Source organism: Neofelis nebulosa, chromosome 1 (genome assembly GCF_028018385.1).
Source record: "Neofelis nebulosa isolate mNeoNeb1 chromosome 1, mNeoNeb1.pri, whole genome shotgun sequence".
Classification (NCBI taxonomy): Eukaryota; Metazoa; Chordata; class Mammalia; order Carnivora; family Felidae; genus Neofelis; species Neofelis nebulosa.
In genome coordinates this window covers 102,208,834-102,280,725 of record NC_080782.1, presented here as the reverse complement: position 1 = coordinate 102,280,725, position 71,892 = coordinate 102,208,834, and the positions used below count along the sequence as shown (strand labels likewise).

At 46.6% G+C, this 71,892-nt stretch overlaps 2 long non-coding RNA genes across 3 annotated transcripts in view; one reads left to right on the top strand and one right to left on the bottom strand.

Annotated features, from left to right (window-relative positions):
- Positions 1-1,559, bottom strand: part of LOC131511823 (uncharacterized) — a 13,049-nt gene extending 11,490 nt beyond the window's left edge. Inside the window, exon 1 of the long non-coding RNA XR_009261761.1 lies at positions 1,301-1,559. This is a non-coding gene — a long non-coding RNA (uncharacterized LOC131511823). The remainder of the gene's footprint in view (positions 1-1,300) is intronic.
- Positions 1,560-31,349: 29,790 nt separating this feature from the next.
- On the top strand, positions 31,350-44,251 carry LOC131511813 (uncharacterized). 2 transcript variants are annotated; one of them, XR_009261757.1, is made up of 3 exons: positions 31,350-31,485; positions 38,069-38,252; positions 44,062-44,251. It is a non-coding gene; the product is annotated as an uncharacterized LOC131511813 (long non-coding RNA). The 2 variants fall into 2 exon arrangements; XR_009261760.1 differs by having other exon boundaries at positions 31,354-31,485; positions 38,069-38,188.
- Positions 44,252-71,892: the final 27,641 nt, after the last annotated feature.

Here is a 71,892-nt window from a genome sequence, read left to right as displayed (position 1 = left end):
TTTTTACATGTAGATTCATTCTAAAAGCACACTTTGCTCCTGTTTTGGAGGTTCTAAATAAAAGAAAATAGCATTTTAATGGGCCTTTGGGAAGGCCAGCATGCTCAAACAGGGCATATATGATGGGATCTATGACTATTTTCTCTGAGTTTTAGAATGCAAACTTAAGTCCACAGCATACACTCCAGCAAATATATCTGTATCTATATCTATATCTATATCTATATATCTATATCTATATCTATGTATCTATCTGTTCACAGACTGATACAACCCGCAAGCACATAATGTGTATATGGACAGTGACAAAAATATCTCGATTTTTTTTTTCATTTACAGCTTTTGTTGTGATTTATTCTAACATATTCCACAAAATAAACGTTTCATTGATAGTGCAGGCAGTGTGAAGTCTGGGGGGTGTACAGCCCCCTCTTTGGAGAAAGAGGGAGACTTCTTTAGCCTTTTCCCCCCGAATTTTGATTTGCTTCTTAAAAGTGGAAGCTGAGTCCATCAGCTAAACAGCCAAGCTTGAGATCTGGTTTAAACCTGGAACTCACTCCATTTGGCCGGCGTAGGCGGCTGCCAGCAAAGTCCCTGGGCTGCCTGTTCCCTAGAGCGTTTGCGTGCCCTGTTTACCCGGCCTGGTTCGGCGCGCAGGGGGGGCTTCCCGTCCGGGGAAAGATCTTGTTTACTACCCTCTCTCCCAACCCCCAGGCTAACCGTGCGGCGCGAATCCGGAGAAGCGCGCCCTCGGCGGGGGCCCTGAGTCCGCAGCGCCCGGCGCCTCCCCAGCGGGAGGCGGGAGCAGGCCCCGGCTCGAGGGCTGGGCTGTAAGTGCGATCTTGACATTGCGCCCTTGTTGCCAAGACTCGTGGGGCACAAGAGCAACTGCAGCGGGTCCCGACCCGCGCCGGGAGACTGGGACTGCGGGGCGCGGCCTGCCGCGCAGTCCTCACAGCCCTCCGGGCCCTGGTCCGAGCAGCGCTCCCGGGCCGCGGGGCGAGAAGCTGGGGGAGCCGGTCGAAGCCCCTGGCTCCGGGTTGGAGGCGCTCACGCCCGGGTCTCGCCACGCAGACCTTCGAGGAAATCTTCCTAAAAACAAAGTCCTAAACTGCAGGCTATTCGTGATTACGCGGAGTGTCGTCCCTGCCCAAGGGGCGCGTCCACGCGGACCCCGCGCCTCGTAGAACTAGCTGGCTTCCACGCAGGCCGGAGCGGTTTGGTGGCCGCCCTAGCAGGGACCTGTGCAGCAAAACAGACAACGCCGAAAACCGCAAAGTGAATTTATCGGAAAACTCACGAAGGTTAAGCTCCGGGGTCCTTCGCGGCCCGACCCTCCTAAAGCCCAGAGAGGGGCGCTAGCAATTCCGGATTCCGAACTGTGCCGGTTAAAGTTCCCCTCCCCCGCCTTCCAAGCCCAGGCCGCACTCCCTGCGCGGCCCACCCGCCACGCCGCCGCCCGCGGGGCCGGAACCGCCCGCCCCGGGCACCGCGCTCGCGGGTTACAGAGGAGCGCCCGGAAGGCGTAGCCAAGGAGTAAGTCCGAAACGCCAAGCTGACTCACGCGGGGCAGAAATTCAGACTTATGACGTCATTTTCACACCTCCTTTCTCGGATTGTCTCGCGTCTGTTGAGCCCACCTAGGGAACAGGCCCACACAGCAGCTTAAGCCAAAGTGTTACGATTCCGAGGGATGTGTAGATTCGATGGAACTTCTCATTCTCCTAAGCATCATTTTTATTTTCTTCGTATAATAATCTCATCTTTAGGTCAAGGGAATGAATTTGATTATTAAATATCATATCTTTTATATGTTATTGAAACCAGTGTGGTGAGATGAAATATAGGCAGTATTAAATCTCAAAAACAAAACAGTACCCTAAACCAAAGCCTCCTCTTTAGGGCTGCCTCAATAAGCAGCTGGAGAGAGAAGAGGGAGGATTTCGGAATCACCACGAAGGAGCAGGAAGGTCTCCCTTGCTTGTCATCAGAATATTATACACACCCACTTCTAGAATAAATAAATAAAGCATTGATTGCCTCTAAACCTGAGGCCTAGCCTGAACAAAAAAATGTCGCAGCAGTCTGCAAATTCAGATGACTTTGCCCATTTCTATGCAAGGAAAACAGCTCGGTACTTTGAAATCTAGGCTTTTAAATTTCCTGACTCACTGTGAGGGGAGGTGGGATAGGTTGTTCTTATACGGCAAAGAAACACAAATCATTCCTGGTTAGAATCTTCCCAACTATATTCTGGCCAAGGAAATTATCAGAAGCCTACAATTACAAGAATTTTAAAAACTACCTACAATTATAAACTGCATTTTGTACTTAATCCTAAACAGGCTGAGGGTATTTTAATAAAAAATGATATCAAGCAAGTAGCATTCTTTCTTTATTTGTTGGCAATGTTGCTCTCATAGGATTTTTCCAAAACCACAGGGGTGGAAAGAAAGAGAAAAATGTGGGCAAGTGTGCGTTTTGCTTGGATCTGAAACTTCCTGATCTTAAATCTTTGTCTCTATCACAATCATGTCTAGACTCAAAGCTGGCTGTGCTTGGCTTACTAATCTGGGTTTCTGCTGTATAAACTGAGAACCACAAGTGAGCTTAGCTGATCCCTGCTGGGCAGGTGCTATACCTAACGCCCCTGTGGAGGACCGCAGCCAGGGGAAAGCCTAGAGATCACCCCAGCCACTTCCCCCAGTCCCAGGCCTAACCCGAAAACATTTAACCTTGAGCTTTTTTTTTTTTTTTTTTTTTTTTAAGCACACAGTTTTCACAAGCCAGGTCCTCTCCTCTAGACCAGCGGCCCCAGCGCGTGTCCTCTGCTGCGTGGGGAGAGCCTGGCAGCTGGTGGATCCGTCTGGCCCACAGCTGCAGGATCGGGAGCTCCTCTCAGACTCGGCTCCTTTCAGAAAACTCTTCTCTTGTCGGATGTGGTTTCCCTTTAATTAATCACTCATGCCCGCGTGTCCGCCGCGCAGCTTCCCCACTCTTCCTCCAGCCCAGCATATGATCCGTTTTTTGGAAGCGAGAGCACAGGCCGAGCAAGTGGGGGCGGCGTGGGTGTGGACTCCGCCGGCCACAGGGCTGCCGGCTGTCCTGAGAGACCCCAGTTCGTGGTACTTTCTAAGATAGGCTTTCTGGAAGATCCACTCCCTCCTCCCGGACTTTCTAGCCAGTTGGCCACGCAGTTCCAAGCCTCGGCCTGGGTGGTCCAGGTGTTCCGGGTGGTCTAGAAGACCATGTTTCTGTCAGGTTCTCTCCCTTCTCCACCTCCTTCCCTCCCCTCCCCTCCCCTCGCCGCCTTAGGAGCTGGCATCCTGCTGGCAAGAGCCACCTTTTGCCCCCCATTCCCACCCACTCCCTCAAGGATGGTCCCTCCAGGCCTGACGTGGCCTTCCCGAATACTGTGGTTTACTGGACTTCGCAGGGCAAACTGGCCAAGCTTCCAGAAAGTTCAGCACCTGGATGATGTTGGCCGAGGCCTCTGCAGTCTCCTCTCCAGAAAGCCTTGGCCCTAAACCCTAACACCAGGGTAGTCTCAGGACTGTGGGCCCTGATGATGCAGCCGGTGTCCATTCATCCCTTTTCCTTCGTTGCGTTTCATTCTGTTACTTCCAAGCCACAAAGGGAGGCCTCCTAAGCGGGCATCAGCTTTAAGGGCGCAGCCGGTTGGAGCAGGGACCACCCTGGGACTCGTGGGTCTCCAAATGTTGCTCCTGGCGCCACACGCCGAGCGGGGAGGGATCAGATATTCCCGTTTGTGAGCGGTGGTGGCTCCCAAGAGACCACGTGGGGCTCGGTGTGCAAACTTTAGTAGAGAAACGATCGGGGTGCTGCTGCATCGATGCCTCAGGCGGCTGGGGCGCCAAGTTCGTGTCCAGCCCGCCGCGGGGCGCTGGGCGCGGGCCTCGGCTACCCCAACCCCGCCGCAGGCCCCCGGGGTGCAGCAGGCTTCCGAGGCCGCGGGGGCTCGGAGGCTGGAGGCGGGGGGTTGGAAGGAGGGAGGGGGGAGGGGGGACAACCCACTTCCCCCTCCCCCCCAGCACGGGGAGGTCTGAGCGCGATAGCTGGGCCCCGCGCGTGGACTCCGCCCGGCCGGCCGCCTGCCCACCCGCGGCCCGGCTCGGCCGCGTTCCCAGCAGCCGGGAGCGCTTCCTCGCTCGGTCACGGATCCAGGCCGCCGGTCCAGCTGTCAAAACAGGGGGTGTCTCTTTCATTCTGGCTCACAAAGTCCCAAAGGGGAACAGGGGGCCTTAATGCTTGTGTTTGGACACAAGCAATTATCCCTAATTATTCTTTTTCTTTTGAGCCTGCCCGTCCCGCCGGCGAGCTCGCCGCGGAACGGGCCCCGTAATCCTCCCCGGTCGGCGGATCGCAGTGGGTTCTGTGCGGCCCGAAGCTCGGGCGCTTTCATGTCACTGCGGGTTTAGAGCTGATTCAAACTCATTGCGATGGGGGAATTAACCCCGGGGCCCGGGCTTTCAGGGGCCTCTGATAAGAGATTATACGTGTTGATGGCAAGCTTTTCTTGGCAAAATGTTTTCAAAGGGCTTGGAGTTGTTAAATCAAAGCGCCATTGAATTGCTCGGGACCGCCCCCGCCCCCTCCCCCTGCCCTTCCCCCTCTCCATCTCTTTTCCCTTCATCCCTCCGCCCTCCTTCGCCGCCCGGGACTGCCCACGGTGAGCGGCCCAGCCATCCCGGAGTTTGCAAGATACTTTCCTTAGTAAGATTTTCCCTCCGTGCCTCACCATGTGAGGATTGTTTTTGTAGGTGCTCCGGCTGCTGGGCACATTGGTACCCCCTTCTCCCCTCCCCCATACACTTGTTCTGGTAAAGAAAACACATCCCAGATGAAAGACTTTTTTTTCCCCCCTCCTAAACATACATGTGTTTTGTAGAAAACGGAGGTGACAGGGTGGGATAACGAGGAGTAAAGGAAGGGTGGTTTTCTAGCCTCCCCCCATCCCAAAGGTCAGCGCAGTCAGAAGGGTAGCCGTGGGGTTAAACAGTGTTGTGGGCAGAGTTCAGATGTCCCGTGAATCTCACGATCCTGCCCTGGGGGCGATCTGGGGCTGCCCAAAGGAAGAAAGCGAGTGTTGGGAGGGCTGTGTGGATGTAAATTCTGCACTGTGGAAAGTCTCTTTATTCAGGACTCAATTATAAATTACAAAGGCTTATTGGGTATTCTGAGGGGCCCTGCTAGGAAGCAGTGGGGAATGCACAACTTAGATGGGGACTGTAAAAGTCCTATCGGAACTAGATAGACTTTTCCCCTTAAGCGGCGCGGGGGTAGGGGGGGGGGAACTAAGATACTAAAAAACAAAACAAGTGCCAGATATGTAAAGCTGTGGCCCCTGTCATCTCCTTCCCACCTCCAATATATTCCATATACCACACTATATTGGTCAATTTCCACAACTATACTTCTTGGCCATCCTGACCTTTACCCGCCCCCTCCCCCCTCCCCCCCCCCTCATCTACACCCCCCTCCCCCAACCCCTGGACTGGAACCCTGCTTTCCATCCATTTGGTTTCTCTGGACCCCTGCCTGGTTCCTGCCAGGAACCCTAGGAACAGGATCATGTTCTTTGTATTCTCTCCAGTGGCTGGGGCCCTGGAATGAACTGGTTACTGGGAGAGCTGACTGCCTGACTCAATCTCCACGCTCCACAATGGATTGGACCCCATGGCATAGGTAAGCTACCTAAAGTTCACAAGAATTCTGCATTGCACTGAGCCTCTAGTCAAATAGTTCCCCACCCTTGCTTCTCCTTCCTGTTTACTTTTCCTTCCCACTCTAGCTTTGCTAAGACCCACTGCGCCTGTGCAGAAGCCTGCACACGGGTCTGCCCAAGTTATAACAAAACTTGGTGCCAAGTTGGCACCTATTTGGTCTGCTGGCTTCCTGAAGGATAAAATGACCCTTGATTTGTTTTTCTGCTTCTTTCATAGTTAATGAGCTATGGGCCCTGTAGGATGCAAAATTCAGTTAGGACTTTTTGATTACACTGCCATGAAATCTTTGGCCCTATGTGTCCAGTGGCTGCTTAATCTGTAGCTAGCTTTGTCTTTTTTTTTTTTTTTTTTTTTTTTTTTTTTAGTTTATATTGTCTAAGGTATGCATGGTTTTTTTTTTAATTTTTTTTAACGTTTATTTATTTTTGAGACAGAGAGAGACAGAGCATGAACAGGGGAGGGTCAGAGAGAGGGAGACACAGAATCCGAAACAGGCTCCAGGCTCCGAGCTGTCAGCACAGAGCCCGACGCGGGCTCGAAGTCACCGACTGTGAGATCGTGACCTGAGCCGAAGTCAGCCGCTCAACTGACTGAGCCACCCAGGCGCCCCTGCATGGTTTTTTTAAAGTTTTTTTTTATGTTTACCTATTTTTGACAGAGAGAAAGAGAGACAGACAGAGCATGAGTGGGGGAGGGGCAGAGAGAGAAGGAGACACAGAATCTGAAATAGGCTCCAGGCTCTGAACTGTCAGTACAGAGCCCGACACCGAGCTCGAACTCACAGACCGCGAGATCATGACCTGAGCTGAAGTCGGACGCTCAACCAACTGAGCCACCCAGGCGCCCCATGCATGGTTTTTATAATATCAATCTACTTCATTGTTAAAATTTTATTTAAATTTTTGATTCTGCCGAGACTCACTTATACTTCCCCCTTTCACTCTGTTATACTAAATGCATTCCATTCCAATCCACAAATATTTATTGAGTAGTAGGAGTGCCTGGCTGGCTCAATTGGTAGAGCATTTGGGGTTATGAGTTTGAGTCCCATGTTGAGTGTAGAGGTTACTTACAAAAAATAAACTCTTATAGATTTGTTGAGTGCTTCCTACATAGGCACTCAGGCACTCTCAACGGTAAACAAAACAGATGAAAAATGGCAAAAATCCCTGCCTTCATGGAGGTCACATTGTAATGGAGAGACAATTTAAAAACTGTAAGAAAGAAATAAATGAGATAGCATGTTGGAAAGTGTAAGTGCTGTTGTCAAAATAAACCCAGTACCAAAAAGACAAAAACAAGTGTTGGAGGAGATACGGAAGAATTGGAGCTTTCATACATTGTAGGTGGGAACATAAAGTGGTATAGCCACTTTGGAAAATAGTCTGGCAGTTACTCAAAAGGTTAAACATGGACCTACCATATGACCCAGCAACTCAACTCTTAGGTATATACCCCTTCCAAATGAAAACATGTTCACACAAAAACTTATACACAAATGTTCATAGCAACATTATTCATAATAGCCCCAAATCAGAAACAACCCAAACTTCCATCAGCTTAAGAGTGGATAAACGAAATGTAGTGTATCCACACAATGGTATATTATTCAGCCATAAAAAGAAATGCAGTACTAATACATGCTACAGCACGGGTGAATCTTGAAAATTTAATGTTAAGTGAAAAAAAAGCCAGTCACAAAGGACCACATATTATATGACTCCATTTCTATGAAATGTCCAGAATAGGCAAATCCCTAGACACAAAAAATAGCCAAGGGCTGGAGGAGGAGGGAAATTGGGGGATATAGGCTATGCAGGTAATGGGTACAGTGTTTCTTCTGGGGGTGATGAAAATGTTCTAAAACTGATTCTGATGATGGTTGTACAAGTCTGAGGAAAACCACTGAATGATGTACTTTAAATGAGTGAATCGTATGGCATGTGAATTTTAGCTCAAAAAGCTCATTAAAAAAGCAGATTTGGGGTGTAGTGGTGGGGGGGGTTGCTCGCAATTTTTAATAGAGAAGACATGTTTAAGAAGTGACATTTGGGCACAACTGTGAAATGAGGACATTACCCATGCAGATATCTGGAGAAGAGCATTATAGGTAGAGGAAACAGAGACAGCAAAGGCTCCATGGTGGGAGGCTGGCTATTTGAAGACCAGTGGGTGGGCCGCCGTGGCTGGAGTAGAGTGATGGAGGAGGAAGGGGCTCAAAGATTAGGTCAGAGATGAAGTGGAGGCGAGGTGTGGGGGAGAGTGTGTGAATGGTGTAAGCCTTCTGCTTGTGGGCCTGGGGAGGTTTCAGTGGTGGAAATACATGGCCTGACTTACTTTTTAAAGAATGTCTGGGCTGCAAAAGGATAAGGATAATGCAGGGAGAACAGGCAGGAGGCTATTATAGGCATCCAAGTGGGAGACAGAAACTCAGAGCAGGGTAGTGGCAGCGCAGGTAGTGATAAATGGTCAGATTTTAGATACATTTTGAGATACAGTCACAGGAACTTCCTGATGGATCAGACGTGGAACACGGGAGGAAAGAGTTTCAGACTGTAAAATTTTAGGGTTGCGCTACCAAAAGAGGATATTGCCTACAATTGAGATGAAGAAGACGAGGACAGAATAGGTCAGTGGGAGAAGGTCAGAATTTCAGTTTGGGTCATGTTAAATTTGAGGTTTCTATTGAATAGCCAAGTGGAGATGTTTATTAGGCAGTTCGATTTGGGAGTCTGGGACACACAGGATACATATAGTCTGATAATAGAAATTTGTCAATTGTTGAATATTGACAGCATGTAAAGCCATGTGACTAAGTGAGAACAATGAAGGAATAAGTATAGATAGAGAAAGAGAAGGGGATGCAAAGCTGAGCAATGGTGGCGCTCCAATATGGAGAAGTTAGGGAAAATAGGAAGAACCAGCTAAGGAGACTGAGGAATGAATAGTGATGTAGGAGGTAACCAAGAGAGTGAGGCATCCTGGAAGCCAAGTTAAGAAAGGGTATCAAACAGGAGGGAGTGACCGACTGTGTTTAAATACTGTGGAGAGATCGAGGACAAGTATGCTGAAATTAGTAACTGAGAGGATTTGAAGAGGACAGTTTCAGTGGAGTGGTGTGGATGAAAACCTGATGAAAATCTGCATTTCAGAGAGAATGGACAGAGGAAAGAGTATCCAATGGAAAAAAGACAGTCTCTTTAGCAAATGGTGTTGGGAGAACTGGACAGCAACATGCAGAAGAATGAAACTAGACCATGTTCTTACACCTTACACAAAAATAAACTCAAAATGGATGAAAGACCTAAATGTGAGACAGGAAACCATCAAAGCCCTATAGGAGAAAGCAGGCAACAATCTCTTTGACCTCAGTTGCAGCAATTTCTTGCTCGACACATCTCCAAAGGCAAGGGAGTTAAAAGCAAAAATGAACTATTGAGACCTCATCAAAATAAAAAGCTTCTGCACTGCAAAGGAAACTATCAACAAAACTAAAACACAACCGATGGAGTGGGAAAAGATATTTGCAAATGACATACCAGATAAAGGGTTAGTATACAAAATCGATAGAGAACTTACCAACTCAACACCCAAAAAACAAATAATCCAGTGAAGAAATGAGCAGAAGACATGAATAGACACATTTCCAAAGAAGACATCCAGATGGCCAACAGACACATGAAAAGATGCTCAACGTCACTCATCATCAGAGAAATAGAAATTAAAACCACACTAAGATACCACCTCACACTGGTCAGAGTGCTAAAATGAACAAATCAGGAGACTACAGATGCTGGCGAGGATGTGGAGAAAAGGGAATCCTCTTGCACTGTTGGTGGGAATGCAAACTGGTGCAGCCGCTCTGGAAAACAGTGTGGAGGTTCCTCAAAAAATTAAAAATAGAACTACCCTACAAACCAGCAATAGCACTACTAGGAATTTATCCAAGGGATACAGGAGTGCTGATTCATAGAGGCATGTGTACCCCAATGTTCATAGCAGTGCTTTCAACAATAGCCAAATTATGGAAAGAGCCTAAATGTCCATCAACTGATGAATGGATAAAGAAGATGTGGTTTATATATACAATGCAATACTACCTGGCAGTGAGAAAGAATGAAATCATGCCATTTGCAGCAATGTGGATGGACCTGGAAGGTATTATGCTGAGTGAAATAAGTCAGTCAGAGAAAGACAGATATCACATGTTTTCACTCATATGTGGATCTTGAGAAACTTAACAGAAGGCCATGGGGGAAGGGAAAGGGAAAAAAATAGTTACAAAAAGAAAGGGAAAAAAATAGTTACAAACCATAAGTGACTCTTAAATACAGAGAACAGACTGAGGGTGGCTGGGGGAGGTAGGGGGGAGGAGAAAATGGGTGGTGGGCATTGAGGAGGGCATTTGTTGGGATGAGCACTGGGTGTTGTGATGAACCATGGGAATCTACCCCACAAAACCAAGAGCACATTTTACACACTGTATGTTAGCCAATTTGACAATAAATTATATTTAAAAAGAGAGAAAGAGAGAGAGAGAGTTGAATGGAAATAATCATGGGGGGTGGGAAACGAAGAGAATGGATGGAAAGGAACTGAAGTGAATGTAGACAACGCTTTCAAAGAATTTTGCCATAAAGACGAGCAGAGTAACTAACGGGAGCTGGTGGGGGATGTGAGGTGAAAAGAAAGTTTCTTTCAAAATGGAAGAAATAACCACATGTTTATGTGATAATGGAAATGATCCAGTAGTGAGAGAGAGGGAGAGAGAGAGAGAGAGTTGCTGGAGAGATGTCTTTTACTAGCCTTAGGTAAGCAAGAAGAAATAATACCTAGTTCTGAAGTTGAGATATTGACTATGGATGGAAGCAGGGCTGGGTCATGAATAGTAACAGATAAGAAGAAAGAATACGTGGACTCATAGGTTGTGAGAAGGCCAAAAGTAGTGTTGGGAGTTTGGAAATTCTCCTCTGATTGCTTCAATTTTCTCAGTGAAGTGGAAAGCAAAGTTTTCAGTGAGTGAGGGTGTGGGAAGAGGTGTTGGGAATTTGAGAACAAAGGGAAAGATATACAATAGTCAAAATAATATGAGATACATGAATTAAGAAATATAGTATCTTCCAGGGAGCATCAAGGGTTCATTTGGGGTTGGTGGTCCTGAATTTAAAACAGGCCAGTCAGATTGGTTGTGTCTCCCTTCTGTAGGCTCAGAGTAGGTGGAAAGTTGGATTTAACTAGGATCATGGTTTTGCCACCTGAGTAGGACTAAGGAGAAAGAGATGATGACATGGAGGAATTTCAGGTGGGTAAGGTGGAAAGAGAGGAGAATATGAGAGTATGAGAGGTAGGGGAAAAGGTGCCAGAATGAATACAACGGAGGTCCTGCTAGGTCAAAGCGTTTACTGAATTCAGAGTGCTGCAGTGAATGAGAAAGATAAGAGGGGATAAGAAGTTGTTTGTTCACCTTGACTTTTGACCCAACAGTTTAGCTGGGTATAGAATTCTAGTTGTCGGCGCTTTGCAGGTATTATTCTACTGTCTTCTGGCTTGTGTTGAGAAGTACATTAATTGCCATACTTTTTTTTTTTTTTTTTTTTTAGATTATCCATTGTTCTTTTTCTGGTAGCTTTTAAGATCTTTTCTATGTCTTAACGGTTTTTCTCTTTCATTATGATTTGCCTGGGGATGACTTCATGTTGATTTATACTGTAATTTCTGAAATAATTAGTGACTTCTATTACTTGTGAAACATTATCAGCCATTATATTTTTAAAAACCATTTTTAAAAACCATCTGCATTGAGATATAATTTGCATACTGTAAAATTCACACATTTAAAATATATATTTCAATGGTTTTAGTATATTCACAGAAGTGTGCAACCATCACTATCCATTATCTTTTGATATTATTTTTCCTCCAACCATTTTATTCTCATTTTAGAATTTCTTTTAGGGGTGCCTGGGTGGCTCAGTTGGGTAAGTTTCCAACTCTTAACTTTGGCTCAGGTCATGATCTCACGGTCATGAGATCAATCCTTTCTTCAAGTTCCACACTGGGTGTAGGGCCTGCCTGAGACTCCCTCTCTCTCTTTGCCCCTCCCCTGCCTGCATGCACACTTGTGTTCTCTCTCTCTCTCTCTCTCTCTAAATAAAGAGAAGAAATTCTTTTAAATGTATGATGGGCTATTGGGGTTTGAACAGGCCCAATCTATAATACTCCTTTCACACCAAAAGTCAGAACTGAGAGATAGGCAAGGAAACTAAACACATGGAAATAAAAATGACAGCACTATTGCTAATAAATGCTGTATTGAAGGAGATGGCTTAGATCTTTCAGAACTAAACCTTGGAGTTAGAATGATCCACATCCTTTGCCACAGGCAGCACTGGATTACCAAATGCTCCCCACATGGAACTTGCCCCATAAAATGTGTGTTCAAGACTTATAGATCAGAAGGCATGTTCTCTGTGGGCAGGCTGGCTCCCAAGAGGAGGGCAGGAGGCAGGGTCCTGCTCTACCCCAAACTCACCAATAAGATAGGTCACTCTGGCAGAAGCCACACTATCACATGCATGCAAAGCTACCCAGATTATTTGATGAAGCAAACACAATTCTGATACCAAACCCAATACATATACACAAACCAAAAACTATAGATATTTTGAAAATGCAAAAATCTGGGGAAAAGAATTGAGCATTATATGTTGAATACAAAAATAATGCATAAAATGTATTCAAAAATTCAAGGACGTTACAATTTAGAGAAATATATTGAATATAGTTATATAAATGTATGTTAATAAGAGTCACTAAGAGAAAACATGATGATTTTTAAGACAGGTTCACATAAAAGTATTGAAGGACAACAGAAGAGAAGGATACATTCTTAGGCCAGTATTCCAATTTATGCAAAGATGCATCTGACATGTTCACATGAAAATTCAGAACAAAGTTGTCCTCAATAACATTAATATCATTTTGGAAATTTTGGATAATACAAGATGATTAAAAATAGGACGAATAAATATTTCATCAGTCAAAGTGTCAGTTTTGGTAGATTGTCTAAAAAGAAAAGACAAAGGAATTAACTGGAAACTGCCTTGGAGTCAAGAGTAAAACAGAGGAAATGGCAATCCCCCAAAATTAATGGTTAGTTTTAACCCAATCCTGGAGAGAAAAAAAATCCAACACAATTTTCCTGGAAACTCTATGAAATTTTAACAAAATTGATAAGAAATATAACTGGGTAGGAATATCAAAAATATCTTGAGGAACAGAAGCAATGGGGGCTGTCAGCTCTGAAAATATATTTTAAAACAATAATAAAATAAGATCCAGATACTGAAGTAACACTAAACACAGGTATCAGTTAAGCCGAATAGAATGCCTCCAAATAAATCTTATCATACATAAAAATGTAATATGTGATATAAAAAAGTTATAACCAAAGATCTGTAACATTTAATAAGCCTTGTGGGGACAAGAGATTACTATATTAGAGGGAAATTTATGTACATGTATTTTATGTACCAAACCTCTCCCCCTAGTTTGAAGTGTAACCAAAAAATTAACTGAAAAAAGAAAAAAAAACACAGAAAAAGTTCAAGAAAATATGAATACTTCTTAGGTCTTTGAAAGAGTGAACACATTGTATGCTTTGAAGCAACAGAAGAAATTAGAGACAAAACAAATCAACAGATTTAACTCCATAAACACTTTATACCTCTGTGTGAATAAAAATATTTAAATAAGCAGACATGGAGAAACACATTTGTGGGGGGCACACACACCTACCCACCCCAACCGGCAATAGGGTTAATATATATAATCATATAAAGAGTTCCTCAGACGGAAAACACAGTTTGCTATAGTCATACCAAAATTTGGAATTAAATTTGGCCATTTAAATGAACGAACTGGATCTCATAGTTAATCAAAATGGATAAACCTAGCAATACAACATTGAGCTTAAAAGGAGCCATTTTCAGAATGCTAAGTTTAGTATATTATCACTCAGATAAAATATAAAAACTTACAATATCAATACTTTGTGTGTGTGTGTGTGTGTGTGTGTGTGTGTGTGAGATAACGAAAAACCAAAAATATTAAAATGTGGAAAGGAAAGATATACAGCAAGTTTAAGTGATTACCTCTGGCAGAGGGGGTGGGAAGTAGGATCTGGGAAGTTTATAAAGGAGCTCTAAATATATGTAATTTTCCTTATGTCTGAAATATTCCATAATAAAAAAGGGGGAGTTGCTAAGAAAAAACTCCATAAAACTCCAAAATACATATATGAAAAACAACAGGAACAAACAATTTTTAGGACAGGAAACACACACACACAAAGATGTATAGCCCCTTTGTAAGCAAAGAAGTTAAGACTAAAATGAGATACCAATCACATTTATTTTTTTTTAATTTTTTTTTAACGTTTATTTATTTTTGAGACAGAGAGACACAGAGCATGAGCAGGGGAGGGGCAGAGAGAGAGGGAGACACAGAATCGGAAACAGGCTCCAGGCTCCGAGCTGTCAGCACAGAGCCGGACGCGGGGCTTGAAGTCACGGACCGTGAGATCATGACCTGAGCCGAAGTCGGACGCTTAACCGACTGAGCCACCAGGCGCCCCACCAATCACATTTATTAAATTAAAACAATTTTGAAAAGAAACACTGTCCCACATAGTCCAAAAGTTAGTATGATGTTTTAAAATATGTATACAACAGGGGCGCCTGGGTGGCTCAGTCGGTTAAGCGTCCAACTTCAGCTCAGGTCACAATCTCACGGTCTGTAGTTCGATCCCCGCGTCGGGCTCTGGGCTGATGGCTCAGAGCCTGGAGCCTGCTTCCGATTCTGTGTCTCCCTCTCTCTCTGCCCCTCCCCCGTTCATGCTCTGTCTCTCTCTGTCTCAAAAATAAATAAACGTTAAAAAAAAATTAAAAAAAAATATGTATACAACATACAAAATCTTCAAATTTCAGAGTGGAAGATAGTGGTCATCTAGAGCAAGAATTTCAAGCAGCATTTGAGATTTTTCATTTGTCTTTTTCTTTTCTTTATGGTTAAGACCGTACTCCTCACCACTCCTGAATCTCAGGAGCAAATTTCTCCTTTAAAGAACTTCAAACTTTCCTAGAAACAAAGAAGACTCACGAAAGTAGGTAGGGACAGAGTCTGCCCTAAATGTTTCACAAAAAAACAACTCTTAATACTTAAATGTCTCTCAAATAAAACTTTTAATTCTCAAATATCCACCAAATCCTCAAATTTTTCTTAAAACATTTAAGATAATTTATAGTCCTGCAAATCAAATCCAGACTCTTGGGGAGCCCTCCTCCCACCTATCTGTGTGTACACACACATACACACACACACACACACCAGAGCTGACTTGTGGTTTTTGTTTTCAAGGACTTGTCAGTCAAGACGGAGCTCATCTTTTGTGAAAGAGCATTCCTCTCCTTTACTGGGACATATTCGAACCCCCCAGCGACTGTCATCAACACTTGGCTTTTTCCATTTGTTTTTAAAGAGAATGGTGGGGGGCATCGGAGGAATAGAGATGTTGAAGCAGTGGGAGGCATTTTTATTTTTGTTTTTGTGTTTTCACAAGGGAGCCCTAAATATATTGAATTTCTGGTTCATCGCAGTTCTTAAAGTTGTTTCTTTGGGATTACTGTCTTCTGTGAGGTTCTTCATTCTGCCAGTCCTCCAAGGTGGTTAAAAAGAGAGACAGCAAGAGAAAGTCACACTTCCTTTAGAATCTAAATACTAGAGTTCGTGAGTAAACGGAGACAGGTTTGTGTGACAATTCTCGTCAATTAATCCCTCATAGTGATTTCAAACTAAAATAGAAGAGAAGTTGGGGTGCCTTGGTGGCTCAGTCGATTGAGCTTCCGACTTCAGCTCAGGTCATGGTCTTGCAGTTTGTGAGTTCGAGCCCCGTGTCGGGCTCTGTGCTAACAAACAGCTCAGAGCCTGGAGCTTGTTTCGGATTCTGTATCTCTCTCTCTCTCCCCCTCCCGCTCATGCTCTGCCTCTCTCTGTCTCTCAAAAATAAATAAATGTTAAAAAAAATTAAAAAAATTAAAATGGAAGGGAAGTTGGCAGTCTGCAGGTTCAAAGATGCCTAAAAGAGAATGCCCAGAACCTATATATTGATTGAACGGGGGGACAAGTCAGGATACCAGTGTTAGCAACACAAGAGTTAGCTCGAGCAAAGTAGAACGAAGCTGAGGCAAGAGCCCAAAGCAGGTTATTCACTTGAGGCAAAACCTTTTCAGCTCAGGTAAGGGAGTGGAGAGCGGCAATGGAATAAGAGCAGCCAATACTATTCTAAGCACTTTACATGGATTCATTCGGTCATCGTAAAAACCTACGATGAAGATATTACCGCTCCGGTTGTAGGCACAAAGAGACTGAGGCTCACAGATTACATAACTGGCTCAAGACCACACAGCTAGGAAGCCACAGAGCTGGGCTTTCACAGGACATGGTAGTTAGAAACCATGTTATTAGCTCCTATGTTACTACACACCAAGTACTTGGTCAGAAGAAACCAGATGGAAGAGGAAAAAGGAGAGTGAAGTTGAACGTTCTTGGTTAGATACTCCCAGGTGCCTTTCAGTTTAGAGAAAGGACTCAACAGTTAGGGCACTTACTCTGTGCCCTTGACTGTAAGGAGCCCTAGGGCCACACAGCTGGGTAAAGTTTGTGCTCTGCTCTCCAGGGTCTCACGGCCTGGCTAGATGCAAGGCTCAGTTGAAGTCAGGGGATCTAGTGCAGTTCTAAGCTCTGAGACCCAACTGTTAAGATATTTAGGAATATTTTTAAAATCAACTTTTTATTTTAGAAAACTTTTAGATTTTTAAAAGAAGGCAAAGATAACGCAGAGTTCCCATCTACTTTGCACCCGGTTGTCCCCGTCCCTGAGGCCTCACATAACAGGATACGTTTGTTAAAATGAATGAGCCAATATTGATACGTTATTAACAACTAAAGTCTATATTCAGATTTCCTTAGTTTTTACCTAACGTCCTTTTTCTATTCCAGGTGCCCATCCAGGATACCACATTACCTTTTGTCATTTCTCTTTAGGCATCTCTCAATTGTGACAGTTTACTTGGTTTTGATGACCTTGACAATTTTGAAGAGTTCTGATCACCTATTTTGTAGAATGTCCCTCAGCTGAGATTCATTCTTGATATTCTTCTCATGATTAATGTGAGGTTTTACATTTTTTGGAAGAAGGCCACGGAGTTAAAGTGCCATTTTCACCACATCACATCAAAGGTATATACAATCAAAATGGGTTACCATTGTTGGTGTTCACCTTGACCACCTCGCTGAGACAGCGTTTGTCAGATTTCCCCACTGTAGAGTTACTCTTTCTCCTCTCTTTCCATCCTTTCTTCTTTGAAAGGAGGTCATTATGCACAGTTCACAGTTAAAGAGAATATTCAAGAATTGTATTAGCCAGTTGTTAAATCTTCAGTAGCTTGAAATCAGCCCAGATGAGAGTACACCATGGAAATCAGCAGAACTCTTTAACTGGGGTTCTTTTTGGAGAGCTGGGTACCAGCAGACCATTGGTTATGTGGCTTGGGCTGAGTCTTACAAGATGGTGGATGGGCGGGTGGGATAGTATTTGGATAAAGGGGATCACGGGGTGGCAGTGAAGACGACTCAGAGGTGGCGGGGGCGGGGGTGGTGGTTCTGTGCTTGTAAGACATGGGTTGGGATGAAAGAAGTTTGGCACAGGCATTCAGCCACCTGACAACCTGACAGAAACCATTATCCAAAGGGTTTTTTTTTTTTAATTTTTATTTTTTTTAATTTTTTTTAACGTTTATTTATTTTTGAGACAGGGAGAGACAGAGCATGAACAGGGGAGGGTCAGAGAGAGGGAGACACAGAATATGAAGCAAGCTCCAGGCTCTGAGCTGTCAGCACAGAGCCCGACGCGGGGCTAGAACTCACGGACTGCAAGATCATGACCTGAGCTGAAGTCGGCCACCCAACCGACTGAGCCACCCAGGCGCCCCCAAAGGGTTTTAATATAAACAACACTGGGACCCTGGTGGAACTACCTCTGTGTTTGCCTTTTCATAGTAGTAATGACTACCACTTGGTGAGTACCTCCTATGTACAAGGTGTTTTCCAGAAACACAACCAGCAAGCGGCAAAACTGAGATTTACACTTCCTGTGTAACTCCAAAGTGTGTTTCCACCAGCCGCGCTATCCTGTTTTGGTTACTGCCTCCTTTCCTGAGCATTGGTTTACTCATCAGACCCACGTCAAGGCTGTGGAATGGTGATTGATGGTGAGTTTCCCAGGAGTTGATTAGTGGCGAGAGTGTGCTGCCATTTGCCGTTCAGGGCATTCTGTCACAGTTCATGCCCCAGGAAATGTGCGAGAGCTGAGACAGGCACCCCACTATAGACTCTGGAGGTTTCATTTCGAGTCAGGTAAAGTACGCTGACATTTTCCCATGTCGTCTTCCAGACCAAAGTCCTCCTTCTTAATAACTTTATTTTTCCTGTGGATGTATCATTAAGGAGGCAGAAACTAGGACACCCTTCAGCTTTGTATCTCCGCTGGATTCTGTGACTGTGGCATCTTTCTGGTTTAACTCAATGTATAACTTCATTCTTTCTGAAGGTGGTTTTTAAGAAACAGATTCATACAAACTCATTGCCAGACTCAATCGTTAGGGTTTTAGTTAACTCTACAAAACCGCATGATCTATCTATACGCATACTGAACAAATACATGTAAAAATGCAATATATTTCATTTTAAAATTCAAACATAAAAATCACTTAGAGTTAATGTAATATTTAAGGCAAATGAAATGTTACTTGGCCTGTTTCCATTTGAGTGATTCAGGGAGTTTAAAGATATTTTAGGATAAATAGTCTTAAAGACATTTTAGAAGGTTAAAATGGGACTTGCTTGCATTAGAGGCAGTCGAATCATAAATTTCAGTTACTATTTTAAGCTAAGACCTCATTGGATTTATTAAATCTGGGTGATATTTGGGAACTGTTCTCAAATGATGGTAATGCTATTTTTACTTTCTTCTCACATCATTGAGGCTGTTTTTAACTGTACAACTGGAGGTGAGGCGGTACAAGAGTTACATTCAAGAAAACTTTGTTTTATTTGGTCCATTGCCTCTCCCCCACCCCCGCACCCCTTGCCTGCACTCCTAGCCCCAGCTGCCTCTTTTTCTCAGAGGTCTGGCCTCAGATGATTGGACCCAGGACAGACACCTGACCCAATGGGGAGTCAATTTATAAACCAGCTGAACCAATCTCCTCCCAAGAGCATTTGCATTGCGAGGCAGAGACTGAGTCAGCCTGTTGATGGATGGTGATGGACCAAAGGTCATATGGAGTCAGAGTTGGAGTCAGTCCATATGCCAGTTGAAGTCATGAGGTGGTCAACCACAGGAAACAGTAGAAGTTGCCCTGTGCAGAGAAGTGGGACAGCAGACAAGGCATGAAAGGAGGGAGGAGCCCCAGTATTTTATTTCCTGGGTCAGACCCCAATGCCGGATGACATTGGTTTTGCTAGCTTTGAATGCCTGTGAGATTGCTTGTTCATTTTATTAAGCTCTTTAGGTAGGTTCCTCTCACAGCCCAACTGATTCAGGTGAAGGTAACTCCATATTCCAAACGTCAAGTCCAGGCTACAAAACAGTTCCCACCCCTTCAGCATCACACCAAATCACTCAGGCTTCAAAAGTCCAGGGGACAACACAGGGATCATGACGGGAGGTAGGCAGGACATAGGAAATGGATATATGAGGAGCTTTGCCATGTGTTATGGCTTATAAGTGCCCAACTTCCAGTTTGACATTTCCGATAGCGTTTCCCATTAGTCTTTTTCACTTTCAACCTCTGTGGGCCAATGATCAGGGATCAGCACCCTCAGCATGGTCACTGCTAAACCATGAGTGACATCATTCCAACACGGCAGTCTCCTCCTCTGCTCCTGACAGGTGATGGCAGAACCTTATAGGGATGCTTGAGACAGAGGATCATTTATTCAAGAAATATTTATTGACTGCCTGCTCTGGCGAGGCCCTGTGCCAGGTTCTGGGGATACAGCCAGGTGCTGAATGGCAAATCTCTTACCTGTGTGGAATTAGTTCCTGGGCGGGGGAGTGGGTGGGAAGGAGCAGGTGTGATAAACACTAAGAGGAGCATACACAGGGCAGTCTTAGAGAATGACTTGAGATCATAGGATTGTATGAGGAGACTACCTAGATGGGCTGGTCAAGAAAAGAAGGCATGCACAAAGGCCCCATTGTGGGACAAAGCTTGGAGAGATCAAGGAACTAAAAGAAGGTATGTTGGTTGGGCCACAGTGAGAGACAAGTAGCACAAGTTGTGGGGAGATAGGCAGGGGCTGGTAAGCCATGGTGGGGAATTATATTTCCAAGGACCTCACGTTTTGATGTTTTTGTCCATCTGAATCAGTCAGACATTACTGCTGATACTGTCTTATGCTTATATAACTTAGGGTATCTAGCTTCAATTAAAATTTAGGACAGTATATTCCCAGCTTTTATAACTTTTGTAAGTTTACTTTTAAGAGAGAGAAAGAGAGAGAGAGAGAGCATGAGCAGAGGAGGGGCAGAGAGAGAGAGGCAGACACAGAATCCCAAACAGGCTCCAGGCTCCACGCTGTCAGCACAGAGTCTGATGCAGAGCTCGAACCCACGAACCACGAGATCATGACCTGAGCCAAAGTCAGACAGACGCTTAACAGACTGAACCACCCAGGCGCCCCAATCCCAGCTTTTAAAGGCAAAGAGACAACCAGTTTTAACCGATGGGTTGGATTAAAAATGGCTGCACATTCTTTGATAATCTTCTCACTTCCCCTCCTTTTGTGTCTGGACCGTCCTATGACACTTGGACCAACAGAATGTAGCACAGTGATGCAATGCAAGTTCTCAGCTGAACCTTGAAGAGAACCAGCCGTTTCCTCCCGGAGGCCTTTTGGAACTATCAGCTGCCACAGAAGAAGTCTAATTAGGGGCCCAGCAGGGCCCACCCTCTACTGTCCTCATCAAGGTGCGAGGCATGTGAATGAAGCCATCTTGGAGCCTCTAGACCAGACTGACGCCCAGCTCAACACCGCCTCATGACCTCAGTTAATGCCACCTGGGGTAGAAGAATTGCCCAGCCAAGCCCAGCTTAAATTCCACATGATGTGAGATACAATAACATGGTTGTTTGTTTAGGTCGGCAGTTATTGCTCAAGTTTGGGGCTAGTCTGTTACACAGCCACATGTAGCCAGCATAGTTAGCTTCTGCATTCTTAATACGAATCACCTAGTGAGTATTTATATTCAGCTTTCAAACAACTGAAAATAGTTCAGACCTTCCTTATCATTGGGAGCCTGAGAATGGGAACCACTGATCTGCGGTCTCCCATGCATGTCCCCTTGGTGCCATGTGATGCTAAACAGTCTCCCTCTTCTTCTGATGTGTTAGTCTCATCTGGATTACTTTTCCCCCAAGGAAAAAATATTGTCCCCAGCAGACCTCCCCATCACACATCTGGACCATTGTAACCACCCGCTAATGGTGAGGGCAGTGACCCTAGCCTATTCACTGCTGTAGATCAGCATCTAGTATCTGGCAGAAGTAGCCACTCCAATGAATTGTTGAATGAATGAACGACGTTTCCACTTCAGACTTCACCTGCCTCCCATATCCCCTATTCTGCATTCCCATCTTGCATGCTTCTGTGAGGATTACGGTTCTAAAAGAGAGATCCAGTTATATTACTGATCAAACCAAAATCCTCTGGTGATTGGTCCTGTTGACAGAAGAACAAAGCTCTCAACACAGCCTTTATGGGACATCATAACTGGATTCTAATCTGCCTCCTAGGCTCATCTCCTGAGCACTAAGCCCAGCCACTCTGAAGCCCCATCTCCAGAGACACCATGCACCCTCTCTGCTCTCATATTTTGCTCTCTCACTGGGATTGCCTGCCTGTCACCTTCTCGGTCAAGCTAGATGGTCCTCGTTCTTCAAATGTCACCTCCCGTGCACGTTCCTGATGCTGCTTTCTTCAGCTAGTGAAACTGACCAGCCCCTCTGAGCTCAACATACTTTGTTCATATTGCTCCTATGGCATATGCCTGCCTCTCCCCAGAGATGGCAAACTCCCTGAGGGCAGAGGGATCACCTCTTATCCATCTCTGGGTCGCCAGTTCTTAACACAGAGGCACGTGTAAAATTCATCAAGCTAAAATCTACTGAGTGCTTGCAATGTGCCAGGTATTTTACACAATTATCTCTTTAATCTTCAAAATAAACCACAGGAAATAAGTCATATTGTGGCTCCTACGTTAGAGTTGAGGAGACCGAAGCTTGGGGAAGTTGCATGAATTGTCTGGAGCTGCATGGGAGCAAGCTACCACATGGACCAGAGTCAAACACAGGTAATCTGACTCCACAGCTTGTAAGTTGGAGCTAAGTCAAACACTGTGCCTCAGAGTAATCCTTGACTGTTTATCAGAATCACCCAAGGAAAACACACCAATTGCTGGGCCCTGTCCCACATATGAACCGCTGGACCATTGAAGCACAGAATCTGGGCACAGGCATTATTCAAAACCCCTCAGGGTTGACAACCCTGATGCTAAGTGTCACCTGGAGCATTTGTAAAATATGTAGATGATCATGTCTCTTTTCCAGAAAATCCTATCTCACTAGATTAGGGTTGGAGCCCAGCAATTTGTGGTTTAAGGAGCAGTCCAGGTAAATGTCATCTTTTTCTTTTTAAGAGAGAGAGCGAGCGAGCAGGGGAGAGAGGCAGTGGGAAAGAGAGAGAGAGAGATAAAGAGAGAGAGAGGGAGAGAGTCGCCATGCTCAGCATGCAGCTGGATGAAGGGCTCCATTCCACCACCCTGAAGTCAGGACCTGGGCCAAAATCAAGAGTCAGATGCTCAACCAACTGAGCCACCCACGTGCCCCCAGGTAATTTTCATTTTAAGGCAAGTTTGGGAAATACTGGCAGACATCAGGATTTCAAAGACATTTCAATAGGTCTTTAAATGTCAATTCATCAGAGTGTCTGAGTACTTCCGTCGGTTAAGGTCAGACTCTTGATCTCGGCTCAGGTCAGGACCTCATGGTTTGTGAGATCGAGCCCCACATGGGGCTCTCCACACTATCAGCAGGGAGACTGCTTGGGATTCTCTCTCTCTCTTTCTGCCCCTCCCCCCGCTCACTCGCATGCTCTCTCTCTCTGTCTCTCAAGAAAAAAAAAAATATCCGAGTGCCTGGGTGGCTCAGTCAGTTAAGCCTCTACCTCTTGATTTTGGCTCAGGTCATGAACTCGCGGTTGGTGGGTTCGAGACCCACCTTAGGCTCTGGGATTTTCTCTCTCTCTCTCTCTCTCTCTCTCTCTCACTCTCTCCCTCTCTCTCTCTACCCCCTCCCCCACCAGCTCTCTCTAAATAAATAAATAAACAAACTTAAAAATAGAAAAAGAATTAAAAACAAATTTAAAATGTCACTCCATCAGTGATGGTATGAAGACTGAAAGATTTCTGGCTCTGTCTCACATGGATGAGGCTTAAAACTTTATTGGCACTGCTTCTGAGGGGAACAGGGCTGGAGTAGTTGGTTGCACTTACTAGCACACATCTCTAAAACCGTCCACTGATAGTGCCTGATACCAAAACCCAATATTTTGGCAGTACTCATTTATCTTGAACGTTCTATATACTTTGGCCCAAACTGGAAGAGGCCTCATGCCTTCTTAGTAAGGGTGGAAGGGGATCATGCAGGCCCCAGGGCAGCAGTGCTGGAGGCCAAGTACCTCCCCACCTCCACCTCCTCTTCCGGGGCCTCCTGACCGCCATCTGCCAGGGCACAGTATGCGCGCGCGCGCACACACACACACACACACACACACACACACACACAGGGAGTGGCAGGGCAGGTAATACGGTGAGGCTCTGGTCATCGCCTCGATTTCCCTGGATGTAGACTTATAAAGTGCCTAAGGTAAGGGAGACGTCTTGCCTGTCCCTGCCTCCAAAGAGGTCACTTGTGTTCTTCATCAGTTACCTCCTATCCTATCAAGGACTCTAAAGTCTTGGTCAGCGTGTTTCCGAGCTATTTCATAAGCACCATTTTGACCAACTTCATTTAATGTTTTCTGACCGTTGGATTTACTGACCTTACTCTAAATTTAGAAGGAAGTGCCTGATCTTTCACACACGAGGCATACAGTTTCACTCGTGCAACCAAGAAACATCTCTCCTTTGCAGCTTTCTTCTCTTTCCCCCTTCCTCACCCCAAGAAAAGTCCTGAATCTATTTGTGGACAGTGTTCCAGTTCTAGAATTTACCCTGCCAGAATAATCTTCCTAATGGGAAATCTAATGGGGCCTCCCACTGCCAGAGGAGACCACCCCATCTGCAGCTGGGGACAAGAGGCACTCCCAGCCCAGATGTCAAGAGACGCAGCAGATCAGGGCTTGATGTATATTCATTGCTTATTTAATATTCGAGCATCTTTTTCTAAAGATATTTCTATTGAACTCACTTGTGGTGTCACCATCTGGAAAACATCAAGCCTCACCCCACTGAGGTAAACCCCTATTGCGTATTTTTTCCCTTTTATGTGAGCCCAGTGGGCATAGAGCGTGTATCTCTGTGTTTAGCAGAGTTCCTTGCCAAGGCAGCTCTCAAACATATGATATTCTCTAAATAAATCAGTGTTGTAGAGACGCATTAACAACCCCTCCTAATTGATGCTAACAGAAAGTTTAAATTGGGCTCTAAGGAGCTCCCATGACTTCTTGATGTGAGGTCCTTTCACATTTTAAAGTGGTGGATTAGGATTTTAAGAGAGAAGAAGCTGTCCAAAAACTCATTTATTTCATGACAATCAGTTTTTAAATTGGGCCAAATCTCCTCGCAAGGTCTAGAATAAGATATGTGTCTAAACCTACCAATAAAGGGTTTAGTTAACTCTCAAAGATACACAAAGATACACCAAGGGGCAAGCAGTGTGCTACAGACAACCAACGGGAATGGAAAAACCATCCCTGTCAGACAATAAGGATTGAGTAAGATGAAAATTTATATTTGGGTGGGGAGAAGAGTCTTTTTTTTTTTTTTAATTTTTTTTTCAACGTTTTTTATTTATTTTTGGGACAGAGAGAGACAGCATGAATGGGGGAGGGGCAGAGAGAGAGGGAGACACAGAATCGGAAACAGGCTCCAGGCTCCGAGCCATCAGCCCAGAGCCTGACGCGGGGCTCGAACTCACGGACCGCGAGATCGTGACCTGGCTGAAGTCGGACGCTTAACCGACTGCGCCACCCAGGCGCCCCGAGAAGAGTCTTATTTTGCTCAGCAGGTTTGCAGTCTTTGTGTTTTGAAATAAACTTAATTTTCATTGCTGGGTGTTCATAAACTTCTGGGGTGGGGAAGTGTCTCCAATATAATCCAGTAGGCCAATGAAAAGTGAGTCTTTATTTTTTTTAAATAAGCTCTAGGTCCAACATGGGGCTCAAATTCACGACGCTGTGATCAAGAGTCACATGCTCCACTGACTGAGCCAGCCAGGCACTCCAAAAACGAGTCTTAATTTTTAAGTTTGTTGCAGGTAAAGTAAAAGTGAATACAATTTATTCATCCAAAAATTCATGAAACACTCGCTTACGTGCCATTGGTAATGCGGTTCCCAGAGAGAATAAGACCACCCTCCCTCCCCCGCCGCAGCACACACTACCCAGCACTCAAGAGTTCACCTCAGGTAGACACGATGTGGGGCAATGTGTTATGTCATACAATACTGTGTTTCAGGTTATTGCTCTAAAAAAGTATCCATTCATTTGGTGAGAAGCTCATTTTCCTCTATGCTTAATAAGTACTGCAAAGAGGTAGTTTAAGAAAAAAAAAAGCGATTCTAAGTAAAAAGGACAAAAGTGAGTGATTTAGGAGGAAGGAGGAGACAGACTTGTCTTACTTTTGGCCTGAAATACCACGGAGAGGAAATTGGGAGATAGCCAAAAAGTAGCTTCCCCCCTCACAAGGGTAATCCCCACACAGGCCTTCTCTTCCCCCTCTACCACCTTGAATTGCAAAGGTAAATCCCCTGGTGGTGAGCAGAGCAGATATGCTTGCCGCTTGCCTGCCGACTCACAGCCCCAGCCAGGAGGGGGCCAGTGAATGAATTTGCACACAGCACACTTCCACTTTCACTCTCCTCGTACCACCTGCTCCCATGGGCCCTATGGCTGCCCCTCTCCAGCTCCCCTCATGACGCTCCTTCCACATCAACACAGACTCATTACTGCTGGCACATTCCTCTTCTTGAGGCCATTTGGCAGTTCGCCTGTTATGGCACTTGGCAACAATTTTCCATACAGCATGAAATCATATCAAAAGCCACTTTGTTGACATTAGGACTGAGGGTGTTTGAATCCAGATGTGATGTGATGTCATCTATTTGTCATATAGACATTGGGGGCTGAATTCTAATCGTTTGCCGGCCGTCTCTAAGACGATTCGACATAGCAAATGGAAACGTACTGTCCTAGCACAGTTGGTTCTAGCACAGATTTTGACGTTTCTGAAGAATGAAGTAAAAGAACGTTTCTCAAGAGAGAAGGGCCCCCACTGAGACTATCATATGCATTGCCCCTTTCCTTTAGCAAAAAGAGCTTTTGTTGGAAAATGGTAGGTGAGGGGCACCTGGGTGGGTCAGTTGCTTGGGTGTCTGACTTCAGCTCAGGTCATGATCTCACAGTACATGGGTTCGAGCCTTGCATGGGGCTCTGTGCTGACAGCTCAGAGCCTGGAGCCTGCTTTGGATTCTGTGTCTTCTTCTCTCTCTGCTCCTCCCCTGCTCGTGCCTCTGTCTTTCACTGTCTCTCTCAAAAAGAAAATACACATTAAAAAAGAAGAAGAAGAAGAAGAAGAAGAAGAAGAAGAAGAAGAAGAAGACGACGACGACAATAGTAGGTGAAATGAGATTTTTACCAAGTGGCTTTTGGAAGCCCTCTCTTTCTTCAGGAGCCCAACACTCAACCAACAATTCAGGGTTTGTAGGCACTGGGAAAGGCGTGGAAGATCGGAACAAAGAAGGGTCTGAGCCACATCTCTTCAGACAAGGACCTGGCAGACCAGGCGGGGTGCTAACAAATCAGCAAGTCATGACCTCACAGTGTGGAAAGTGCTGGAACACAGGTCTGTACAAGTATGTTAAAGGGCCAGAGGAGGAGTTACTAGGACTGCCTGATAGTGAACAAGGAAGCCTCAGACATAAACTTTAAAAAAAAATTTTTTTTTAATGTTTATTTATTTTTGAGACAATGCGAGAGACAGAGCATGAGCGGCAGAGGGACAGACAGAGGGAGACACAGAATCTGAGGTAGGCTCCAGGCTCCACGCTGTCAGCACAGAGCCTGACGCGGGGCTTGAACTCACGAACCGTGAGATCACGACCTGAGTCGAAGTTGGATGCTCAACTGACTGAGCCACTGAGACGCCCCAGGGATAAACCTTTTATACAGTCACATTATGCTCTGCCCCTCAGCTATGGCTGCTTATTAGTTTCAAGGGGTTTTGTTTGGTTTTCGTTTTTGTTTTTATTGATTCTTTGAGATTTCCTACATAGACAGTTATGTCATCTGCAAACAAAGACAATTTTATTTTGTAGTGGGAGGTCTGAGAGGTGCATTTGCAAGGTCACCCCTCCAAGATTTGAAGCAAAGAGAGAAGGCAGAGCCCCCCCCCCCCGCCCCCACCGTGGCATGAAGGAACTCAGCATGTCTGAATGAAGTCATCTGGTGTGGCTAGAGATTGGGCTAAGTAGTAGGAGGGACAAGAGATTAGATTAGTGTGAGGTGGGCCTCAGAGGACAGCCAGGGTCAGGATCTAGTGACAGGCCTTGTGGCCATGGAGAAATTTTTGGATCGTATCCTGAAGGCAAAGAAGCCCTACTGAGGAGTTTGAGAAGAAGGTCAGATGAGATCAGTTATGAGGAGATTCTGGCAGCAGTGTGGAAGACTGAGTGAGGGCAGGGCAGGGCGTGGGAGACAAGTAAGGAGAGCATGGCCTTGGTCTGATGACAGGTGACGGGGGCCCAATCCAGGCCGAAGGAGACCCAGGGGGACCAGATCCAGGAGTTCTATAGGAGGTAAGAGTCATGTGACTCAGGCACAGGACAGGAAAACAATAAAAAGCCCCAGACATTTCACTTGGGGGCCCAGTGGCAGGGGAACAATTCACAGAGAAAGGGAATTACAAGAGGGGAAAAAGTATAGAGGGGGAAATCAAGAGCGTGGTCAGTTTGGGACAGGTGGCTTCTGAGGTTCCTCTAACTCACTGGCATTTGGACACATGGGTCTGGGACTCAGAATCATTGCCTGGACTAAATGCAGAGGTTCTGCTGCATTTTTGAGGCTATAAGTTCACCCAGCCATAGAGTACAGCTTTAGAAAACAAGAAGGCCAAATACTGAACTCCAGAGAACTCAATGGCAGAGACAGGTGGAAGAGGAGGAGCCAGAAAAGATGAGTGAGGAGTGGCCATGTCAGTGGGATGGAGAGCACGGTGCCCTGAAAGCCAAGGACCGGGGCGGGGGGGAGGGGGAAGCTTCTGAGTGGAGTGTGGTCGGCGGTGTCAGATGCGGCTACAGGGGAGCCAGTTAGACGAGAGCTAGGAATGGTCTGTGGTCCCCTTTGTACAGTGTTATAGGTTGAACTGTGCTCCCAAGAAGAGATGTTGGAGTCTTACCTCCTGGACACTCAGAATGTGACCTTCTTTGGGAGCACGGCTGTTGCAGATATAAATAAGGCACAAATTAAGATGAAGTCATACTGGGGTAAGGTGAGCCCTTCGTCCAATGCGACTGGTATCCCTGGAAGAAGAGAGGAGGCAGGTGTAGAGAGAAGGTGGCCACGTGCAGATGGCCCAGCTGCAGGCCAAGGCTTTCTGGCCAACTCTCCGGCCAAGAAGGCCAGGGACGCATCCTTCCCTGGATGCTTCAGAGAGAGGATGACCCTACTAACACCTTGATTCCAGACTTCTGGCCTCCAGAACTATAGAGAATAAGTTTCTATTGTTGCAAGCCACCCCAGTTTGTGGTACTTTGTGATGGCAGCCCCGGGAAGTTAATATACAGAGTAGAGTGGAAAAGCCTTTATTTTGCTGCAAGGGCAGACAGGTGAGTCTTCTTTAAGACTAGAGGGAAGGGAAATGTAGTGCAGAGCTATTATGTTTAGAGGTGAGAGTAATGAAGGGGGTGTGTGGAGAAAGTTACAGCCTGTTGGCATCATTGGTTCTATGAATCCAGGGATGGGGATCATCTGCTGAGAGTGAAAGGGGATGAAGGAGATCACAACTTAGTTACCACTTGTATCAGTTTTCTATTGCTGCGTGACAAATTCCCCCCACATTTAGCAATTCAAACAGCAAACGTTCATTGTCTCACATAATTGCTTGCTCAGAGTCAGGAATCTGGGACTGGCCCAACTGGGTGGTTCTGGCTCAAGATCTCTCATGGAGGCTGCAGTCAAGGTGTCAGCCAGGACTGCGGTTTTCTGAAGTTTCAACTGGGGCTGGAGGGTCTGCTTCCATAGTCGCTCATTCACAGGGACCTCTCTATGTGGCAGCCTGTTTCCCCTCTGGCAAGTGATCGGGAAAGAGACCAGGGCATAAACCACAGTGTCTTTTATGACCTAAGCTTGGCAGTCACACCCCATCACTTCTGCTGTGTTCTACTGCTTATACAGACCAGTTCTGATACAATGAAGGACAAACGACACAAGAGAACAAATACTAGGAGGCAGAGATCATTAGGAGCCATCTTGGAGGCTGGCTACCACACCAGCCTTATGCTGGGGCCTCCCAAGTCTCGGACAGTTCTGGCAACTCTCCCTGAGTTTCAGACATGCACCGGTAAGGTGTCTTCTGGCCATCAGCACCTCAAAGCACCCAAAGGTCCCACAAGCACCTCAAAGGCTGGCAACCTGTATAAATTTTTTTTTTTTCAACGTTTTTTATTTATTTTTGGGACAGAGAGAGACAGAGCATGAACGGGGGAGGGGCAGAGAGAGAGGGAGACACAGAATCGGAAACAGGCTCCAGGCTCCGAGCCATCAGCCCAGAGCCTGACGCGGGGCTCAAACTCACGGACCGCGAGATCGTGACCTGGCTGAAGTCGGACGCTTAACCGACTGCGCCACCCAGGCGCCCCAAGGCAACCTGTATAAAACTGAACTCTTCATTCCATTCCCAAAGCCAGATTCCTTCTCTAACACTCTTGTAGTCAGAAGCTCCAGCAGTGACTCAAACATTCAAGCTAGAAGTTGGAATCCTCTATGACCTCTCTCCTTTGCCAACTCTTCCAATCCCAAACCATCACAAGTCCCATCAATTTTACTTTCTAAGTATTTCTGGGATCTATTGCCTCCTCTCCATACTTACTTTCATAGTCCTAGCTAAGGAATTTCTCTCTCACCTGGGTCACTGCAACAGCCTCCATACTATTGGACCAACATCCAGCTGTTGAGAGCCATGAAGGTTCTAGGATTTACCCTACTTGTGAGCTAACAAGTTAGCTTGGATTCTAGCAGTTTCATGGATGCTGACAGAATACACAAGATTCCTGGGTCAGATGCACAGGACTTAATAACTCCCAGCATAGCAAGCAGCTTGAACTCCACATTCATCTCAGTTCCCCTTGCCTCCCCAAGAACCAGAGGGGCAACATGGAGTGACCCAGGCAGATGCTACATATGCAGTGGGATTCTGTCCCAGTTGAGAAACCCTAAGCTTAGGGAAGCTGAAAAATTTTTTATTTTTTTGAGAGAGAGAGAGAGAGAGAGACCATGCGAGCAGGGGAGGGGCAGAGGGAGAGGAAGAGAGAGAATCCTAAGTAGGCTCTACACCCAGCGCAGAGCCTAACATGGGGCTTGATTTCATGACTGTGAGATCCTGACCTGAGCCAAAATTAAGGGTTGGATGCTTAAAAGACTGAGCCACATAGTCTCCCCAAGGGAAGGTGAATCTTTTATAGCAGGCTGTAAGCAAAGCTGCCTGCTCTTTGCTCCAGAGAATCACTATGTCTACCTTCCAAGTTTGCTTTGGAAGCTAGGATTCTTGGAACAAACATCATTCAAAAAACAAAAGGGCAGTGAGTACTTCATTTGCAATACATGCAACAAAAGGGAGAAACTCACACTGTCTCCCAACAACAGCCAAAATCCAAATCAGGCCATTCGAGGGTTTCCTATACCTACAGAATAAAATCAAATCTCTACAAAACAAACACTGTCCACCTCTACCAGCCTCGTTCCTCGGATTCCCTACCTTACAACGTGAGCCGGAAATAACGCACAGCCCCTCCAACTGTGTTTGTGTGTGTTACTTCTGGTCTCTAGGTCTTTGCCTGGGTGATCTTCTTTGCCGGAATCTCCTCCTCCCTTCCCCAGAAATCATTCATCTGATGTTCTGTGAAGGAACCTCTGAGACTCACATGCACTTTGGGTGTTGCTGGGTTAATGTTGGTCTTTGGGGCAGGGGTCAGCAATCCTCACTTTTTACTGGACTAATTTGCCACTTGCAACCGTTTTCTTCTTTCTCTAAATGGAACTACCCATTAGGGGATGAAGTCACCGCATGTTCCAGTGAAACGAGTCTCCAGGATTTTCCCGGCAACTTCGGTGGCAGTGTCAGGTAAATCCCTCATTTCCAGTCTCACTCCTGCTTCTACTTGGCCTCTTGGCTGCACTGTCTCCACAGTCCGGCTGAAACAGCTCCTTTCAGGTTCTGGGTCTGGTTGTTTTCACTCAAAGCCAAATACACATTTTCAGTTACAAAATAACTCTTCATGCCATAGCTTTGTACACCTCCAACTGGAGGCCTGCTGCACGGCCACAAGGAGCAGAAGAAGTAAGGTTGAGAACCGTGGCCCACGGCACCATCTATTTCACAAAGATGCAAACAAAGCTGCATAGAACGTGTTAGAAAAATAGCGTAGCTTTGGGACAGCTTTGAGAGACACTGCAAGAAAACTATTCATTCATTCCAGAAGTGAACTCTGGTGGTCACTGGACCATGTTTCAGGAATCCGTTGGCTTCCAGAGAATTCTTAGGAGTGGTGCCCAACCAACACGGACTTCATCTAACTCCTTTCTTGTATTGCCCTCGTTTGTTTTGTTTGTTTTTGCTTTTCTCCGAAATGAAGTTAATAGCATGAATCACCAGCCCGGCTTTGAGTAAAGAGAACCAACAAGGAGTGATAGCATAAGGCTCATAACGCACTGCAAGAGCGCGAACGAAAAACGTTGTGTGAGATCATGTCCTCGTGGGTGAACTAAAAAGTTACAATCTTCCCATTTGGCGTTGTCTTTTTGGTTGTGCCAGTGTCACCTTCTGGGGTGTCTGCCCAGCTGACAATGACCTCTTCTTACTGAGATCTATGGAGCTGGGCCTTTGACAACCATATTTATGGAATATGATTCTGGCTCCCATCTCCCACCCGACAGGGATCTTTTTCATTCCCTCACATATCCCAAGCACCTACAACAGTGACTAGAACATAGTTAGTGTTCAATAAATATTTGTCTAATTGATGAGCATGAGAATTGAGACTAAATGGAACAGTCCCTCCTGGGCTTGAGGCTGGAACTGTATGTAACCTGTGGATTCTGGAGCTGTAGGCATCGTAGGGGCTGAAGGGCAGGGGAAGGTGGCGATGACGGACACTTGGAGAGACGTCTGGAGAGTGAGGCTTTGGGCTGGCTCCCAACAATTGCCTAATTCCTGCTACGAGGCCATTCTAAGGCCAAGATACAAGCCACTAGCTTTGAATAAATTCCTTTGTCTATGCTTAAACTAGCCCCAGGGCATGAGCCCAACACAATGTAGGAAATCTGGAAGCTGACCTGGCAAAATATAGGTGTGATTAGCGGAAAAAGTTGGTCCCTCAGTACCAGAAGCCCTAGAGTTAAGATGGGCTGTGGCCTCTGGAAAATTCTCAGTGAGCTAGCACAGCGCACTCCTTTCTCTCCCAGCCTTCGAAACTCACAGGCGTGTTCTGGCAATAACACAAGGACACTGGCTTAACACGGTGAGACGTGAAATGGTTAAGCAATAAAACACCAGTTTTCACAGAGACATTTGATAACGTTATACAGAACATACTGTGAAGCCCATACCGGAGCTCTCAAAGCATGGTCTCAAGTGGAATTATTTTTTCCCTCTCACCACAAAGCGGAGGCAAGTAAACACCATTTCTCATGGCCACAGCTCCATGGAGACACTAAGACAGACACAGCACCTTCGGCGCAGAAAGTGAGACAGGAAGCTGCAAAACCCCACATATAGCAAGTGGCCCTGCTCATTGGTATTTGGTGCCAGGCCCCTCCGCAAAGTATATCGGAAGTGGAGGAAACTTCCTAGGTTCTTGGCAATTAGGGATTAATTTACAGAGATATAGCTGATGAAGTTCTGGTATTTCAACCCTGAACTTTGAGCGTTACAAGATGACTCCTAATTTTCTGCAGTTAATACGAAATATGCCATTAAAAGGAAACACACACACTGGTGTGGAACACAAAGAATTCGGATGACAAAAGAAAATCCCAGACCCACTGAGGACCAAGACCTTTCCCTTAGCCACACCCGGTTTAGTATTTCACCAGCACTAATGAGCAGCCATATGACATATTAGTGGCCGGTTTCACCCAGTTACACTGTGGTACCAAACACCTCCTCAGGGTCCAGGAGGTAAAGCAGGTTGGGTTTATTTCTTACTCCTGGAACCTGCGGGTTCCGCCCGTCTGTCTTTCCCCGAGGGTGCAGACTAAAGGAGCACTTCCTGGGTGGGACTGGCGGAGGGAAGACAGAGGGCAGAACCACACAGTGGCTTGTAAAGCTTCTGCTCACAATAGCACCCACCACTTCCACCCACACAGGGGCAAAGCCTCCTGCAATGGGGCAGGAAGTTCAATCTCCCAGGGAGGAACACTAGGGTGGGGCTGAGTCAGGAGGGGCCTGAAGATGTTGACAGTAATTACAATATAGCTCAGCAGGGATTAGGTGTATTTCCAGAACCACGCACTCTATTAATGGCAGTCTGATTTAGATAATTACGCCTAAGTTAATTGTAAACAGTTTACAGACTCAACGCATAATGTGGGCTTGGTCATCTCTAATGACCTTGAGACTCCCCAAAGCGTGTGTATTAAAGACTCCCTCAGCTGTTAACAGAAACCACTGGAAAGGCCGGGTGAACCCCAAACTGCGGGCACAATTCTGATAGTGGGCAAATGGCTTCCCTGGGAGCGTTTCTCAAAGTGTGGTTCATGTTCCTCCTGCAGCAGAAGGCCTTGGAGTGCAAGTTCAACATGCAGACTTTTGGGCTCTAAAGGGATTCTGAGTTTCTAGGGGCGAGGCCTGGGAATCTGCATTTAAGCCGCATTCCAGGTGATTCTGATGTAGACCACCTAGTGAGAATTGCCAGCTCAGAAAATCTGCCCTTACCTGTGCTCCCTCCTGTCAGAGAGCATTAGGCTGGACGCGGGTGTCATCATCAATTGCTGTCCCAGTGTCCATCATGTGCGGGGGTCCAGCCAGGACTAGGAATTTCCTGGGAAGTCAGAGAGCAGGAGGCACTTTTTATGGAGGGGCTTTTAATGAGGGCCCCTACCCTTCCTTCATATACATTACAGTTTATACAGTTCACTATTTTTCTCATAAATCAACATCTGTGAGTCATTTTGTTATTTGTCTATTTTTAGAAATGAAATGTGACTATATTAAACAATGTTCTCATAAAAAACCCTCTTGTAGTAGTCACAATTGTTTGAAAACGTATATTTTAACTGCTTTTCCTCAACAGTGCACATTTGGAACAAAATCTGTGATGAAAGCTTAACCGTTAAGTTTCCAACCTGATTTTTGTGAGGTGGGCATGTTGTTAAATATTTCAGTTATCGATCCCTAAGATGAAAAGTAAAATTTCTAAGTTTATATTCTGGCTCTGCCTGTGACTTTCCTGGGCTTTTTCAAAGAGAAAGAGACAGCAGTGTTCCATGTGGGATGATTTTGTTTCAGAGTTCTGTTGCAGTGACCTCTGCTCCTGCCTGGGTCATTAAATTCAATACACTTCTTCCAACTAAGTTTCCTGGCCTCCTTGTGCCTTAACTGGGCCTGGTCGAGCACTCTAGTAACATAGGCTGCCCCAAAGCTGCCAGTTCATTTTAGGACAGTCCAGCTTGCAAGGAGTTTTGCTAGGCTGGTCTACTTCCCTGTGGACTTTGGGGTCATCACTGTGCTCTGGAAGAGGGGACGTTTGGGCACAAATCCCTTCAAGGTCTATTCTGTTGTTCAAGCCACACCGGATATATGAATTACTTTACAAACTTGGTTGAGCAAGAAAGTTCATGACATGGAGATCTCAAACGTTATTTTCAAGTTATTTCTGCCTTTTTGAAGCCACGTCTATTGTCAAAGTGAGGAAGTCGATTTGTTACAAAATTCAGTTGAAAGAAGTGAGAGAGAGAGAAAAAGAAGGAAGGGAAGGAAAGATATTTTTTGTACTAATTAAACTTTATTGAAAAAAAAACCAATACCAAACAAATGCACTCAAATGCTTTCTAAAGTATCAATTTTAAAGGCCTTTCTTTGCAGGCTAATGACAAACACAATACAGGCAGACATACTAGTTTAACATAATTGGCTGATTTTATACAGCGCTTAGATCTTTGAATTCACAAGCATATTATTAAATCATAGACAATATCTAATGCAACTGTTTCTACAGAACTAGGAAGTAAATTTCTAAGAAACAAAGATTTTATAGACCCCATGTTTTATACCCAATTCCATCAAGGGAAGGGGAAGGGAGGGACGGAAAGAAGAAGAAAGAAAAGAACAAAGGAAGGAGGAAAAGGAAGGAAGGGTAAAAGGAAGGAGGGAAGGAAAGAAGGGAGGAAGGAGGAAGGGGGGAAGGAAGGAACGAAGGAACGAAGCAAGGAATCCTGCTTTGTCCGCTTTGCCTCCATGTTGTTTCTGCTCTGCTGACCTGGCCTCATAGCACCTATCAACTGAACCCAAATATTCACAGTTCTGTGTCTCTCCAATGATGGGTTCTCTTTCCTATGGCTCCTAAATTCTGCAACTTGAACATAGCCAGATACATCTCATAAGATGAAAACCATCATGCCCAACAAACTTCTGGATCTCTAGGAAGTTGGCACCAAAAAGGACAGAGGATGGCGTGAAGTCTAAACTCAACCAACATTGTCATGAAATTGTCATGAGCCTCACGCGCCAGAAAGGATGTGCTCCCTTTTATACTGATCGAAAAACAACAGCTCGTTAATATGGCATCACAACGAACCATGTGTGTGTGGTGATGGGGCGGGGGCTGGGGGGGGGGGGCGGGGGGCAGACACTTTGCCAATGGTTTCATTTTCAGCAAATGTAGATTTAATTTAGTTTCTTGAAATGAGAATGCTTCAATATTGCCTTATGAAAGTACTCCATTCTGGTTCTCGGGCAGAGTATCAGTTCAGAAAAGCTGCCAGTGTCTCTTGCATTCCTGGTTTTGTCTGTAATTTCTAAAGACTAGTAAGTAGACATGGCACTTTACAAATACACAAAGACAAGGGCCTGGCCTTCGGTCAGAAAAACACAACCCAAATGAAAATAATCCAAGCAGAAGCAGTAACAGACAGTTTGGGGGGAGGGCACTGGCTCTGGAAAGCTAAGTTTAAAGTATTTCTGTTTTTGTTTTTGTTTTGAAATGGGAGTGATTTGAAGGGAAAGGGGGCGGTCACGTCCGAGGTTTGCTCTGTGTTTAATCTACATGGGCTCGTGGTCTCGGATGGTCACTCAATTCAAAAGCACAGTTGTTCATACCGACCCTCCCCCCCGCAAAGAAACTGCTTTCTATGGCAGACAACTTCTTTTTTCCAATGGCTTTGTGGCTGACCTCAGCTCCCCAGACAAGTGTAGGCTTTAATAAGATAATTGCTTTCCGAGGCATTATGCCTCCTTTGTAGAAAAGCTTTTTGAACACAGAGCACACCTCGATTGGGAAGAGACCACACCTGAAGTCACAGCCCTAATTGATTGTTTTATTTGCCTTCATCAGAAAGCTCTAGCGACTGCATCAAGCAAAAGTCAGGCATATTTAACTTCCTAGAAACAAGCCAGTTCCCCGGCACTGTGGCACAGTCACTTAATCCAAGACATATTTTTATGCAAACCTCAAGTTATAACCCACATATGGTGGCAGATCATTATCCTAAGACTCTAAATTGAACCAGTTATATAGTTGGAGGGGGATCTATCATAATCTGGAAAACTTTTCTTTTTACTGGTCTATTTTAACAAGTGTAAGGAGGAAATAAAACTCAAAAAGCATAAACTGTTTTACATTTTGAATTGAACTTTGAAAAAAATGGAAATACTCCAAAATAAAGACATACTGGCAAGGGGAGAGGGAAAGATATAGACAGAAATAAAGGAGAAAATGTGGAAATATAAAGGTCTGTTACTGCTTTTACATTTCCTGATTTAGTTAAGTTAAAATGGCAGGATACACAATTATATAGAGATACTATCCCTAATGAAAGGGAGAGAGAGAGAGAGAGAGAGCGCACCAGACAGAGCTAGAGACCCAGAAAGAGAAATGCAAAAGACTTAAATGAAATGGATCAAAATAGACTCCAGTGACTAGCCCTGGGAACTGGAATCAGAGATAACTTTCATTTTGTTTGGGGGCCTTTTTGTGATTTCCAAGCTCCTTCCAATGAGCATGTTTCTCTTTAATGTAAAAAAAAATAATAATAATCAATAAAATGTGTTTAAAAAATTGCTTCTGATTCAAGATACAAACATCTTGAACTCCATATCTGAAGACATAAGCTGACAGACTTCAGGGTTATTAAAAGTGGAGTTTCTCTTTGTGCTAGTATATCCCTGGGGCCCAAAGGATCAGGGAGCACACACACACTCCCACACATTTTGTATACAGCTCACAGGGAGGAATAAAGACTTCTCCATCCTAAACATATTTTCACAGTTCCAATGCCCCAGGCTGCAGTAACGGATGACAAAATAAAGGGCTCTTTAGTGCTGACTTATGGCAAATTATTACTTTGTCATCAGTGGACACTGTCTACAAGGTCAATTCCAACTGTCACGGTACATTGCTTTATACCTTATGTGTGCTACCCAATGTGAGCCTAACCCAGTGGAAGCTGATGTGCTAGGTTGCTGGCTTTCATTGTATCGGTTGTTTCAGGAGCCATGATCTCCAGATTCTGGGCCATTCTCATGCCTGGAAGAGGGAGAGCTGGGAGAGCATCCAGAAATTTGCTCCAGGCATCTTGTTCCATCCACATCAGGAAGCTGGCTGCACAAGGTCTTCTCTGCAGACGTTTCTGTTTCCTTGGCATGCGTCCTTTGGATCGCTTTGTGGGTAAAAGGTACCCTTGGAGGCAGCCTCCAGATAGTTATCCTGGCCCGCTGCCTAAAACTGTGTGCTGCATTTGTTCCTCTATTTGAAGACCCTTGAAGCAGAGGTTTAGTTAGGTGACCAAGATCCTTTCCACAGAAATGCAAATGCCTCAATTAGGGTTACGAGCCATCCGTCATTCTGACCTGAGCACAAATTTGTTCAATCAGGTGTCTAATACCTAAGCAGCTAGATTGAGGAGCAAGAATTGTGATGATCTGTAAAGGGAGCAAAGTGGCAGGGAGGGCTAGAAGGACACAGCTTGAAGATTAAGGAAGCAGGTGGGCATTCTGGGGGTGAAGAAAGAGGCAGGCTTAGGGAACTAAGGAGCAACTCCCCCCTCGCCTCAAACCTCGAGACCACTTTCCTCCTTCCACTTAGCTTTCTTTCAGCTGTTCACTACTATTCCCGCACTACACGCTGCCCCTGCCCCTGCCCCTGCAGCCGCCTGAACCCTGCCCACCCAGTCTACCCACGTCTCCCACTGCCCTTCCATCTGGTGCCAAGTCTTCTGCCTGCTGGATCCCACCTCCACTGCCTTCCGAGCGACCTCAGTCTAGCTCGAGTGCCATTGTGACAAAATGCAATGGAAACATTGGTTCTTGGTTTATTTGACCTTTCTAAAGCCCTTGACCCTAGTGAGCTCTTTCTGCTTTCTTGGATCTTTTTTCTTGGCTTCTTTGGTCCTACTCTCCTTGGGTGACTGGCTCCCTTCTCACTAGCCTCATGCAGATGCCTCCCATGTCTGTACTCTAAGCCCAGACTGCCCTCCTGAGCTGCATATCCCTACCCAACTCTCTACACAACAACCTACATCTCACAGACCTGTCAGTCAACATTTCCAAAATGGAAGCCATCACATTCTCCCCCTACCCCCATCAGCCTGCTGTCTCACATACTGTGGACTCTGTCCACACAGATGCCTCTGATTGAAGAGGGCTTCTTTCCCCCTTGACCCTCTGATTCCCCTCACTTAGCTAACGATTATTCACCCTTTAGGCCTCATGTTAGATGTCAACTCTTCTGGGAAGCCTTCCTTCATACCTCAAGTCTGAGTCAGGGGCTCCTATGATTTCAGAAGCTCCCACTTATAATTCTTTATTAAATCATCCATCTTCCCCATTAAAATATTTGCTCCCCAAGGGCAGGGATCTTTCAGTCTTGTCCATGACAACCCTTCACCCCAGCATGATGTCTGGCACACAGGATACTCAATAAAAAATGCATTTATTTGAGGGGCGCCTGGGTGGCTCAGTCAGTTAAGCGTCAAACTTTAGCTCAGGTCATGATCTCACACTTCGTGGGTTTGAGCCCTACGTCGGGCTCTGCACTGACAGCTCAGAACCTGGAGTCTGCTTCAGATTCTGTGTCTCCCTCTGTCTCTCTCTGCCCCTTCCTTGCTTGTACTCTCTCAAAAATAAATAAATAAACATTTTTTAAAAACGCATTTTCTTGAGGAAATGAAACATCCATTTCCAACACTCAGGCACCCAGCAAAGGTGGAAGTGTCACTTTTCTCTGCCTAGTCTCCTGTCCCCATAATTCCTGTTCAGAAGGTTGGGGCTCCATTACCCAGGTGAGCATCCTTTGACCTGCTCTTTAGCTTAATCATGGGCTGTGTAGCCTTATGTGTGCCCATCCCACATTTTTTTCCACCATGTATAACAATTTTTTTTTCTATGAGAAAACGTATTCTTAGTTCCTAACGCTGACTTGAAATGAGCTTTTGTACTAAGCTGAGTACTATCTCCACCACATGTAAATATGGATCACTCAGTGCAAACACATTCTATGTTGGTTTTTCCAAGTAAAATAAATAACCTTGCCACAGGATAATTCTTAAAAGCAATTTGGTTTATGTCTTAGTCTTTGTTTTCCTTTTTGGAGTCCAACTCTGCTGAAGCAAAAATGTTCAATTCCAATAGGGTCATTTCAAAACTTCATTTTTAAAGTTCCAAATGCTCCATAGTTTTTCCTTTTGCTTTGGCTGGTTAGGAGGATTTTATAGGTCCAAATACATATACTTCTATGCTGTAATTAATGCTTATGGCTACATTATGAGAGAAAAAAAATAGTTTATTAAGTTTATACAAATGAGTCATATGATTTCCCCAACTGTAGCCACAACACACAGCATCCTGAACTACAGGCCATCTGTTTGTCTCTTTCAAAAGGTTGGGTATGGCATTTTAGCAGCAAATTTGAAAATAACAGAGCCACACTCACCACCATGTTGGCAAAAGGTCTGTCCTGAGCCCTTTCTTTCTCAGCTGCTATATCAAAGAACAGCAGCTGCATATGAGATCCTGTTAAGCATACCTTTTAAACCAATGAGGGGGACAGGGAGATATCATGGCAACTCTTTGGCCAAAGAAAGGTATTCCTTGTGGGAATAATAAGAGAAGTGTAAAGAAAATGGAGGGAGTCAGTGGTGTGCGAAGAGACAGATTCTGGCTCTCTTTGCAGCCATTGGGTAAGATTTGCTCTTGGCATCACATGAACGCCCCTCCTCCCAACAGAGCTTTCAAGAAAGTGCCTCATCACGCTGCTCAGATAACCATGGCCTGTTAGCCCCAACTTGGAGAATGCTCTCGAAGCACTTTTGCTTTCTCTCTCACTTTTCGTGCTCATTTTGCAAGAGTGTGCTCTTGACCTGAATCTGCTTTTCATCTTCATTTTGTTCTCTGGGGTAGACAACTATATGGACTATAGGTCAAAGGCCGGGACCCTGTCTTATTTCTCCATGTCCCTGCGATTTCTCCCCTCTATCCTCTGTGGATCCCAACTGAAGATTTCTCTTTAAATCTCCGATTGATCACGATGATGAAAGAGGGCTTCCAGTTCCCTTTATTCAACTGAGGATTTCCTGTTTTGTCTTCTGTGGCCCCCTGCATCATGCTGAATGTAGTGAGTGTCCCATCACTATTGAAATCAGTGCTACTTGGTGCGGTTCAGGGATCAGCTGCATTAGGCTTACTTGAGAGCTTGCAAGAAATGAACATTCTCAGGTCTCTTACTAAACCTACTAAATCAGAATCCCTGAGTGGGGGAGGGGCCAGAAATGTGGAGGTTGACCAGCTCTCCAGGGGATTCCTACACTGTGAGAACCCCTGTCTCAACTGCTAGCTGAATTAAAGAAGGGGCAGTGGTGGGGGATTATTTGTGCTCTTTGGAGTTCCCAACGGAGAGGGAATCAAATACCCAGGTAACAAGGTTCTCCTGGCCGAAGAGACAGCAAGTCTGCCTGAAGTCCTACACAGATAATTATTCAAAATCAGCAGCGAGGACTAAGGACCAAGCTTTACCCACTGGGAGCTTTCTCTTAAAAGTCCCCAAGTTTCTGTTCTTTCCCCCCCACCGTGCCCCCAGCCCCATAACCACTTTGCAGCAACCAGTCTGATGCGCTCACGGCCTGTCTAGGCCACAGCTTCACCTTTGCCTGTACCCATTTGTAGGTTCCTGAATCTCCAGCAATTTAGAAATGACCAGCACCCTCTTCCAAGGCTGGGCTCTGCCAGTGAACACTGGATACGTGCAAAGTTTCATTAACCACCAGCCCGCCAACTTCTTCTGCCCACTGCTGCCCATGGCCTGAGGAATCCTGTCTTGGTGACTGCCTGACCCACAGCTGGGCACGCAGCCACCAAAACTCAGAAAGCAATAGCCCCCTTCTGCAGTCTCTGCTCTAACAATTTTCAAACTGTTTAGAACACCTCCACAGAAAATAAGAGCAGTGTTTTATTCCTGTGAATGCATTTTGAAGTTAAAAAGAACTTAAATTATAGGCTATCCCGTGAGTATAATAAGGCTATTTTAACCCCCCCAAACTGAACTTAGGTGGATAGGATCAGTCAGGTCTGCCTCTGCATCTAGTCTCTCTCTGGACTAGTTGGTTGCACAATATTGACAAGAAAAAATGTGCACTCAGATAAGTAGTTGCACATGGTAACAATTGGGTGTTTTTTGTTTTTTTTTTAAAGATAACTTTCTTTGCAACCTCGGGTTACTGTTCGATTAGACAGATGGCAAGACAGCTTTATTACAAGGTTTCCCCGCAAAGAGGTGTTTATATGGCTTCATAATGAACACGTCGGCAGTCTTTAGCGGGTTAAAATTTGGCACATGTCATATTTGATTGTGTCTGTTTTTTTATATACAGTTGGAAAAACACTTTAATGAAATTTAAATCAAATGTCTGGAAACTCTAAAAGCCTTTGCAGCCCTCAGGGCTCTACACAGCTCGAATCACTTCAGAGATGACAGACCAAGATGAAGTCACTTACTCAGGTCCGATGGCTTTTTGGTGTCAGGGCCGGCTGCATCTCAGGTCGCCTGACTCCTGTGTGCCTGTGGACATCCGAGACCCCATGCAGACGCCGAGCGCCTTGTGCTCTAGGCCGAATCTTCCAGAGCGGGAGCTCTGTTTATCCTGCTTAAATGAATTACAGAATGGAATTTCCCCAGAGCCATCTCTCATCTGCAGCCGGAGGGTGCCGGGCCGGGAGGGCTGCACAGGAATGAAGATCCTGCTACGCGACTCTGCCTCTTCCTGGTGTCTGACCATGAGCCGGCGCACGCAGTCCTCTTAAAATAACACGGTTTTCCTTTCCGGCAGCCCGGGTTTGGCGCGCTCATGGAGCTCTGCTCGGCTATGCTTTCATCAGGCCGCGTCCCAGAAAGCACTTGCTCATTTAGATGAAGGGCATCTGGCACGTGCTCAATTTAGCTAACAAAGATATCATTCCAGCAATGAGGGGGGAAGGGCAGAGAGACAGGGCAGAAAGATGGCGGGGCGGGGGGACTGGGAGGAAAAGCAGATCCATCCTGGCATCCACGGCTCGTCTCGGAGACCACAGGCTGCGTCGCACAGACCCTTTCCCCCAGGAGCTCGCTGGTCTGAGAATAGCAACCCGGGGGAGCAAGCCTTAACAGGGTGAGGGCAGAGGGTTCTTGAAGATGGGACTGCTCTAGCAGGGTCGCTGCCTGATGGAAGGAAGGTCGCAAACCCTTTTCTGTACTTCGGCAGCCTGTGGCTTCTCTTCCGGAGAACTTGCCACAGCCTGTGATGGGGGGATCGCCCTCTGCTCAGAGCTGAAACTCTGCCCACCTCCACACAGCTTTGGAGATGAAACACATTTCAGGCATGTCTGTCATCAGGAGAGAGAAATTCAGCCACACAGGCCCCAGACCGCTCACCCAATAAAGCCCCTCGGGTCTCCTAGCAACTTGGGGAGCTTGGATTTTTCCAACTACTTTTGCAAGGTGGAATTTAATTTTAAAAAATAGGAGGCCCTGTCGGTAAGACCAAAAGGGCTGGAACACAGAGGTTTAGAGGACGTGGATCCCTCTAAGTGCCCCCCATTTTATGAGGAAAACTAGCCCGGGGCTGATTGTGATTTATTCTTTACTTCCTGTTAGAATTAGAATCAAATGGATTGCTTTAATATTTTTGTCTCTCACAAAGAAAAGTAATAAGTCTAAGAAGGCTGCATGCTGCTATGTTCAAGCCTAACCTTTCTCACATAATCACCCCACAGAAGATACTGCTGGTTGCTCCCCCAGTATAGGTTTTCTGCTCCCTTGCCAGAAGAAATGACTGGCAATGTGCTCAGGTGAAAATACTCACATCCCCAGACTCCTCTACACATTGGAGCAGCTGTGTCACCCAATTTGGCCTAATGACCTGTAAGCAAAGTCTACAGGATGGGGGCTTCTGATGAAAATAGACAGACTCGGATAATATGGGAAATTTTCATGTCTTTTTCTCTTCTTCTTGGTAGGAATGATGGCTGGAGGCTGGGCAGCCACTCTGCAACCATGAGGATGAAACCCACACACGACAAATGGGTGGAATAAACAGCCAAAGGTCCGGAGGTCCTTGATGCTTACCTTCAACATTTATAACAGCTCTTCATGGCTTGTCTCAAAACTTCTCCTTAACTAAGCAAAATAAAATCCACTTGGTTAAGATTTTGTGTTTTGATTTCTCTTACATGCAGCAAAATGCACTTCTAACCAATATTCTTTCAAAGCACAATCTTCGCACCATCACAAGCAATCCAGCTTGTAGAACAAGATTCTCTTTCCTCATTTCACAACATGTGGGAATTGAGGCAGGTGGGAAATCATAAAGTGAGCAACTTCCCTTTTACCGAATCAAATTCTGCCTCTCAGCCCTTAGCTTCTGAAACCTCTCAGCAGTGTTTGAGCCACTGGCTACTTCCTCTCCCTTGAAATTTTCTCCGTCTTTACTTCTGTGATACTGTGTCTCCATGCTTTGTTGGCCCACTTTCTAGGGTATCTGAAAGGCTATATAAGATTTTAACAGGGCACATGTGGTGGAGGTAAGGGTTTAAAATCCTTAGGTCGAATGTAAAACTAACCCTTTAATCCCTAAGGGTTGAATCAATGGCGTTTCAGTCATTTCCAAATTATTTTCCCATGTTTACTCTATGGGTACTTAACTGTCCTTTGGATAGTAGGTCATATATTCGTTCAGTGAGTTTTTATTATGTGACTGCTGTGTGCCAGGTCTGTGAAAAGTAGTGTAAAAACAAACCCTAAGGGTAAGGAGTTCTCATCTGAAACAAACTGGGTAAACATGATTTCATTTTCAAACTGATAGAGGAAGGACATCATTTGCATACTCACACTGAAAGGATTATTTCCGGGTCGAACACAATATGTGTTCGGCAGCAGCTCCGCCTGGCATCCTTCCTCCTGAGAGGGAGGGCACTACACCCAGGCCCAGACTGATAGCTCCTCACAACCCCTAGAGGGGTTCTGGGGGTTCTGCTCCCGAATCTGCTGAATCTGTCTTCTCTGGGCACTCTGTGAGATGACATCCCCAGAACGTTTCCCGGCTTCTCTGATTAAACCCAAGCACTCCAAAGTGAAATGTTTAGGGAAAACAAAAACAAAACCAAAAACAACCCAACCTACAAATGTAAGGAATTGCTCATATAACCTTGCTCCTTTCAGAGCCTGGACCTCTCACCCTTGTTCTCTCCCCCTTGGACAGGCACAGTACAGTGTTGCAGTTGCAAAAATACTGGGGTGATCTGGGAGAACTCTTCCCTATACACAGAAATGGGTGTGATGGTGTCCAGTCTCAGAATCCTTTACTCCTTGCAAAGCTACAAACCCACCGGTAGCTTCCCTCCTGGGACAGTAAAAGAGGCTGCCTTCCTCCTCTTTATGACCAGTCCTGGTGCCTGTTCTTGATTCTATGCCCTGCCTCTCCCTGGGTCTTCCTCCCATTGGTCTTCCTCTTTCCTGTATCTTCGACCTCTCTTCTTTGTGACTAGCTCTTTTTCATCAGCATTTAAACACACTCAAAATCTCTTCCAGTTGCAGGAACATATGGAATGGATTGATTGTGTTATAAATTTTGGATGAGGATGGACCTCTGAGCTGTTCAGTTGCTTCTTGTACATCTGAAAACGTGCTGGGTCTTCTGGGGGTTGTAGGCCCATTAGCAGATCACTTTTGTACTGAACATTCTGCAACATTTTTTCAGTTACTGGCACCAGATCACTCCCTCAGTGGATAAGCACTCCAGCTTCTCTGGAAAGGCCTCTGATTCCCCATGTGTGGAATGTTGCCCCTTTCCCATTACTGAGCGTGATGGGCAGAATGGATGGTGATAGAAGCTGCTGGAAGGCTGTGTACCACACACCATTTCCTCCACTCTGACATTTCCTTGAACACGAGTCTTCAAGACATGTTGGTTCCATACACCAACAATCCCTCAGCAGGGGCTGAGGGGATGTCTGTGTATCTAGTCCACTGTAAACGAGGGCACTTAAATGTGTGCTTTATGTCTAAAGACCAGATGAATAAAAGGGCAGTGTTAGGAAAAGTGGCTGAAAAATTCATAAAAGTTACTTCTATTTTCCTTATAGAGATGTCCATTAGTATTTTTTGAAATCATCCTTCAGAATTAAAAGACTAATTTCTTCACTTGAATCCATATGAAGGAAATCTGATACATTAAAACAAAAAAACAAAAACCAACCTTGTTCCTTTACCTGGAAAGCCAGCTGCATCTTGCTGGGACTCCTTAGCTGTGGAACATGCAAAACGACAGCACCTGAGGTGGGCTTCATTCAGGTGAAAGCTTCTGGGGGCTTTCAGGCGGACAGGAATAAAAATTTGGGTTAGAAGTTGGCCAAGCTACAGGGTTTTTGAAGAACCTAGACGACCTCCATTTCCCAGGGGCGTGGTCTCAAGTCTCATCTGAAACGGGAAACTGTCTGTAGGACCTCCCCATCCAACATCATCACCAAGTGCTCCACCATGCCCCTTCTCCCACCAAAGGATGCCAACCCACAGCCTGGCAAACCCCACCTAAGCGGGTCTGCTAATGTGTTCAATTGTGTTGAAAGTCAAAAAGGAGGTCTGAGCAAACAATTCACTTTGAAAGACACCGGGAGAAGCCCGAGAGAAGATCCCTGCAGTGTGTTACAGATAGAGGGGACAGCTTTGGACAGCATGCTTGTTTATTCATGTCTCGGGTGGGGGTGGGCGAGCGCATCTGTGGGCAATCTTTCGGCCTTTGTCCAGATATGAGTGCGGGCTTTGTTGATAACGAGTGACTTTGACGTTGAGGTCACAGTGTGTGCACAACCTCTGGTGTATGTTTGTCTAGGCTGAAAGGACACACTGATGTCTGTTCGCACACATTATCTTGACCCTTTCCTGCAGCCACTCAGTACGCTTGGAAGGGAGAACAGCTCCTTGAATGTTTTTCATGCCTTTTCCTGTGTGCTCCTCCCACGCCTACTCAGGCCTCTCCCGGTACATCTTGATCTCCATCTACCCGTCTCACTGGATTCTGGACCATGCCACCCCCTTTGCAAGTTCTCCTTTCTGGATCAAGCCACTCAAATCCACTTTTATTTTGATGCCAGTGGTGGGACTGACTTGCTTTAGGTTTCGACAGTAAGAAACCCTGTTGGTTCTAGCACTCCCTAGTGCCTATTTCCCAGATGGAACTTTCCTGGGGCAGAGGGAAAAAAGAATCCGATTCCTTTTGCTACATAAATAGATGCGACACTCAAACTCAGAGAATTTCTTGAACATTTGTGGGCTTGTGTAATCACCTCTGAAGTCCAAAGTCACTAAAGCTTTCTGATTAACTACTTGTATGCAGTAACTTTAATGCCTTAAAAAAAAAAAACAAAAAACAAAAAACAAAAAAAAAACAACGAAAAGAAACAAAGAAATGAAATACTTTGCGGTCCTGGCAACCTACTGAGATTTACTAAGATTCTGGGGAGGATTACTTCCCTCTGATGACATTGAGGCCTTTGCTTTGTCAAGAACTGCTGGCAGCTGAAGGTTTTGCAAACGGAATTCAGAAGGAAGGAAAATATTTCGTGATGGCATCACTCTGAGCCAAGCACAGCATTCGCTAAATGGCTGCCCTGTAGGGTCAGCATGGACACAACCACGGGCGGCATTTACCAAATCTGTCAACAGAGGGCAAGGGGGTGCCAGCACAGAGGACGCTGACCCCGTCACCGGTGTTTGTAAGTGACAACCACCCTGCAAATATCAGCCCTTGGGATGACTGCAGCGCTGAAGCAGTGCGAATGTGAGGGAACGTGAGGGTAGGGAGATCGTGGGACATTCCTACAGAGGGCTGGGGAGGGAGGGGTTTTTGGCAGAACGGAGGGTCTCAACCCAGTCCTGCTGGTTTGGAAGAGAAGTGGGTTTTCTATGTAAACTGACCCCTGGGGCTGGGAGAAGAGAGAACAGAAACCTTAGCCAGGGAGGGTTCCTGAACAAGGTGCAGTTCAGCCCAGGGGGAGCTGCAGAGCTGGGGTGGGGCTCCCTGACTCGTCAAACTGCCCAGTGGGCACCAGCCTGGGTGGAAACGAACAAGTCAGTTGGCCCGTGAAACAGTTCTCCTTCCTGCCGGCCATGCTGAGGGGATTCTGCCCCTAGGTAGCGTAGTCAGTCCCCCAGGCAATCCCCAGACACAGGTAACGGCTTGGCTCCGGTGAGAAATGGCTGGCTTCATGTTTCCCCCCAGTATGACTTCCTGTACATCCGCGAGGGGCCCTGCCCACTCCCCTGCAGAGCTCGGGAGCCGAGCTGAGAAGGAAAAAACAAGGCTGATTCATGTTTGTGATTAACTTCTCACTGAATGCTGTAATCCCAGACACAGAACCGGCCCAGCTGTCAGGGCTTGGCTGGGGACTCCGCTCTCCGAGGAAGGGCTGGTGGCCTCCGGTCCTGCAGCAAGCCCACTCCAGCCAACCTGCCATCGCCACCCTCTGAGGGCTGTGTCTCAGATGTCACCCCCCTTCTGGGCCCCTTCTTCTGCCTTCACGGTCGGATCTCTCCCTTCACATAACCTTTCGGCATCCTCTGTACCTCCTTCACGGTACTTGCCTTTCCCACACCTTGACTCGAGGGGGACAACCAGGTTCCCCTTCTCGGAGGTGCCCAGCCGGATACCAGGCACAGGTGAGGACTCAGTAAACCACAAAAGAACTGAACAGCATGGGATGACCTCCCTGAAAGACTGCACTGGACAGAAGAGAAGCCCAAAGCAAATTCCAGCCTCTCGTCTGCAGCTCAGCTGGCCTGGGCTGGGGGGGGGGGGGGGGGGGGCGGGGGCAGTGTGCAGTGTAGACGTGACCTCCCTCTGCTTTTCTCAACAATAATCCCAGCCCCTTGTTATGATAAACTACTTGCTCCTTGCTCGGCAGTACATTCAGGAACTGGACTTCTGCCAAGGAAAACTCAGGAGCAATGGTAGGGACTATTGAAATAAATTAATGGCCTATGATAAATACAGGAAAAACAGTGCTAGGTAATACGCTTATACACCAACAAGAATCACATGGTTATTTGAGAGGAAGAGTTTTTACATAAATATGTATGATTTTAAGTAATAAGGCTGATTTTTTTTTTAAATAAAAAAGTAATTCACAACCTATTTAGCCAAGTAAATACTGGCCCTTCAAAGTTGACATCAATAATGCAGAATGCTATGACTGCCTAAAAACAGCCCTGTTCTTTTTGGAGGTCTTCAGGGCTAGTCCAGGAGGGCCATCAGATACATGACTTCATAATTACGCTTTTTGGCTTCAAGTAGCAAATGAGATCACTCACCCTGATTATTGGCCTGATTCGCCAGACGTGGCTTTGAACTATTTTTGACGTTTTCCAAAATTTAAACCCACCTTCAGAAAAACAAGCCTTTGCTGCTTCGCAGGCATGCAAAAAAAAGAAGGTACTGTAAGTTCTGGAGTTGCAGAGAAAGATTCCAAAGCTGTTGTGAGCAAGAAAAATGTCAGCGTCAACCTCACAGGTAACCACTGCAAACATGCAAGTTCTAATTTCTTTGTTTGGAGATCTGTCATGTCACTTTAGAATCAGACTTCATACTTGCTCCTCTGTGGAGACTGTCATCAGGTTCCGTTTGCACAAGATAGTTGACCCGCATCAAGGAATTTCAACTTTGAATACCAGACCGGCTATGACATTTGGATCAGTGGGAGCTTTTGCAAATCAGTACAAAAACCTGAGCAGCCCACACAGGTGTTTCCCCAGCTGGCCACCCTGTAGGAGACACATGGCGTGAAATAACTAACAGCAGCCTTTTTACTTCTAACCTGGCGTAAATCACCCTGACTCGATTTTGAGGGGGTAGAATGTGCAGGAGTGACTGGGCTGGCCCCAGCATCAAGCAGCTAAGTGATAACCTTGCTGCTCTCCATGTAGAGTTTAGGGCTGGTTTTTGCCCTCGTGACAGTAGAATGCCACGACTCACTTCCAGATGAGAGTCAAAACACTCCCAGCACTAACTCTGTGCTTAACGCAAATCAAACCCCAAATGCCCGGTGTGTGAGGAAAGGCTCCGGGTAGTGCACTTTGGGAGACTGAGCTGGGCAAAACTTCTTGTCACCCCACGCTTAATTCATGCTGCCCCAGGAGGAGGTCGAGCTCTTGTTTTTCCCCCTCTCCCTTCCTCTCCTTCCTAAGAAACCAGCAGTGAAAGGGCAGTAATTTACCGTGTAAATCTCCATCTGTTTGCGAAGCTAAATTCTTGCCTTCCTGCTCCCCCCTAAGGCGGTGGTAACAGCATCTCCCAGTTCCCCAGCACCCCTGGGACACCCCGGCCCTGGGAAAACCTGCGTGCCCTGCCACCCTCTGTTTGGGGTCCACGTCTAGACTGCAGGTGACATGGGCTTGCACAGCTCCGGCCACATCTTTCCTGGAGAGCGAGCAGATACACCAACACTCCTTGGCAGAAAGAGCTGCTTTTCTTCCCTCACCGCAGGACGATAAGTTGCACAGAAAGGCCATGCACAGAAAGACCACAAAAGTGGCCTTGGCCATGAAACCCGTAAGGGGACATAACACGTTTATGAAGCCCAAGTGCCCCTAACCTGAACTGTAACATAGCCAGGGACAGGGCAGTTCTGATCAGCAGTCCTACCGTCCACTGTTCTGTAGGGATGACACTAAGATTCTGAGATTTTCCATGGGTTAGTTGGGGAGGGGGGTGCAGGCGGTAGATGGAAACGGGGCCTCTAAGGGGCTTCCATTCCACTTAGGATGGTTACAAGCATAGATTCTGACACCAAAGTGCCTGGGTTTGAATCTGGGCCCTACCACAGTGTGAACTTTGGGCAACTTGTTTAATCATTTTGTGTCTCAACTCCTCTTGGTAGAAAGGGTAGAGAAATAGCACCTTCCATATAGGGTCGCTGTGAGGATTAAATAATTGAATATATACCCGGGCTTAGAACAGGGTTGGACACATAGGCTGTGCTCTATGAGGGTGGGCTATTATTACTTGCAAGACAAGACCCAAGTCAAGAGTCATCTCCCATAAGGGCAAGGTCATCTGTGAGGACGTTCGGGGAGAATATGTTGGTTGGAGAAAAACCAAGGGTCTATGGGGTTGAGGTAGGCAGGATGGACTTCTAGGGAAAGATGGGGCCTGACTCATGACCTTGAGGCATGGTCTACACTGACCCTTTTCCTCTAACCTACTCTGATCACCCATGAATATGGAGCCACCACCCATCAGGAAGACCTTAGGCCTCTCTTCCCAAGCCCTCTATGACACATGTATTACCGTCCCCCCCCCCATCCTGCACCTCACCTCCCAACCTGGTCTTTTTGGCTTCATCTTTGATTCCTGCGTCTGTCTACATGCTATTAGATCATGTGAGAGATTTCAGTTCAGGTCTGTTCTGAGTGACGAGCTGGGGCGACAAAGGTGAGCGTCAAACAATATCAAATATTACCCTCGAGACGCTCCTGGTCTGTTGACAGGCAAGGGAACAGCTCCCCAAGTCAACATGTGGAGAGTGACTGCCATGAGAACACAGGAGGAGGGTTTGGTCCAGGGGCGGAGAGAGGTCAGAACTCTTCACAGCTGACGAGGAGGAGCCAGGGCCAGGGGGGTGCAGTGGGGGGTGGAGGGGGGATGGCGTTCCAGACAGAAGGAAGTCCTCGAAGTGTAGTCTGGACCCCCAACACTCTCTGTGAACACTATGTGGGACTGTCCTTGTGTCCGTTTCTTCCTTCAGCTGCCTCAGAGGCTCCCAAGGCCGAAGATGCACCTGGGCCTGAAGAAGACACCACTGGATGGGCTGCACAGCAGGTGGGGTGGGGGATGGGGACCCTCCAGGCAGGAGACACAGCATTAGCAAAGACCACAGCAAGAAGGCATGGCACCAACTTTTAAACCAGACCCCTCCTATCAATCACCTCTATCATCTGGAACAAGTTGCTTTGCCTGTCTTGAATTCTGATAACAGAACAGGCAGAAGAATATGCCGCAGAGTGGTTATGAGGACTGAGTGAGACACCTGAGGAATATCTAATCATAAGCCCTTCCCATGTGCATGGCCAGAAGGGAGAGTCAAGGTCCCAACCCCCCTCTCTCATTCAGCTGTCTGTGTTTATGACAATACCAGGTGAGTCTGCTGTTGTATGCACGTGTGTGTGTGTGTGTGTGTGTGTGTGTGTGTGTGTATTCTTTATATGTATGTCAGTATCTTCAACAAATGTTGTCAAGTCAAAAAAGTAAGTTGCCGAACAGCGGGTTTAGCATGCTACCATGTATAAACAATGCTGAAGGCCTTGAAGAAAGGATTTGCATTGGTGCCTTTTGAGGAGAGGAGTTAGGTGGCTGGGAGACAAAAGCAGAAGGGAAACTCTTTCTATTTACTTTTTTGTACAGTTAGAATTTTGAACCATGTGAATGTGTAACCTACACAAAACATTAAATAAAAAATAGTTGCCTTAAAAAGGTAACGAACGCTGGTTGTCCCTTGATGGATGCATGGATAAATGAAATGTGGCACATACATACAAAGGAATATTATTCAGCCCTAAAAAATAAGGACATCTGGCACATGCTACACTATGGATGAGACTTGAGGACATTACGCAAACTGCAATCAGCCGGCCGCAAAAAGATTAATACTGCATGAGGACACTTACCCGAGATACCAAGAGTAATCAAATTCCCAGGAACAAAAAGTAGAATGCTGGTTGCCAGGGGCTGCAGGGAGGGGGCAATCGGGAGCTGTGGTCTAATGGGTACAGAGTTTTCATTCTGCCAGATCAAGAGAATTTTGCAGATTGCTTATACAATCTTATACAACTGTGCAACTAAATGTGGTTAAGATGGAAAATTTTATGTTGTCTATATCCTACCACTACTGGATTAGATTGATTTCGTCACCCCACCTCTGCCGGCTCTGAATGCAGCTGGCAGTGTAATGTGTTGGAGGATTTCAGGTGTCTGCTTCTCTGCCCGGCCTCTCCCTTGCCCCGATTTCCCAAATACCTGATTGCAAATCCAGATTATCTGATTGCTCTCTGCTTTCGTTTTTTTAATCTGAAAAGCAGGAACTCGATTTCCCAGCCCTGATACCTTAATTGGATTATTATATATCGGTGCTTTTCCACTCAGGTTCCCAACCATTATGATAAAACCAATCCTCTCGGATTGTCTAACCTCATTTTACGACTTCCCCTCTCCCCAGGCTTAGAAGAAGGCTACCAAGTTAGCGTGTTTAAAATGCTTTGAGCCCTTGATTTAAATAAGGCTAAGTACACAGGATCCTTTTGACTAGTGGGCATGCCTGATTGTATATCTTGTGAACACTGTGATGGTTACTCCTACCCAAAGGAGGGACGAAAGCAGAGAGCAAAGAATCCTCTGGCCGAACCGTGAGGTCAGCCCTCAAGTGCAGAAGCAGTGTCAGTACCCTGAGCCTCACCAGCATCATCAGCTCCCTGAGAAAGGTGGCAGAGAGGCGGGACAGATGCACAAAAGGCTGTGTTTGTTCTCTGGATGTTCCTGCCAAATACTGTTATAACACCCTGCCTCTAACTGGCAAACCAAATAGTGCACGCCATCCTCCTAGGCTAAAACTTGTAGGTTACATTATACCCTGAAATTAACATTAAAAACCAAACTACTTATTTTGAAGGGCTTTTCACAACTTAATCCCTGACTGGTGTGGTGGGGAGTTGTCAAGAGGGTCTTACCTCCCATCACCACGCCCCCCCCACCCCCACCAGCCTTCCCTCCTCAGGGGGAGAACTCAGATGGAGAGGAGCAGTCATTCTCCTCTCCTCCCTTGACCTAGCTAGATTGACCTGAGTGGGATTTCTAAGGCTGTTCCTCATTCTTTCTTGACATGCCAAGTCTAAATTCCATTGCCTGCCTTTCCACACCCATTATGAATGGACTCTACCTTTCCATCCAGCCAACTTCTCAGTCTCTCTTGCCTCATCCTTGGGCCTGGGGGCTTGGGACCCTGTGAATCCTCCCTTATGCCTCTCTTGCAAAACCAGGCACCAATCCAAGCCTCCACCAGCCCAAATCTATCTTTTCCTCCTCTGAATTCCTATGGCATTTATAGTTAACACCCTACAATTTACTGAATCACTTAATTATATCCTCTTGGGTACTGGTAGTGATTACATCTTGCATTTTACTCTGGCCTCCTGAGTAGATATTGAACCCCAGTGGGGCAGAAACCATACTTTATATATATCTATTAGGTCCAGAGAGCACGTAATAATAATGGTGGCCATTTATAAAGCACTCAGTGTATACCAGACAGTACTATATGTATGCAATTTATTTAATACTCGTAATACCTCTAATGAGGCATAGTAATTTTATGTCGATTTTTCAGGTGAGAAAACCAACACACAAACAGAGTAGCAAGGACATGTGGCTGATAAGGGCTGAGTCTGGGGTCAGATCAGTAGTCTCCAAAGGCCTTAATCCAGACTTTGACAGATATAAGAAAACTGAAGTCAAGAAAATACTTTCCTGGGATCATCCCCGTAGGAAGGCAGTGAGCTGGAACCACACCCAACGATTCTAAAACATGTAAGCTCCACTATAAAGGGAGCTCCTGGGAACAGGGACTTTTGCCAGTTTTGTTGACTGGTGTATCAGCAACTCTTGGAGCAGTGCCTGCCTGGCTCACACACAGTAGGGTGCTCAATAAAATATTTACTGAACGAACAAGTGAAATCTTACCTGCAAACCTCCACCAAGTGCCCATCAAGTGTAAAGAATTGCTAACAGCATGAGAAAAACAATGTAAAAAAAAAAAACACTCTAATTTGCTTGACTTAAATCCACTTGCTGCAGAATACTAGAAAGAGAAATGTGTCGCAAACCTAGGTTCCCAGCGTGATGCCAAATTTGTCCTTTTCAGCTTGGGAGGGCCGGGGGGCTTCCCACTCCCTGTCTGTTCCTTTCCTTCAATTCTTCCTCCGTGAAAACAGTCTGCCACCAAACAAAACACACAAAGTCCCAAAATGATTATTTGAAATTATTTGGATTTTTTTTTTCCCCTATGTCATAACCATGTAAAAGCAATGAAAACAAAACCAAGACTTTTAGGCCTAATTATTGTCAAAAAGTCATTCTCTCCAGTCACTTTGATGGTTTTTTTTTTTTTTTTTTAATTCAGCATAGCCTTACAGGAGTATGAGGGAGTAACAGCTGGCATATGGTGGTGACAGTGGAAATTAGAAAGGACTGGTGTCGAGGCTTTGTGATTAGCTGGATGAGGGCCTATAAGGGCTCCTGACAGGACTTCCAGGACACCCATAGCATCAATGAAAGGTCAGAGAAATGGAGGGGTCAAGTTCAGCTGGAAGGAAAGATGGTGAATTTTACTCTCCTACAAGCTCGTTATGCTCCGGCCTTACTAACCACTGTCAGTTTTTTTTTTCAAACCACATCACCTTCATCTATTTGAATGAATGAAAGAATATTATTTCTGGAATGTTCTTCTCCCAAATGCCCCCGTGGCTTGCTTAGTTTCGACATCACCTCTTCAGAAAGGCCCCCTTGACCTGACCTCACACCTGAAGTGGCCATCTAGTCTTGTCCCTTCTCTGTGTTTTCTTTTCATCAAGGCTCTCAGCACTAGCTGAAGTCTTCTTGTTTGCGTATTTGTTTGTGGTCTATGTCTCCTCAACTCTAGTGTGAATTCCAGGAGAGCAGAAACATCTTCCTCTACTCAACCACACTGCATTCGCAGAGCCTGGATGAGTGTCAGGCACAGACAAGGCGTTCAGGTGGAAACGTCAGGTGGCAACATTCAGCTCACAGTGGAAAATGTGGGTCTTGAGCTCAGGGAAGTGGGGCAGTTTGAAGATGTGAGTCCGGACTGTAATCCAAAGAGCCAAAAGCAGGCACAAACTCTTTAAGTCCAATTTGGGGTAATTAGCTCAAGCCAGTGTAAGAAAATGCTCCCCAAAAAGCATTTTTCTAGATCAAAGTAAGAAGAAATGGCTAAAGTGATCCTTTGTCCTGGGCGCCTGGGTGGCGCAGTCGGTTAAGCGTCCGACTTCAGCCAGGTCACGATCTCGCGGTCCGTGAGTTCGAGCCCCGCGTCGGGCTCTGGGCTGATGGCTCGGAGCCTGGAGCCTGTTTCCGATTCTGTGTCTCCCTCTCTCTCTGCCCCTCCCCTGTTCATGCTCTGTCTCTCTCTGTCCCAAAAATAAATAAAAAACGTTGAAAAAAAAAATTAAAGTGATCCTTTGTCCTTTCTTTGAGGAAGGTTGGCACAGCTTCTGTTGCTTCCAGTAAGATTGTGTACAGGTGTAAAACTGGAAAACATTAATGAAGGGAAGAACTAAAAAGTAGTGAGCATGTGCTCCAGTATCTTCAAGTTCTCTGCCATGTGGCAGCTGTCCCGTGTGTTCACTAATACAACAGTCAATCCCTGTTACAACTTGAGTACTACTATGGACGGAGCTCCAGAATATAGAGTTAAATCAAAAACGCAGGTGCAGGGGCACCTGAGTGGCTTGGTTGGTTAAATGCCCAACTTGGGCTTAGGCCATCATCTCTCAGCTCGTGATTTTGAGCCCTGCGTCAGGCTCTGTGCTGATGGCTCAGAGCCTGGAGCCTGCTGCGGATTCTGTGTCTCCCTTGCTCTCTGCCCTCCCCTGCTCTCTCTCCCTCTCTGTCTCAAAAATAAATAAACCTTAAGAAAATTTTTTTAAAGGCAGGTGCAGAGCAATGTAAATCATATGCTACCTTTTGCATAAAAAGGATGAAATAGGGGCGCCTGGGTGGCTCAGTCGGTTGGGCGGCCGACTTCGGCTCAGGTCATGATCTCGCGGTCCGTGAGTTCGAGCCCCGCGTCGGGCTCTGTGCTGACAGCTCAGAGCCTGGAGCCTGTTTCAGATTCTGTGTCTCCCTCTCTCTGACCCTCCCCCATTCATGCTCTGTCTCTCTCTGTCTCAAAAATAAATAAACGTTAAAAAAAAAAATTTTAAAAAGGATGAAATAAAGAAGAATTTACTTAGATTTGCGTGAACGCTGGAGAGATACAGACCAAGGTAATAAATGTGGTTACATATTGAGGCAGGTGAGGTGGGGAACAGGATAGCTAGGCACAGGATGGGAGCAAGTCTTCTCACGGCATACTTATCCATACTGTTTTAATTCTTGAACTATGTGAATGAACTAACTCTTCGAAAAAATAAAATCGCTTGAGTTGCATTTCATTGATGGTCATTTGGGTCATGAAGCTCAATGATCACCTCACCAAAGTTTGGCACAGGTGATAGTAAAGATTCAAGCTGGGGGAGGCATCTTAGAGTAAAGAGTACAAATGGGAGAGGACATTATACTCATGTATTCACAGATGAACAGAACTGGGGACCGAGGTGATGTTTCCAATTCTGGAGGCAGACTCCTGACTTGGTTTTGTTCTTCATAATCATTAAAATGACTGCACTGAGAATGACAAAGTTTAATTATTCTTTCTCGCATGAACAATGTCATGACAGGTGAAAAATCATCTAAGCTACACAAACTTGGGTAGGCCTGAGCCATCGGTTAAGCAGGGGGAGAGCAGTTTATTTCTCAGCCTTCTGCTGCTTTGGTCCCTTTATTGTTTGTGATAGAAAAACTTCTGGTGGGAGGGAGGGGTGGGTGGGTGATGGGTATTGAGGAGGGCACCTTTTGGGATGAGCACTGGGTGTTGTATGGAAACCAATTTGACAATAAATTTCATATATTGAAAAAAAATTAAAAAAAAAAAGAAAAAGAAAAACTTGTAAACGGAGTAAATGCCCACCAGTAGGAGTCTGGTTACATAAATAAGTAAATGTGATGCATGAATACAATGGAATCCCATGTGGCCTCCCCATTAAAAATGATAATACATCTGGGAATATCTACGGAAGTTGAACATACATTTACCCTACAACCCAGCAATCCCACTTCTGTGTACATACCCAACAGGAACGTGTGTATATATTCACCACAAACGTGCAGAAGAATGTTCACAGCAGCGCTATTCATAACGGTCCCAGACGGGAACCTACCCAAATGTCTGTCAAAAGGAGGCTGGGTGAGTAAAATGTGGTTACAGGCATTCAGTAGAATGCCATATAGACATGAGGGTGGGTGAACAATAAACACAATGATATGGATGCATCTCACAAACATAATGTTGAGTGAAAGCTGAAAGAAAGAATCACACTGTATGATACTATTTACGTGATGTTCAAAGGAGGCATAGCTAATCCCGGGCAGTCGGAACAGTGGTTATCTTGGGAAGGAGTGGTGACTAGGAGAGGGGCAAGAAAGGTTTCTGGAATGCCGGTGATGTTCTGTTTCTTGCTTTGGCTATTGGCTACATAGGTATGTTCACTTTGTGAGAATTTGTGGCACTGTAGACATAGGATTTGTGCACTTTTCTGTGCTCACGTTAAACACCAAGAAGAAAAAAGAAGGAAAAAGAAGAGTGAGACTGACCTACATTTACTGACATGGAATGTGGAAAGATGTGCAGACCCTGTTATAGGGAGGAAAAGCTCATGTGGTATATTCGACTTGTGTGGATATCAAGCTGTAAGGACCTATATGCATAGAGAGTTACTTCCTCATAAATGTTAACAACGCTTACCTTTAGGTCAGATTTTAAGGTTGCTTTTCTTTTTTTCCACTTCTTTATACTTTTCTGAATTTACTTAGATTTTTACACAGCATCTGTAGGATTTGATATAAGAAAATGATTTTCACTTTTTAAAAACCCCTCCTTCATTAAAAGTAAAATTATAACCTGCTTTTAATTTTCCCTAGAAGCAAACGACCAGGTGCCAAAGGCTATCAACCAGGGACATAACGTACGCCGCGTGCCTCTAATACACTTTGCAATTGCCTCAGTTTGTGAGCTTTTCCAAGGCTGGTTCTGAACACAGGAGCCACCGTCCTTCATGCAACACACAACACAAGCCCACGGTAAAATCAGAGTGGACAAAGGGGGGAGGTCAGAGTCTCTGAGAGTTCTGGGTAAATGCTGTAGAAATTTTAGGCGATCTGTTCCTCTTCCCTTTGAAGCAGAGAGCAGGCGGGTCCGTTTATTAAAGGAAAGCAATCTTTCTACCATTTGTCTTTCTTCTGCCCCTAATCTAGCATGCCTCCCACAGTGCTATCGCTCTTTTACTCAGGGCGAGGGGTTTCCACTACGTTCTCCCCCAATGCTGGACAAGCCAGCTTAGTAGAGTTTCTTATTTCTTCCTCAACTTCCTTTCCCACCAAGAGCCTCCTCCACACATTCACATACGTGAAATTCTTTTAATGGGCAGAAATGACTTTCTTCTACAATGAAAGCCCAAGCTTCCAATGGGAATGACCCTCGGTGGCTTAACACGTTACCTCAATATTCACACTGAGGTGTAAGTGTCTAATGTAATTTCTGAAGAGACAGATTTCGTTGGGAGATGGGGATCGGGAATGAGAGGCCCAGATCTCGCACGGAGCTGGCCAAGTTGCTGACGGTACCTGTGTTCCCTCCCCTGCAGCCCCAGCCTCCTCCCGGGCCTACGCAGAAGATCCCAAGCCACCCAGAAGCAGAAGGCAGCTGCCGTCACCCAGACCAGATCTATATCCATTCCAGACCCAGGATTACAATAATTTGGGAGAGGGTCAACCAAGTCAGAGCCCCAGATGGCAAAGAGCTGCTTCAGCTTAAGACTCAGCTCTTTTTCCTCAGGGCAGGAAAGGTTTGAGACAATGAAGGATGAGGCTTTCCAGGCCCAGGACACAACCTTGATCCAAAGCCTAGTCATGGCTTTAATTTTTGTAAATCAAAGCCTCAAGTTTTTCTTCACTCTCTTAGCTGAAGACATGTTTTCCAGGATGCATGAAAACAAAATAAAAGGTACCAAATTGGAGAGTGTGTGACATCCTCTTTGTAGGCAGGCAGAAATCACTTCTTTACTAAATTCTCTTTCCTAAGTTTTCTGCCCTCCCACCCCCACAACCATTGTCTTCACAAGATCATCCCATACTTGGAAAACGTTTGTCTAATTATCATCACACATGATGGGCCTATTGCCAGCTGCTTTTTATTTTAACTTCAGACTCTTTCCAGGGTGTTTGTTTTTTTTTTTTTCCTTAGGGGTGGGGAGTGGGAGAGGAGTGTATGTCTGTTTTTGCTATTACACAGAACCGATCAGATTTCCTTTTATAATCACAATTAAACTTCCAGATCCGATCATATGAATACTTTGTGTCTAGAGGATTTGAATGTCTATTGATTTGGTCAATTTAACAAAGCCTTCCAAGTCTAGAAGTGAGAAACTGATCCATGAGCTAATCATTCTAGGGACATAAACAGCACTGATGGAACCCAAGGCTGACTCCCAGCTCTGTGTTCTTTCCATCAACTAAGGCTGGGTTCCATGGGGTTAAGCCCCAAATCCCTTTGCTGTAGTCTCTCCAATAGAAAGGTAAGACAAAGAGCAGGGCCTGTTCCTATCTTGCTCGCCAAGGTAGCCCCAGCACCTGCTTGGCAGGCATAATAGCGGGTGGGCAGCAAATACGTCCTGAGTAATGAATTCCCCTTTGCCATGCCTCCTACTGTGGTGGGGGTGGGGGTAGAGGAACGGCACACTTCATAGAATCTCTGTGCAAAGGAGAGCCATCAAGCATTAAAACCAGTCGCACAAGAGGCAGCTCAGATCTCAAAGGAGCTTAAGGACAGCAATCTGGCTGAAGGGCAAGGTGCTGGGGCTTAGGGATGGAGGGCATAGCCAACACAGTTTTATTTCTATCGCATTCTCTTTCAGGGTTCCTGATGGAGTCTATGGGGAAGGGAGGAGGGGAGGCTCGAACTTCCCTTCTTCTCCGTCTGCCTGGCACCCTACTGGCTCAGAAACAAACTAGGGTTGTGCTGATGGGAGTCTGAGGTCAAGTGACCAAAAAGATGCGGGGAACTTGGGAAAGATTTCCCTTGGGCTTCCAGGAGTCAGCTTTCCTATCCCTGAAGAGCAGAGAGCATGAGGAGAAACATCTGTGAAATTTAATCTAGCTAAACACCTTGATGCAGAAGTTATAATGTTTACACATTCTTCGGTGAGAGCACCTTCACCAAGTATTCTATGGCCCTTCAGAAGTGGACCCCTAAGTTATCATTCACTGTTCTTCTGTGACAAACAGTGGCCCAATGTGGCCACTCAGCCTCCCTGACTAATGTGGAGATTCACGGGAATAACTGGTTCTCTTAAAATGCATACGTATTCAGGGCGCCTGGGTGGCTCAGTCGGTTAAGCGGCCGACTTCAGCTCAGGTCATGATCTCGCGGTCTGTGAGTTCGAGCCCTGCGTCGGGCTCTGTGCTGACAGCTCAGAGCCTGGAGCCTGTTTCAGATTCTGTGTCTCCCTCTCTCTGACCCTCCCCTGTTCATGCTCTGTCTCTCTCTGTCTCAAAAATAAATAAACATTAAAAAAAAAATTTTTAAAAATGCATACGTATTCTAGAAGGGTTAATTTTGTAAATTAGTCATACCTCAGTGAGATTTACTTCAACAAGATAATCTAACAGCTAACAATAACGGGTATGTAAGAAAGAGAAAGGTATTTTAATGTTTACTTGCAGTGTCCTTTCTTCTTTTTTAGCAGGGGAGAGAAGGGAGGAATAGTGAAGGAGCTGTTATTAACTTAAAGAAAATCATTGCTTTGTATGTACTAGGAATTAACAGTGTATAATCTAGAAGAGGAACTAGGACAAACATCCGAGTGGCTTTTTTGAAAAATTTGTTCATTGTTTATTTATTTTTGAGAGCGAGAGAGATAGACAGACAGACTGCAAGTAGGGGAGGGGCAAAGGGAGAGGGAGACACAGAATCCATGAAACAGGCTCCAGGCTCTGAGCTGTCGGCACAGAGCCTGATGCGGGGCTCAAACTCACGAACTGTGAGATCATGACCTGAGCCGAAGTCAGCCGCTTAACCGACTGATCCACCCAGGCGCCCCCCCAGGTGACTTTTTAAAAGAATTTTTTTAAGTTTATTTACTTTTGAGAGGGAGAGAGAGAGAATGTGCACAGGGGAGGGGCAGAGAGAGAGGGAGAGAGAGAGAGAATCCTAAGTAGGCTCTGTACCACCAGCCAGCCCTGATGCTGGGCTCATACTCACATACTGTGAGATCGTGACCTGAGCTGAAGCTGGAGGCTTAAGACTGAGCCACTCGGGTGCCCCATCCAAGTGACTATTAAGCACATCTCTATAAGTGGTACCAAAACAAATTACCTTGAGGGTCAGGGGAGGGAATGCTTGTGAATGGCTGGAGAGTGAGCAGGTTTTGAGCAAGACTGAAGGATTTTGATCAGTGGAGACGGGACAAGGGTCTGCCAAGTATTAGAAGGTTTGAGAAAAGGTCCAGGGACAGGAGAGCTGGAGGGATCTGGCTGCTGGGAAAGGGTAGGACAAAAGCTGTCAGGGGAGGGGTGGCAGGAGGGCAGTGGGGAGAGCTGGGGTCTGAGTCAGACAAGCCAAGGATGTGACTCTCTGGAATGGATCTGACGGGTTCCTGTTCTAGCAGCAGTCTGCAGCCTGGCAGTGGAAAGCCATGGAGACTTTTCATCAGATAAGGGACATCGAGTTTGGCCTTAGACGACCAATGTGGTGATGAGTGTACAATGGGTGGAGGGAAGGTGTGACAGAACAGGAAGCTGGCTGGCAGGCAGTCCCAATGGTCCAAACTGGGAGAAATAAGGGCCTGTTCTGGAACAGAACAGAAGAAATGGAAAGAAAAGGCCAAAATCATGCTGCAGAAGCAGAAAAGCCAGGACTTGGAGAGGAGCGAGATGACTGGGCTTTTCCTTTGTGTGCAGGAGACAGAAGTCAATTCCAAGTATGACAGACTAGAACTCGAGGCAGATGAGTTGAGCCATGCCAGGGAAAGGGTGGGTGACAGGTAACACCTGCTGAGGCGGGCTGGCCTTCTCTGAGCCTTTGAGCATCAGAAGTGCACAGGGAGTGCCGGGGCGGGGAAACAGAGCAAGGAAAGAAGTGAGTGGGGCTTTTCAAAAGCTTGGGAGTTTCTCCAGGACAGTTCACAAGCATCTACTAACAAGTGGTTGCCTCTCAGGAGGCGAACTGGGAGGCCCAGAGAGATGGGAGCCTTTGCCTGTTACACCCTTTGGTATCTTTCGAATTTTGAACTTCTGGTACGTCCTACCCATCATAATTCAATTTGAAAATGTGGGGATCCAGGGCCTGGCGGCTGTTTGCTACAGTAAAGAAACCCTGCCTTTCATCGTGTTTTGTTTTGTTTTGTTTTGTTTTGTTTTGTTTTGTTTTGTTTTCCTTTCCACCAGCCCGGTGTACCAATTAGGGAATCTCAGTGTTTCATCCCTCCCTACCCTTCATCCTATCTCCCCTAAACTAGGGGAAGGTTTTTTGTTTTTTTGTTTTTTCCCTTCTTCCTGTGTTTGGGCTTCCACTTCATTATCTTCACCGAAGATATGAAAAGATCTCAGTTTCGTCCCAGAAGCCTAGGGGGTCAAGGGCGCTTTAGCTAGATCATCACTGTACCAAAATCTGGCAGAAGATGAGTGAGTGTGTGAGAAGTGGGGGAGGTGGGTGGTTAGGAAAAAAGCTGGCGGGGAGAGGTCCCTGCCCTTGCCCCAGTTTGGGCGACCCGGAAAGCAGCGTCAGTACCTCCCTCTTCAGCATGCCTGCTCACTTAGGCCAAGCGGGAGGTGGATGGAGAAAGGTTCTGTCCCCAGACTGCCGCCTTGCAGAGGATAGGTCGCACCTCCCCGTGTGTCCAGCTCCCGTGGCTCCCCCAGGCTTTCCTGAGCCTGGAACCAAACCCTCAAAGTCTCCAAGTGGCCTGTGGGGTGCACCCGACCCGAGGATGGAGCTGCCATTCTGCTCCGCGCCCGCTCTGCACGGTCGCCCACTCACCTCTAAGTATTTCTGGCAGATTCCACTACAGCCTTTCCCCCCTTGACCTTCACCAGGGGGGCCACAGAGCTCACCCTCCGCTGCCAACAAATAAAACTCATCTGGCGGGCAAGAACCTGAAGAAAGCGCCCGAGAGGCCCCTCTGGGGACGCGCAGCCCAGTATCAGGGCCCCGCCCCCTCCCTTGTCCCCAGTTCTTGTGCGGGTGGTTCTGGCGCGGCCCGGAGCCAGACAGAATAGGAAGATGTGCGGCCAGCTGGGACCCTTTCCTCTGGAGCCTGGCCCGCGGGCGGAGAAGATCCCGGGGCCCAGTACGCACGCTGTGCTGTAGCGGGAAGCGCGCCCCGACCGTCCCGCGCACCGTTCGCGCTATTGAAGCCCCAACCCCGAGGGTTCGCGAGCTGCTTCCGCCCAGTGGGTACGAACCCGGGCTGTCCTAAATTCATTTTTTTCCCCCTCCCGTATAGTCTGTTAAATTGACTAATAAACTCAACACAGCGTTCTCTGTGCGGCTTCAAAAAACTCGGTAATTTCGTTAGAAAACGTTGAAATTCAACCCCGAAGTATTCAGTCCAAATGTTTAGTTAAAGTAACCCCGTGGGTTAATAAACTAAACAAAGGCAACCCATGCAAAACTGGAGCAATGAAAACCAGGCTAAATAAACGAAGGGAAGTTTATAAGAACCCTCTCGGAGAAAAAAAAGAGAAAAGGCACCGGGCACGAAGGTTTAATATGAAGCATGTGAGCGGGGCTCAGCTTACAGGTACGCGGGCCGACGCCGAGGAGCGCTGTCAAGCGGCCTCGTGGATTTCGGGTTGCTTTGCGCCTCCCGGGAAACCCTACCCGGGCGCCGCGAGCAGCCTGGCGGCGCGGGCGGCTGCGAGCTTCCCACTCGGCCACTAGGCGCCCAGCCGGGCCCAGGGCGCTCGGCCAGCAAAGCCCGGCAGCAGAGCCGTGCGCCTAGGGCGCGGTGCGCGCCGAGCCACCCTGCGGTGGCGCTCTTCCCTCCCGGGAAGGGCGGCGTTAGCTCGCTTTAAAATAACCCTGAGTGAGGAGCACTTTGCAGTTTGGAGATGCAGACATAAAACAGTGGGTTCCGCGCGCACAGACGGTCTCTCTGCCTCCCCTCTCGCCCCCGGTGGGTAGCAGGGGAGTAACAAAGACGCTGCCGCGCCGCTGACGCCGAAGAATCTCTGATGCAAGAGGAGGGTAGGCGTAGGGTAGACGTGTCTACTTTTTTTTTTTTTTTTTTTTAACGTTGCCTTTACGTTCCCGAAAAGAAGCCGAGGAGGTAGGAGGGAGAGAGAACTAGAAAAAGCCAGGCCCAGAAATCAGGAGCCACTGTTTCTCGTTTGGGAGAAAAACTGTCTAACAGCTCGGTCACTTGTCCACCTCGCCCTCAAAGCAGGTTCGACCATGAAAAGAAAAAGGCGGGCGAAGGAGGAGGTTTATTTTTCAGACCACTATAACTTCCCTCTCCCGGGCTCCTTCACCCCAGCCCCCCTCCGGTTTCTAGGAGGGGCGTCCCCCAGTCCCTAGAGCCGATTCTGGGAGCGCCGCTCAGAGATCAGAGGCAATACAGGTTCGATGCTAAATGAACCTTCAGGCGGCAGCACAATGGCCTGGACCTCACACGGGGGCACCGCGCCTTCCCCCAGCCGCGCTCAGCTCCCGCGGCTTCTTTATTCCACGTGGTGAATCCCGCGCGTCTCCTACCGCCGAGGAACCAAGGGGCCGACCCGGGGAGAGCAGGGCGCGCAGGAGAGGGCCTGAAAGGAGGTGTGGGTTTTAATTTTTAAAGAGCATAATTGGGCTGAGGAGGGTTATTTTTTTCGCTGACCAAGGGGGGAAAAAAGAGGAAGAAGGGGGGAAAAAAGGCGAAATAAAACACATTTATCTATCAACCGCTAGACAAGACAAAGAGGTTTTAACAACAGTTTGAAAAGAGCGGCCTGTGAATGGTTACTATTCAATTTGTATTTTATTCCCCGCTGGTCATGGAATTGAGATCAGAAGAAAAAGTGAAAACACATGGCTGAGGTCAGGGGATCAGAGAACCACCACATACAGCAAAGGGAAGGGAAAGCAATGGGAACTCGTGTGAAGAAATGGATTATATAAACAGAGCTTACCATCGCCTGCGCCCCATTATCCTATAATTTACCCTGCATGGGAGCATAGAAATATATTAAACTAGTGATAGGTTTTACCATTTCTTTACAACCCAGCCTCGTGCCAATCAAGCCTACTATATACTTTGAGACATGTTTAGAATTCTTGAACTAATGTGTTTATTTTAAATATCACAGGGAAATTATTACATCACCAGAAAATAATGCCAGAGCGGGGGTCTGCCGCCCTTTTGAAGTCCTGCTGCAACGAAACATGATTTTAATTACATAATCACTTTGAAACTATAATTATACAATAAACGATGAGGATTAAGCGGGAAGTATAGAGTACATTAAAAATTGCTTAGGTCTTGGGAAAACAAACTGAACATGCAGGGGGAAAAGAAAGAGATGAAATCTGAGGTCCTGGGGAGGGGGTTGATAAATCTTGCAATCGCCTTCCTCTGGGCTTCGGTTGTGACCGGGGCCTGGTGCTCGCGCTGCCCTGTCTGAGGGAGGGTGGGTGGGCAGGCGGGTGGCCCGGACCGTGTCGCCGAGGAGAAACCCGTAAATCTGAGACAGAATCAAAGAGAAGCCAGAAAGACGGCTCTGGTGCTTTTGCTAACCTTCCTACACCAAAACAAATAAACAGAGTCGTTGCTGTGGTATTTAAGAAATTCGTGTACGTTGAAAACCGTCAGGTATCGGAATGCCAGGGGGAGGTTGAGCGTTGCGAAAGATTGGGTTTTTTTGTTTTGTTTTTGTTGTTGTTGTTGGTTTTTCCCTCCTTCCATTCCACGAGGAAAGGCATCCAGCACCGACCGCGTCCTCGCAGGCGCAACGAGTTTATAAACAACTGCGTGTCGGTGGCGCGGGCAACCCAGCGCGCCCGCGAACAGCTCCGGGTGCGCCTGGTTCCCGGGACGCACACGCTGCCTAGAATCCGCTTTTTCGTCCGAGGCCCCCCCTTCCCGAAAGCTGCCCGGATGAAGCTTAATTTGGGGTTTGTCTTTCCGGTGAGGCCGAGGTGGAGGCAGGTCTTCCTTTAGAAGGCAGCAACTTGGTTCCACCTAGAGCTCACCCTGGGCATCTCTCTCTCTCTCTCTCCTCAGCTTCCCTCTGTCCCCAGAACTTCGACACAGCCCAAGATGCTGGAACCCGGCCCTGGACGCTAGTCCTTCTCCTGTTCAGATCCTGATGGGGTGCCCTTCACTGAAGACCCGTGGAGGAAGGTTTGGGCCTGGACACGAAGTCCCTAATGAATTTGGAACCATGCTAGGGACAGAAATCTCCGACTGAATTGCACAGGTAGAGGCTGGTGACTATCTTTTTTTTCAGTGGCACCTACTTTTGCCGTCGGTGTTTTGTCAGGCCAGCAGCGCCCCAGGGAGTAAGGAAGAGGGCAGCCCCTGATGTGGACCTCATCACACGCCCTGGCTAGATTTTACGAGACTGCCTTCACCAACGTTCCAGCCAAGGACTGCCGGTGCTCGCCTTTCATACTTCACAGCAGGTGCCCTGAGTGGGGGAATGGAATGGTGGTTTGGAATGCGGGTGCTGGCCCAGGCAACCTTCCCGGATAAAAAAGGGTTAAATACTCCCAACCGAGGCGGAGAGAGGCACCCCAGCACGCGAGGGCACGCCCGCTTTTCGGTCAGGCAGAAAATGATGATCACAGAATCAGAAATGTTTAAATTCACTCGTAATCCAGAAGAGGCTTCCCCAGGAACTTAGACATGACGTGTTGGGCAAGAGGGAGAAAGTGGCAAAAAGAACCTTGCCTTGCCCGAGGTTGGGCCTCCTGGTGGCTCCCAGCCCTGCCGGGGGCCGCCCGAAGGCGTGAGGAGAATGGCTGTCTTCAGCTCCAAACCATTAATATTAAGACACATCGGCCTCGCATTAGTCTGCAGCAGACCATCAACGACCAAGAACAAACACAAAAGAGAAATAAAATAGTTCATCCGAAGAGTCCTACTGTGAATGTGTTTATTTCTTGCTTTACTCAGCCCAGGATATAATTTACTCACTGCCCTCTTGCAAACAAAAGCGCGCACTGGCCTGGCAAGGTTGATGAGCCCTTTTCAAAACACCCAAGGAAATTAAAACTGGGCACGAATTCAGGGTCCATTTTATATAGAGCCTGTAGCGCCAATGCGTGCAGTTCTTAACCCCAGATGAACACGTGACGACGCCAAGATATTTCTATTTGAAAAGGAAGAGGAAGAAGAAGAAGAGGAAGAGGAAGGAGAAGAAGAAGGAGGAGGAGGAGAAATCTGATTCCCAGGGAGTAACAGTAACACTAATATGCATTATTTATCCGCCTCTTGCTTAATACTGGCAATTTATGTACATTATCTCATTTAATAAAGCAACACTCCATATTATATATAATATAACAACGTTGGTTATAATTCCTACTTTATTAATACTATCTAATACTTATACAGTGGTTATGTGCCTAGAACTGTGGTGTTTTACATTCATTTATTTATTCCTCCCAACAACCCCATTTGGATAGGAATGTTATCGCCATTTTACAGTTGAGGAATTGGGGCAAACAGAGATCATGTACACCGTCCCAGCTCACAGACCATAAATGGCAAGATAAGGATGGAACCCAGACTTTGAAATCGACACCACGTAAAGAGGGACCGGGCGGGGAGAAACTGAGGCTTTATCTGAAGTTCCAGCGAAGACTCCTGAGGAGCCGAGATTGGAAGCCAAGTCGCGGCGAACAGGGATTTCGGTTCGTCCCCCACCCCCAAAGGGGGCACGGAACCCCAAGCAGTGCGCCGAGGACAGTGAATCGCACTTGAACCCACAGCGCCTGCCCGTGGCCCGAGGGCTCCGCCCGGGAGACAGGGCCAAGGGTGATGTGGCCCGCCGGGCACTGAGCTATTTCCTGCGCCGCTCGATTCTCCGCGGCCTGGGCAGCAGTTTGTTTTCTCAGAGACACAGCTGGGGAACCTCAAGGAAGGGCCGTCCGCCTGGACCCCGGCGCGACCGCCCCCGAGCGCGAGGAGCGGGGGGCACGGGGCTCTGGCCTGTTAGATTGAGAGAAGAGAGGAGGGGCCTGCCCACAGCTGGCCGGGGGCGCCCTGCCCGCCGCCCAGGGGTGGGCACGCAGCTGCCTTTGCGCGCGCGAGGGGCTCAGCTGGCACTTCCCTGGGGCACCCGACCGCGCTCCAGCCACACGACGTGGCCCGGGGGCTGCGGCGTTCGCCTCTCCCTGACGCGCGGCGCGCACCCCGGGGAGGCGCACCACGTCCCACAGGGTCAGGGCCGGGGAACTTCGCAGCGGCCTTCGCTTCCAGCGCCCGGGACTCGAACTCAAGTCCGAGCGCGGCCCACAGGGGCTGGGGTGGAAAGAGGTGCCGGAAATGGGCCAGGAGGGGGCGGATTGGAGATGGTGTTTGTGCCTTGGTAAAGCCAGCGGGCGGGGGAGAGTCGCCTCCGCCTTCCGAAGCCTTCCCCATCTCTGCCAGGTGCTCCAGGCAGTGACTACAGACTCTGCGCCACGGAGATTGCAGTCTGAGACCACTAGTCCCATTCTACCGGCGCAGCCTGAGGGTCAGGTGTGTCTGGAGGCTTTTTGTGTATGGGCTTTGTCTCATTTCCTCCTGACAGCTAATAATTTTCAACAAAGAAGTTAGACAAGATACTGTCCTAACTGCTTAGCAGAGTGCCCAGCCCCTCTGGGGACTTAATACATGACAGTTCCCCCCTATTTTATAGGAGGAAGGCACTGAGAGGTTAAACAATCTTTCCCGGTAGATACAGCCAGGAGGCGCCAGGAATGGGAATGTATCTGTGAACCGTCACCTGACATCAGAACGCCTTTCACTTCCCCAGCGGCAGTGTTTCAGGAAAACTCAGGATGGGATTTCTGGGCAGAACTGGGGAGTGCGGGGGGGGGGGGGGAGAAGAAAGAGCCTTTCCAGAAAATCCAAAAGGAAGAATGTTTTCCTTCCAGAGGGCTGTGAGGGTCTAGTAGGGAAGGGAGATTTGAAAGATCATCAGTGTTGTACTCATATGAGAAGCGAATTACTTGAGCACTAATCACTTGCTCAGTGCTCCGCTGAGCCCTTTACAGCCAGCCATGTTTTCCATCTTGGCTGCACAGTTGGAATCGCTTGGGGGAATTTTAAAAATCCAGATGCCTGGAGCAATTAATTCACAATTACTAGGGGTGGGAGCCGGCCATCGGCGCATATGTGTGTTTTAAGCTCCCCAGGTAGTTCCAAAACGCAGTCATAACTGAGTACTGCTGCTTTAGGGAAATTCTCTCCTTTGATTCTCACAACAACCCCCACAAGGTAGAGACCATGATAATGCCCATTTCATTGGTGAGAAAGCTGAGGCTTAAAGAGAATCTATATATGGTCCAAGGTCAGCCCAGAGTCAAACATAGATTTCTCTGCTGCCAGACAGCAGGTATCCAGCCTCTTAGAGTCCCTTCTAACTTTAACACCTCCCTGGCCCCCAAATTTTACCTCACTGGGGAGATATCCTCAAGTCACAGCAGGCAGAGGTTGGAAGGACATGGATATTGCAAAGCCTTAGGCAGAGAACCTCAGACCGCCTATATTCAGAATCTTGAGTAGAGAGGGAAGCCCAGTGGGCAGAACGGGGTAAAAAAAACGGCATTGGTGTTCTTTGGAAAAGGTAGGTCACCAAATGCGCCACAGACAGAGCGCTCTGTTCAGAAAGATGATGCGTGAAGGTTCAAACCCAACCACAAGGGCGCAGTATAGACTCCTGGGGAAGTCTGGGGGAAGTGAGCACTCAACTAGGAAACCTGACACCTGGCTGGCAGTGTTACCTCGGCGGAATCCCTTAACCACTGGATCTGTTTGCTCTCCTGTAAAACACAGTGGTTGGACAGAATTATCTCTAAAGTTGCTTACTGCACATACACTTTATGGTTATTTAAGACCCCCTCCCCCATGAATAAACTCAATTCTGGATTACATTAGAATACAAATGACAGGATTTTAGCATCTTCACCGTCTCTCATTTGCTTTCTCACACCTTCTTTGACAGTAAAAACTGCTACCCCCATTTTGTCAGGGAAACTGAATGAGGCTCAGGCTTATACTGCTTTCTCTAGTGGTTTCTGATACTATGCCTAGAAACACATCTCCTGTTAGGCCCTCTGCTCATGTCTTCTTGGTCATTCTGTAGTCAGAGAGCCTCGGGACATTGGCAGAATGGCAAATTGAGCTTGAGGCCTTCAAAACACCAACATTGCCCCAGAATTCAAGCAGGGTCACAGAAGGTTTTATGTTGGGAAGGGGGTGGAGGGGTGGAGAAACTGGTCTTCTGAATCAGTCCTTTCTCTCAGCCTCAATTTTTTTCATCTATAGCCCAAGGATCACTTGTAACTCTCACTGGAGCCACAGATTCATCCGTTTACGGCTGTGAAGATGTTTGAAAAGTCTAAGAGCCAGAGATGTGACTTATTTTCCTTGAGGAAGGCCTAGTGTGGAGAGGCAAAAGTCCATAGCACTCCAGCTCTCTACATATGTGCCTTGTACCTCAGGGTCCTAAAGTCTTTATTTTTATTTTATTTTATTTTATTTTATTTTATTTTATTTTATTTCATTTCATTTCATTTCATTTTAGAGAGAGAGTATGTGAGAGAGACAGAGAGAGAAAGAGAGAGAATTCCAAGCAGGCTCCACACTCAGCATGAAGCCCAGTGCTGGGCTTGATCCCATGACCCTGGGATCATGGCCCGAACAGAAATCAAGGGTCGGATGTCAAC